General features: G+C 32.2%; 6 protein-coding genes and 1 long non-coding RNA gene across 14 annotated transcripts; 3 read left to right on the top strand and 4 right to left on the bottom strand.

Annotated features, from left to right (window-relative positions):
* The first annotated feature begins 2780 nt into the window (after nt 1-2780).
* On the top strand, nt 2781-7610 carry LOC25485355 (PXMP2/4 family protein 4). Its single transcript, XM_013614540.3, has 4 exons — nt 2781-3264; nt 6439-6667; nt 6905-7029; nt 7205-7610. The coding sequence occupies exons 1-4, from the start codon at nt 2926-2928 to the stop codon at nt 7289-7291; spliced, it is 780 nt and encodes a 259-aa protein (XP_013469994.1). The 5' UTR covers nt 2781-2925; the 3' UTR covers nt 7292-7610.
* A 1315-nt stretch (nt 7611-8925) lies between these two features.
* On the bottom strand, nt 8926-10953 carry LOC25485354 (uncharacterized). Its single transcript, XM_013614539.3, has 2 exons — nt 10723-10953; nt 8926-10378 (listed from the first exon to the last, which is right to left on the bottom strand). Exon 2 carries the CDS (start codon nt 10353-10355, stop codon nt 9279-9281), a length of 1077 nt encoding a protein of 358 aa, XP_013469993.1. The 5' UTR covers nt 10356-10378; nt 10723-10953; the 3' UTR covers nt 8926-9278.
* A 7061-nt stretch (nt 10954-18014) lies between these two features.
* Nucleotides 18015-19072, top strand: LOC25485353 (40S ribosomal protein S29). The gene is made up of 3 exons (XM_013614538.3): nt 18015-18173; nt 18644-18743; nt 18830-19072. Exons 1-3 carry the CDS (start codon nt 18112-18114, stop codon nt 18836-18838), a joined length of 171 nt encoding a protein of 56 aa, XP_013469992.1. The 5' UTR covers nt 18015-18111; the 3' UTR covers nt 18839-19072.
* A 7074-nt stretch (nt 19073-26146) lies between these two features.
* LOC25485352 (QWRF motif-containing protein 2) lies at nt 26147-33108 on the top strand. Of its 2 annotated transcripts, none has more exons than XM_013614537.3 (6): nt 26147-27759; nt 29727-29846; nt 30012-30128; nt 30207-30296; nt 32435-32542; nt 32623-33108. In XM_013614537.3, exons 1-6 carry the CDS (start codon nt 26404-26406, stop codon nt 32680-32682), a joined length of 1851 nt encoding a protein of 616 aa, XP_013469991.1. In that variant the 5' UTR covers nt 26147-26403; the 3' UTR covers nt 32683-33108. The 2 variants fall into 2 exon arrangements, with proteins under 2 accessions (XP_013469991.1, XP_013469990.1); XM_013614536.3 differs by having other exon boundaries at nt 32432-32542.
* An 857-nt stretch (nt 33109-33965) lies between these two features.
* On the bottom strand, nt 33966-34933 carry LOC120577909 (uncharacterized). Its single transcript, XR_005643844.1, has 3 exons — nt 34588-34933; nt 34316-34499; nt 33966-34164 (listed from the first exon to the last, which is right to left on the bottom strand). It is a non-coding gene; the product is annotated as an uncharacterized lncRNA (long non-coding RNA).
* A 2277-nt stretch (nt 34934-37210) lies between these two features.
* Nucleotides 37211-38142, bottom strand: LOC11415147 (LOB domain-containing protein 38). The gene is made up of 2 exons (XM_003592430.4): nt 37850-38142; nt 37211-37741 (listed from the first exon to the last, which is right to left on the bottom strand). Exons 1-2 carry the CDS (start codon nt 38031-38033, stop codon nt 37341-37343), a joined length of 585 nt encoding a protein of 194 aa, XP_003592478.1. The 5' UTR covers nt 38034-38142; the 3' UTR covers nt 37211-37340.
* Nucleotides 38143-41706: 3564 nt separating this feature from the next.
* On the bottom strand, nt 41707-47259 carry LOC11422306 (BTB/POZ domain-containing protein NPY2). Of its 7 annotated transcripts, none has more exons than XM_039829992.1 (6): nt 47061-47259; nt 46112-46193; nt 45367-45528; nt 44456-44525; nt 42696-43871; nt 41707-42536 (listed from the first exon to the last, which is right to left on the bottom strand). In XM_039829992.1, exons 3-6 carry the CDS (start codon nt 45429-45431, stop codon nt 41970-41972), a joined length of 1878 nt encoding a protein of 625 aa, XP_039685926.1. In that variant the 5' UTR covers nt 45432-45528; nt 46112-46193; nt 47061-47259; the 3' UTR covers nt 41707-41969. The 7 variants fall into 7 exon arrangements, with proteins under 7 accessions (XP_039685926.1, XP_039685927.1, XP_039685929.1 ...); XM_039829993.1 differs by having other exon boundaries at nt 46112-46134; XM_039829995.1 differs by lacking the exon at nt 47061-47259 and adding an exon at nt 46724-46896 and having other exon boundaries at nt 46112-46134.
* Between the last annotated feature and the right edge of the window lie 13311 nt (nt 47260-60570).

Below are 60570 nucleotides of genomic sequence, written 5' to 3'. Positions count from 1 at the left end.
TTTTTTTTTGGTAGATAGACAAAATGGTAAAGCCATTATAAATTCACACACACAAGTGGAGGTACCGGGGTTCGAACCCCGGTCATGACATCCGGCCTAACAATTTCGGCATTTTGCCAGTTGAGCTAGGACTTCTGGATTCTAATTCATGATCATTTCAAGTCTGTGCCAAATGTTACTAAAAAAAAGTCTGTGCCAAATGTTCTGACATTAATGTAAGCATTTGAGAATTACAGTTTTTAAATTTTTTTCCCTGCAGGACAATGCTTTAAAATATAAATTTTGGTTCGGTTCGGTTAGTAAGTTACGAAACGGTTAACCAAACTATAACTTTAGTTCGGTTATTACGAAACATTCAACACTTCGGTTCGGTTCGGTTAATATGGTTAACCGAACCATGCCCACCCTTACCTAAAACTATTTCGAAATTTTTAAATAGTTTTTAAAATATTTTTTTAAGGCTTAATTGTACTTTTTCCCATTATCTTTTGCTAATTGTGCAATTTTGCACCCCTCTTTTCTTAAGCAATTTTGCACCCAATAAATATGATAAAACAACATGCAGCACATGTTGGCTCAAAGGGACATTGATAGTAATTATATGGTACATCCAAAAATTTGAGTGTACCGGTAAACAAAATCGTTAAATTATTAATAAAATAAGTTTTTTTTTTAAGAAAAATAATTATTTTCTATCATTGACAATTATAATAATTCAATCTTATTTATCAAAAGCTTCGACGAAATAAAATTTACTTTTTTTGCATTTTTATTACTCATAACAAAGAATATTGATTATTTTTTATGAGAAATTGTTAAAAATTTAATATAATTCTTATAAACAATGAAATGATGTTTTTTTCCCTATGAAACTATGTTTTCTAAAATATAAATATTATCAAATAGTTTTTTATTTTATGAAATGGTAGTTAATTTATAAATTTATAGAATAAGAGTATCGATACACCTCAATTTGTGAGGTGTACCGTAAAAATTTCCTTTTTTTTATTAATTAAAATATCAATTCACGTTAGGCATGGCACTGGGGCGGAGCGGGGACGGTTTTTACCTACCCCATCCCCAAACCCAATTCCCTGATAAAACCCCGTTCCCCGCCCCGTACCCCGACGGGGATGAATAATTGAACCCAAACCCCATCCCAAATGGGTTCGGGTATCCCCGCCCCGCCCCCATACCCGCAGTGGATTCAGATTTTTAATAAATATAATCCCTTGACCAAAACTAGAACATATATTATGAACCCAAAATTCATCTGAACATACAATAAAATTATTTCAAATAAAGTAATGTAGCGACCATATAACTCGTAATCCAAATTATCAAAACCAATATCAAATTTATCAAAACCAAATAATATAGTACTAGTAGATAAGAGTATTCCAAACTACCATCAAAACAACCACATAACCAAACCAATATTCCAAAACTACATCATTGTTCATTGAAATTGCTAACACAAGTAGATAAAAATTATTGTTCATTGAAATCGGGGTGGGTTCGAGGACGGGTTCGGGGTGGGTACATGTTTCCCCATTACCCGCCCCACCCCCATCCTTTAAAATCGGGGAAAACCCAAATCCAAACCCAAATCCAATCAAAGCGGATTTTCCCCGTCAAAATCGGGACGGGTTCGGGTGGGTACCCATGGGTACGGGTTCTGTTGCCATGCCTAATTCACGTAACCAATGAATTATTAACGTTTTGTACGCGCACATGCTTTATTGCAGCAATTTGCAAGAAAATCTAATTTCCAGTTTGGCGACTCCATCTGGGCGCAGTCGACATTGTTTTTGCCAGCATGTTAGGTTGAACACACACGTGGCACCAAGAGAAAGACATGCATGATACGTTGCACAAAACGACTGCTAGAGCTAGACCCCTTTTTTTATTTTAAATTAAATAAAAGTGACAATTATGTCATCATTAATATATCGAGAAAAAATGCGTCATCATTAACATGTCGAAAGAAAAATGCTAATTATCGGATTCAGTAATTACTCCTTCCGTCCCATAATACTTAACACAGTTTACCTTATTATGCATGTCAATGCATAATTTTGAGCTTAAATATTTTGAATAATATATTAGAAAAAATTATGAAAATTTGATATATTAAAAATACTGATCGAGACGAATCTAACGACACCTTATATAATATTATTTATCTTTGTATATTAGTAGAAAAATACGATCAAAATAAGTTAAGCCAAAATTGCACATTTTCAAATGGTCATCTATTGCGGGACTGAGGGAGTATCATTCTAGCACTTTTTGAATCATGTTGTACAGTGGTTAGAATTCACCATTTTTTTAAGTGGAATGTTCGAGGTTCGAATCTCAATCACTGTATATATCTGTATATAATAATGCATTTCTCTGTCAACTAAACTATACTCGCGGCAACATTCTAACACTTTTGTTATTTACTAATTTATGTAGGAATAGTTAGATTGATCGAACATAGTGAAGTGAAGTTGAGTTTAGCATAACTTTTTTTTTTTTTTCGATCCACCAGCGTAACTTTTTCTTTAACATTCATTCAATTGAGTTAGTTGAATGAAAAAATTACGAACATAAGTATTTTTATGTTTGAATTTGTGGGACACAATTACTACCAACTTGTGAAATTAATAGACCTAAATGTTGGACATTCACTACATGAATTTAAAAAATTAGCAGGTGACTCACTAATGACGTGGCAGAAAAAGAAAAGCGTGAGTGAGGTTGAAGAAGCGAGTGGGAGTTTAAAGCCGCAATCACAAACTAACCCTTTCTGTTCTGTTCCACATGAATAAATGAACTTTTGCTATTTGCACCACCACCATTTCCCACGAATTCGGAACTGACACATTTCATATTTATTCTGTCTCTGGATGCAAAAACCCCCCAAAACCCTGAGCAAACATGAACAGCGCTATTCTGAGGAACCGTTCTAAGGTTTCTCATTTCATGACCATGCAAATGTTCACTAACCATTCCATTAATCAAATCAAACTTCATTCTAACAAACACTATTCAAAACCTTACTTTCGATTACCTAATAATTTCTTCACCAAAAAAACCAGACAGTGTGAAATTTCTCCATCATCGTTTTCTTCTTCTTCTTCTTCTTCATCATCAACTGCATCTATTCCTAAGGTTGGTTTTGTTGGTTGGTATTTGGGGATGATAAAATCACGCCCTATTCTCACTAAAAGTGTTACCTCTGCACTCATTTATACTGCTGCTGATTTATCCTCTCAGGTACCCTTTTTAAGGTTTCATCTATTTTTGTTTTCATGTTTTTCTTGTCTGCATTCATTGATTTGGGTTCAAAAGGAACTTTTTTAGTTGATGTTTGTTACAATTGTTCACTTGGTTGTCTTATGTTTCTTCTAAAAAGTTTAGGATTTAACATGTTTTAACGGTGCTTTGTCTAATGTTGTTGAGTAATAGGATAGTTTATTTCTAGCTTTGCCTTGTCTAGTTTTAGAGGATTACTGGTTTTTCAGATGGAATGATTCTAGGGTGTAGAATGAAGGTTGTAATCTTCTGGTGTTTACTAGCAGCATCATCAATTATGGAAAATGGAATGGAATGGGAGAAAACAAGTAATAAATTTTTAGTTAGAATTGACACATAAGCTTTGATTTTGTTGCTTCTACAAACCACAGTCAAAAGGCTAGTTGGACGTGAGCTTACGAAATCGAAAGCAGAACCAAACTGACAATTAAAATATCAAACATAACATATAGATCCGTTAGAGCTAGGTAGTTAAAATTAAAATTTTAGTTAGAATTAGAAAAGGGCGTCAGCGTCAAGATCGTAAATGTAAGATATTGTAAAACACGTAAAATAGCATAAGTAAGGAAAACCATTTAAATTGGAATAACTTAAATAAACATAAATTTGAAATCAACGAGAAAATCATACACAAGGAGAAAAACACGGCCGAGGGAAGCTTCCATAACAGACGTCCGAGAACCCAAACTCTGTCAAAAGAACAGCCACATTTTAACACAGAAAAATGTTGTTGTCAACGGTGTCGTGGCGTCCAACCCATGAACCTGGTTGATGTTCGCAAACAATCCCACCAATTTCACGAGTAAGATCTACAATCCCATGTGATCCTGCTAAATTGTGATTTTAACCGTGATCGGGATCGCCGAAGTCATTAAAGACTATAATATTGTAAGATCGCGATTTTGACAACCTTGTGTATGAGTTTACCAAATATAAAAATAATAATAAAAAACTATACACGAATTTACAAAATATAATAATATCATTAATAAAAACTATAAATGGTATCGAAATTAACACCAAATCTTCATCATTCCAACTCACTTATAAAGCAAATCATAATAATAAAGTGTCATTGCACAGGTCTTACACAAAATTACCAAAACAAAAGTTCATAATGTGGAAAAAATTAAAATGAGCTACAAATATTTGTAAAATTCAAAGGTATACTGCATAAAACATACACTGTTGCACATAGACAAATAAAAAAGATCAGAAACAGAGATGGAATGGTTCTTTTCGCACAAAGAAGACAGTCCCTTATTAACACAGTAGAGGGCAAGCATCTAACAGGGCCAGGTTTGTGCTGTCAATGAATAAAAATGTTGGGAGGGACAAGATCATCCAGTGCAGCAGTGTATGAACAAGTTTGTGCAGCAGGGCTTCGTGAGTAAACTGGATCTTTGGCCTTTCAGTGTTGACTGGAGGATTGCCGAAGGGAGTGAACAATGGTGTGGTTCTTTGTTGGTAGGATGGGAAGCTACAACAGTAAGGGCAGCTTTTGAAAGCATTGTGAGTGAATGGAAGCTGGAGGATTGCGGAAAGGAGTGAGCAATAGAGAGGTTGTTTTGTTTGTTTATACATGGTAGGATAGGAGGCTACCACAGCAAGAGCGGCTTGAAGCATTGTGGGTAAACAGGGATGTGGAAGCCCTGTGGTCAAATGCCTTCTTTTTGCTTGTTTTTGGTCTTGATTTTACATTTTCATCAGACTCGCTCTCGTGATTTTGAGGGAGTTTAAACTAGTCCATGTGAGTTTGTTAAGAAATCAGTTAAATATATTCAACTTGATTTCCTACATAGAAGAAACTTGTGAGTTTGACAACCATGCTTGTATGCTTGGTTGGGTTGGTCACTTTGTCCAAGGAGTGTTTTGCATGCATACTAATATTTAGCAATACAAATAAATGTAGTTTTATCATGTTTTTGATAAAGAAAAATTGGTTTAAAAATTTAATTCATTGTTTGAAATTTATCCTGGAATAAATGATTTCTTTGAAATTCAAGATTCAATTCATAGATGCAGTTTATAAAGTACAGTGTCTTGCTGATATTCTTTTTGAGGCATAGGTGATTATTGGTCTTCCTCCGTGCAACTTTTTTCAATATATGGACAATACTAGAATTGGATAATCCTTGGCTGCTGTTTACTTCTGATAGATAGACCCTTGATTGTTAATTTGTTGTCTCTTTAGTTTATAGTACTAAGATATCGTTCCCATTCATGCCAAAATGTTGTTGATTTTCAACGTTTGCTCTAGCTTTAGCCTTGGTCTACTATGTTGAGAGTGACATATAAGATGTGATATGACCTAAATTAGTGTTTTTAAATCGGAGGCATCCCTCGCCTTACAAGTCGATTTTGTACAAATGAGTTAGGCTCAACCCAAACTCTTAAGAGTTTATCAGTGTCTATCCAAGATCCGTTGAACCACTCGCTACTGGGCCACCCTGGTCACGTTTCAGATGTCTGCGCATGAGTGGGATGTTTAGAGTCCCACATTGGATGAGATATGGCCTGAAAAATGTTTATTATTGGGAGACTTCCCTCACCTTATAAGTCAGTTTCGTATGGTTGGGTTAGAGCCAACTTAAATTCTCTAAGATACTACAATCACAAAAACTAATCCTGAGCTTATAAGTAGGAAAATAAGCTCAAACGGAATGAGCTTTGCTTTGACATTAATATCATTTAATAATTATTTCAATCGATAAAAACAAATCCTGATGCGAATGAAATAAAAAGATGCTACATAATCAATAAGATCAATTTATTTCGCCCACCTACTTCCTAGTTCTTCTGTTGTTGTTGTTGTTGTTGCTCTTTGTTTTGGATATGCCAGTAACACAAGATCTTGAAGGTGCCTGTATTTTGAATGGGATACATTGCTACACCCTTTCAACAAAATTTTACACAGGTGGTGTTTTTTAGGAGCCTCAAAATCGAGTCCCTCTTCAATTCTTCTAATGCATATATTGTTTCAGGTTCTTGTGCAGACTCACTTGACGAATTCTTGAGTCTTTTATTTACATACCATTTGTCTCATTAAGTGGCTTTGCATGGTTTGATATTGCATATTTCATGCTCATTCTGCTGTTTCTCTCATACTCAAATGGTATTTAATATTTCCTTCAGACTATTGAGCGGCAATCTTCAAAATCTTTTGATTTTATAAGGACTTTACGCATGGCGGGATATGGGATGATCATTTTAGGACCATCATTGCATTTCTGGTTCAATTTTGTGTCAAAGCTTTTTCCAGGGAGGGATATTTTCTCTACATTGAAGAAAATGGCCATGGGCCAGGGGATTTATGGACCTGCCATGACTGTTATTTTCTTCTCCTTGAATGCAGGTTTGCAAGGTATGGTCCAATTTTCTCAGCTTAATATATTCCACAATTTACTTTTGTACATTGTTTTCCTTTGCTTACCTTTTTCTATACTTGCCCCTGGGGAGGTGTGCTTATCCTTTAAGTTGTTTGTGTTTGTCTTCCAAATTAATGCATGCTAGTATAGATTGCAATACAAAATGCCAAAGTTCTACAAAACCTTTGCGCCGCCATTTACTATTTTGCTTAACAGTTTCTCTTGGTTGCCAGGTGAAAACAGCAAAGAGATTGTTGCACGTTTAAAGCGTGATTTGCTTCCTACGATGTTAAATGGAGTCATGTACTGGCCTATGTGTGATTTTATTACTTTTAGATTCGCTCCTGTCCATTTACAGGTATGTGCTAATTTCTTCCTACATTTCTCATCTTACAGAATGCCATGTGATTGTAAATTTTGGATGATGCATGACATGTACCACTATAAATAGGAAAAGGATTTCCATTCTATTTTCGTGTTGTGAAACTCGGGTTGTTTACTGATGGTTTTCTGCATCTGTTTATTTGACACAGCCATTAGTCAGCAATTCATTTTCGTACTTGTGGACCATTTATATGACCTATATGGCAAGCCTAGAGAAAGCCGAGACAGCTAGTTGATCATCGTCGGTAGGTCACGACCCTCGGTTTATCTGGACTAACAAGTCTATAGAGTTTATCTGGAAGCTGCGCTGCAGTAAACAATCAAATCGTTTGGGTGTCTGCCGAAAATTCTGATCTCACACCATGGCTATACTAGTACTACTACTGCTAATCAAAACCCTCGGTTGAAACTTTTTTATTTTTAACGTTATATTCCTCATTTTGTATTGTTTATTTCTTATATGAATGGACCAGTTCATTGAACAGCAGAAGCTCTATTAGAGCTATTGTCATTGAAGTTTATATTTATTTATCTGAAGAAATTTTTTAGTCATAATTTCAAGAGGCATTTCCTTCGTTTTTTTATTTGATATTAGTTTTTCCTTCTTACTAAAGAGGAGAGGAAATCTGCATATGCTTATCCAAGTTGAGCGGAATCTTTGAGCCCTTTTCTCGAGTAAGCATTATATCATCCTTTCAAATCCTCATAATATCCTTTTAATAACTTAATCGAGAAAGTATCAAATGAAACAATAGCATATAGTAATTAGGATTAGAAAATTTCATTAAGCATATAAAATTGTAGCTCTCAGGTTAAAGAAAAACAATCCAAAATTGTTCAATCATTTGATTTGATGAAATTGAATCGGTACTATTAATCATAAATGAAACGTGTATTATTAGTCCCTTTGAATTTTGAAACTCATCATGAATCTCAATTCATTTAAGTCGAGTTGGGTTGATTTAACTTGATAATATTTTCTGTATATAAAATTCATACTCAAAATCGAGCCAAGAGAAATCAAGTTCTTGTTAATCTGATCAGTACAGTACAGTCAAGATTTTATACAATGAAGATGTTAGTCTATCAAAGGTTGCTACACGCTTGTTGAACACAAGTTTGCACAATTCTCTGCTATTCAGTTGTCTTGGTTGGATCTTCTCTCTTGGTTATGGTTAATACAGCTTGGTTTAGTCTCAAAAAGGATTACTGTTGTCAGTTGTGACCAGCAGCTTTTTGAAACCACCAAACATGGAATGTAGACATTATAAGAGGCTACATGAGTCAACAATGGTCCCAAAATCCCGATATGTCTTATTCATTCGCGGGGAGCACAACCATTGCTGGAGCACTAACATGTTGGACTTTGATGGTAAACAAAAAATATACAAGACTGATACGCTTAACATGCAGACTAGCCCCAGAGTGACAATTTTAAGATACATAAAATTGTATATACCATAATCAAGCAACAATATATCATATCCCAGACTTGCACATGCCCTTGCCAGGTTATCCCTCTTATGTTTGCATTCGGATTCTTTACAGTCAGACAATAGCAGATCTCAACTATTAGAAGACGACTCATATTCTAAGATGTATTTTAAAACCAATTTAGTGAAGTCGGAATACGAGTCGTGCAATATTCAATCACCGATTGAAGCCCCCTTGACCGTGTGTTTTTCCATATCACAGAAAATCCAGGTCTATTGACACGGTGATTCAATATCAAGTCTGAAATTTGTTTACATAGTTGATCGGTTACAGTTGAACTTTAATACCCAGAATGCAACACAGCTTTATTTCAATGGAAATCAGATGAATTAAAAAATTAAAAACAAGTAAATGGGGGGGGGGGGGGGGGGGGGGGTCTAACAATCAGAACTGGATATTATTGAAAAATGGTATTACATGATACAATGAACTTATTAACCTATCCAGAGGTTCCTATCTCTTGTATTGACTTGACCCACTTCCTAACAATTATCAATCTCTATCTAAAATAATGCTATAGCTTATTATATTTTGACAAGTTGTGACTTTGGGAATAGACAAAAATTCCATGTCAGTTGAAGTAAAGACAGTTCATAATTCAAAGCATTCCACAACTGCAGGCTGCCTCCCAACTCCTGCCTAATTTTTGGTTTCATCTGCTACTAAATATCTGATCTACTGATACAAAGTCTTCATTCATTAAATTTCTGATCTACTGATACAAAGTCTTCATTCATTAGAAGCACGTATACAAATCTTCTCAAGCTGTGTGGGCCAATCTGGTCCAAGAACTTGTGGATTTAATTCCATTGCAACGCGAAAATCCAAGAGAGATGCGCAAGAAGATTGTGTTGCTGTTTGCATATACCTTCTGGGTTGCAGTATATTTGAATCAGCTATTGACTGTCCATTTCCTTGTCTTCGGTGCTCATTCCCGAATCTCAACCCAGATGATAAACCCGTAGAGGATTCAACCAACCTCTTCAGATAAGAATCCATTGCATTATTCAATAGATTTACACAATCCACTGTCACGGTTAAACCCTCCTTCTTCAACTTTTGCTCCAAACGACTCCTCAAAGATGATGTGTCAGGGAGATATCCATTGCTGAAACAGGTTTCTCGAGGATGCTTTCTGCATGATGATGCAATAGAAAGAGGACTACGTCCATAACCAGAATTCATGGATACCCCAAGAGGGGCTGCAACAGGACTCTTACTTTGAATGCTTGGGCTTGGGCTTCCACCGAGCTGTTCAACCTCTTCTCCATCTTCAACAGAAATAGGAGGTCTGCTGCCAAGGGAATTCAGTTCTGTTGCACTCTGCTGCTCTGGAGTCTTATAGATCAAATCTTTAGATCCAAGGTTTCGGGGCTTCCCTAACTGTCCCAAAGCACTCTGACGACCCGTAAGCATCCCTTCACAAGTAGCCAAAGAACCACCCCTGCGCAGAGAAGGAGGAAAGGCATCCCCGTACTGCATTTGAATTGATCTGCTCTGCTGCCGATTTGAATCTTTTGCATTCAAGACCCTCTCTTTTTTTGCAGAACTTCTATGAGGTGGAACTTTAGACAAACAAACATTCTTCAAAATTGCCCTAATGAGTTGATTATGGAGAGGAACATTTTCCTTTCCAATCGTCGTGATGCAAATCTTGTCAAACTCAGCTTTGCTGATCTTTGAACTAACCAACTTCCCAAGCTGATCAAAGTACGTGCCAGCTCTCTGATTACCAACCTTCTTTACAATAACAGCTTTCAGCTCCAAAGTGTTTATTCGAGTATAGTTTTGCTTTGGTACCGTCATTTTCCCGAATCTTCTAACAATCACTGAAATAACAAGTAAATCAAAATCTTAGCTTCTCCAACAAAAAACCCCAAATGATCCAAAAACCAAAAATTTCTTAAACCCTAAATCCCAAACAATATCTCTATCTACAATTCAACAAGTTTTCAATCAGAAACCATCATCAAATTCAACAATTCATCGATCAGAAATAACAATTCACACAACAATTTGTAAGAAAGCAGAAAACGCGTCCGAGCAAAATTGAGTAAGAAACAAATTTGAGAATTGTAAGTTGAAATTATCAAAGAAGAAAGAAAACCCATTAATGATTTCGAAGAAAGTAATGAAATTCAATGAAGTCAATGAAGAAGAAGAAGATTCGTACCAAAATGGGTCACCAGCGATGAAGAATTGAAGTATGAAGTTGAAGCTGTTGGAATGTCCGATGCTATTTTGGTGCAGTGTGTGTCTGAAATGAGACCAAACCCTAACTGGAATGGATTCTTGTAAGACTAAATAAAGTACCAAAAGCTCATCCTCAACCTTGGTCTTCTTTTCTTGTGTGTAAGACCACTCTCTCTCTCTCTCTCTCTCTCTCTCTCTCCAAAAATTCAACAAAGTGGAGCTAAATAAATATAGAAACAAAATTAGCATAATTACTCTCTTTTACACATAGTTCTAAAACTCGGCTCGATCATCGACTCAGCGGGGTACTGGATCAATGGTCGAACCACTGAGTCATTAGTGGAACCGCATGACTGAATCAGAATCACTCGGATGACTCGGTTAGATAACTCGGTCCTTAGATTAAATTTATATAGTTATTTAACCGGATTAACTCGAATTGAATCGGTGACTCGGTCACTTTAGAAACTAAAATAATTAATGAGTGTTGTAATTTAAAAAAGGTTTACATTTAAGAACAAAAATAAAATCAAATGAGTGTTTAAATATATGGACGAAGAGAGTAATGCATATTCAAATAAATATAGTAAAATAAAAAAAATCTTTCAAAAAAAATATTGTAAAAAAAATGTTTATTAAAATATTTGAGATGTCGAACAATAATATTTAAATGATAAGAGTGTGTTTGGTTCCTTAAAATAAAAAAGAGTGTTTGGTTCCCTTTAAAAAAAACAGTTCAGTTATTATATATAATTGATAAGAAGCAAGATAAAAATAAAAGATCTACACAGTGCAGTGGGTAAAGGGATTGCATTGCAATCTAAGAGACGCGGATTCAACACCCTGCGCTGCCATTTTTTGGAAAATTAATATGATTTAATTTCTGCTTCGCATAGAACCGGTCCGGTTTGTCAAACCCGCCGGTTCATCGATTTTCCCCGAGTTTGGCCGAGTCTCACTGGTTCAGGCCGGTTTGATTGCATGACCGATCCGTTTATCAACTCGAACCGGTCACCACGCCAGTTCACGGTCGGACCGGTTCAAACCGTCCGGTCCGGTCCGGTTTTCAAAACTATGCTTTTACGTATTGATTTGTAAGAATAAAAAATTATTTTTATATGTTTTCTTTTAAGATTTTTTTTTTTTTTGTAGATAGACGAAATGACAAAGCCATATTATAAACTCACACACATAAGTGGAGGTACTGGGATTCGAACCCCGGTCATGGTATTCGGCTTAACAATTTCGGCATTTCCTCAGTTGAACTAGGACTTGTGGATTCTTTAAGAGTTTTTATATTTATATTTAATTTAAGGGATAGAATCAAATGACACCATGGTGTCAAATTAAATTTGACACCAAACCATAACCATTAATCCAACTTTAATCTCACGTCTCTCATCAATTCATTAAATGCTCACATGTTTGATCAAATTATCTACATTTTAATTTTAGAAACAATTTATTCTTTCTTTTTTTATTAATTATTTACCAAAAATTGCTGGGAGAAATCAAATGGTAAATAATTAATAAATAAAAAAAAGAATAAATTGATTCTAAAATTAAAATTTAGATCATTTGATCAAGCATGTGAGCATTTAACGAATTGATGAGAGACATCAGATTAAAGTTTAATTAATGATTATGATTATGTATCAATTTAATTTGACAACATGGTGTCATTTGATCATATCCCTTAATTTAATTAACGTAAAGAATTGTACAATGTATTCTTTTATATTTATATTTAATTTAATTAGTGTAAAATCTCGTACAATGCACATGTACATAGGCTGACTTATGTATCTAAATCGTAAGTGTGTTTTGGGAGAAGGTTAAATATTTTAATTACGGTGGATTAGTAAATAAAAATGAAACATTTATTATAAGACTTATCACTCCTTTTCTTTCTCCCTAACCAAAAATTCAGCAAAAACGAGCTAAATAAAAAGAAACCAACAAGCATCAATACCCTCTTCTTTTAATTTGTAAAAAAAATATTGATTTTTTTTCTTTTAGAGGTTTTAGATACTCATATTTAATTTAATTTATGTAAAAACTCGTACAATGTATTCCAGAAAAGAAAAAGACACTTGTACAATGCATCAGTAAAAAAACGTACAATGCACGGGTACACAAGTTGATTTTTAAAAATATATGAATATGATGGATCTAATTAAGGGGTTTAAGAGTATTTAACCTATGTGGTGATAGATCTAATTTGGTTTGATGTGAATATCCTTGTTGGGTGATTTAATATCTATATGAATGTATATGTTGATGAATATGATGTTATATGATGTTGTTCGTGGTTGATGAATTATTATATGAATGTATATGTTGATGAATATGATGTTATATGATGTTGTTCATGATTGATGAAATATTATATGAATGTATATGTTGATGAATATGATTTGATGTTGTTAATAATATGAAAGATTTATATATTGTGAAAGATGTTGATATGAAGTTGTAATGGTTACATGAGATTATTATTGTTGATGTTGACTTGCTGCATATTATTTAATGGTGTTGTCTTGTTGTCGTGATTAGGATGTTAATGTTGGTCTAAGTTGTTTAAGTTGTAAGATGTTGATCCAAATTATTGGAGTCATATGAGATGTCTAAGTTGTTTAAGTTGTAAGATGTTGAGTCCATGCATACTCATTTAAGTTGAGGGCTTGATGCCCTGTAATGTATATTTATACATATTATGTTGAGGGCTTGATGCCCGGTAAGTTGAGGGTTTGATGCCATGTGAGCCTATTTACGCTCAATACGTTGGGGGCTTGATGCCCTGGTTGGTACCACATGCATGATTAAGAGGTCGTGGTTGCATTTTGTCTAGACGGTTCAAGATGTGTAAGATGTCTAAGTTGCATTGTCGAGTTGAAGTCGTGTCGTTGTTGTTAAGTTGTTATTTACCCATGTGTCGTTAATGAAGTGCTTATGATGTTGTTATGTTGTTTATGATGTTGTTTATGTTGTGATTATGTTGTTATATGATGATGTTTATGATGTGAAGTATATGATGTTATAAAATGATGTTATGATGTGATGTTTATGTTGTTGTATGACGTTGGGTATAATGTAATGAATATGAAGTTAATGATGATTAGAAGTTGATTGAGTTATTAATGAAGTTTTATAAGAAGAGTAATGTTATTAATTGATGAAGTATAAGTTGTTAAATGCTTTTGATGAATTATATGCTTATTATTATTGAATGTGAAATCTCACCCCTTCTGCTTGGAAATGTTGCCCTCACAATTGGGTAACTTGCAGGTAATCAAGATTAGTTGTGAAGTGAGTCGACTCTCTCACGTGTCGTCGTCTTAGGGTCGCTCTGATACGTAACGGGATGAGAATTTTGTTGTTGTTTTATGTTCCTTACGTATTATTTTATGAAGTTTTATGAACATGTTGTTGGAATAATTTTATGAGATTTTACATTGAGGCCTTTGTGCCAAAGTTGTTTTAAACGTTTAAATAATTTCCGCTGCAATAAGATTTAATTTGATGATTGAGATAATTAGTAATTTTACTATATTCAGCTTTGAAAGAAGTGTAGCATCCTGTTTAGTTGTTTTACTCTGATTTATGCAAAAAAATTCAAGTGGGGAAAACAGGGTGTTACACTCATCATCAAAACAATTTGATTAATTTGAATTATTGATTACTATCAAACTCACACACACAAATATTGTAAAATTAGTTCGGATTACATAATTTGAACGAGAGTAAAAATAAAAATTCAGAAGGAACGCAAAAAGTTAGTTGGGTAAAAAGATGATTGAAAGGTTTAGTTCTACGAGTGTGTAGATCTGACAAGTAATGTAACGAGACTCATATGCGATACTCCAAAATTTCATTCTTTTATATTTTAACCTTCACCTCATAGGATATGTTACCTAATATCCACCTCATATGATATGTTACCTTCCCTAAAAAAGGATATGTTACCTGACAGATTTGAGTTGGTGGTCCAAAGACCCCTCGTGAACACAACCATTGTTTCTCGTTATAAACTTCACTAATTAATATTCCCTCGTCGTTTTCCTCTTCATTATGAACTATATTATCTAAAACGTCTTGAGTTGATAGTTGAACCCGAGGAACCACACTGTTTCTTTGTGATATAAGAACTCCATAGTAGCAAACGCACAACCCATAACAACATCTTCATAACAAAAAATTTAATTAATATTTGAACTATAATAGTAAACAAAAAAATCAGCAATGATAAAGATGAATACCTACTTTCCTGTTAATTAATTCTTAACGAGGTTTAAAAAATTTAAATTCCTCAAATCGTCACTTTTGACTTCACCCATCATGTCAAAGCCTTCAAATCTAAACATGTGGTTAAAAACATAAAAAAAAAATGATTTTAAACACACGTTGGGCACATGTTTAAACAGGAAATTAAAAATAAGAAATTCATGACAATTTTCAACTTTTAACCAATCCAATGAGTTTTATTTCTTAAAAAAATAATTAAAATTACTTAGCTTAAAAACAAATCAAACAAAAAAACTAGTACGAACAACCAGAAAAGTTTAGTATCTAATTATATTAATATTTCTATACACAAAATAGAGTCTATCTTAAAATCAGAAATGAAATGTTGCATAACATAGTTTAATATGTCGATAACAAATTAAATGTCAATAGTTAAAAATATCAGAGTCTTCATTTCTTCTTATAGGAGAGTCAAAAATTTATTTACAACAAATACCCTAAAAGTAAAATGTAGATAAAACATTATTGTTCACGAATTATAAAGGTTGAGAATTTATTTTCGTGCAACCCAAAATGAAATAACAATGATATAATATTCAATTTTGATTCAATAGCGTGAAATTACACTCAATATCATAAAGAAAAACAAGATATAATAAATCTAATTAGATAATAGAAATACTAAAATAGTAATTTTTTTATTTATAATTTATTCAACAATTTATTTTATGTGTAAAGAATTTAAGAAAATCGCAAACTTCTTATTTGTGAAAGGAGGCAAAATTGTTTTGAAGGCTGAAAGGAGATGAAATCAAACATGTAAAAGATATTTGTGGGATACAACATTTATTAGTCTATATTTCGTTAGATTGTGTATTTTTTAACACTAAAATTGATGTGTTTTAAAAAGCGATTTTAACTAGTTCTTAGTGTAAAGTTTCTTTAGACTATGAAAGTATTATATTTAAACCCATTAAAATATCAATATATTATGCTAGTAATATAATTAGTATTTACAAGACATATTCTTTTTGAAAAAGTGATTTTAACTATGATAAAATTACTAACTTCTAATTTTCATCTACAAAATGAGCGATTAAACAGATATATCTTTTACTTGTTAATGTTGTCCAAAGATATGAAGTTAAGCAAATTCTATTCAGAATCATACCCATGATTTCCTTAAGCTTGATTATTTCCCTGTTATATATATTTTTAATATTTGAAACTTCGGTATTCCTACAGACCATTTCAGCATAAGGATTCAAATAATTCATCCATACTCGAATTTTATCATACTCAACAAAATTATAAGGAATATCATGAGCAACAATAGCTTCCGCAAGCATGCTATGATGAGTTTTTTGGTTGATTTCGGTCATGTTAAAAGGTTGTTCAAGACTATTGAGTTTTGACAAGATAATTTTGCAACTAATAACATGACGCATGAGATGCGAAGTACCATATTTTTCCCGGACTTTGGGTTTTTTCTGACAGCACTTTTTTTTGCAAAAATTTCATGCAACCCTTTCTATGTCATCTATCTTTTTACCGATTTTCTCAAAAAAATTTCAAACTGCTTACATTGTTTTCTTATTAGTATCGTTATTCTCAGATGCCACAGTAGTTTCATCTTGACCTTCTCCAATCACATCTACATTCATATGCTTCATACTACAATAATATAGACATTTCAACAAGTTATGCATCCAAGTTATATAGACATTTCAACAAAAAAATATCGATTCAGATTAAAGAGAAAAGCTAGAGAAATGTTACAATCACAAAATACAGCTACAATAGATCATGTGTTAGACAATCAGACAATCATAAAATACAGTTACAACAGATCTCAAAGTGTCAAATCTAGGCATACCACCAGAATACCGACTGAACAAAATACACACATAAGTATTCCACCGCTTACACTAGACCCTTACGATGGTCCAGGAAGGAACTAGGAGAACTCTAATACACTAGCATCACCTCCATCATGAATTCATAGGAATAGGTACCTCAATCATGTATACTCCAAAAAACAGCCAATCAATAATAGGATACCAATCAAATTTTCCTTTCGGATACCAACCTTTGTTGCTCCTTGAAAGTAGAAACATAAACATACTTAAAAACCACCAAATAATCCAATTCTTGTATAAGTGCAAGCAATAAAAAGTAACCAGACCTCTTAATTACCACTTAAGCTAAAAAATACTCGAAGAACGGGTTTGGTTAACAAGCACAAGTCCAAACAAAGCAAGACATGCCATCTCTGAGGTTATATGATGGTGAAATGCAAGTAACAATTGAAAACAGAACTTGAATATTGTAATTATATATTCTTGTAGTAACACTAACAAACTTTCTTGTTTGACTCAAAGGTAGTAACAACTAATTGACTCAACAACAACACATCAACAATACTAATGTTTGTACATGGACAGTAGGACAAGGCATGTGTTTGAAGTATGCTTAGTAGAATTGGGTAAGAAGGGAACATGCAAAAGTAATAAAATTTACATGGACTTGAGATAACACATTATCAAATTCATTTCCTTCTACCTTTTTTCTTTTGTTGCTAATTTTGTTTATTATAATACTCGATCAAAACATATGTAAGTAAGAGCCTACAAGTTACAACACTGATTTACATATAAATCACATAGTTTATTTTATGAAAATAGATAAGGATAAATAATGAGAAGTGAAAATAAAACTAACTATTGCTAATGTGTGATTAAAATATTCAATATTTGTTTTCATTATGACTATGATTGTGTAACCAATGATATTCCTTCTTCTATGTTGAGTAAATATGTGACAACTAAGCACACATAGATCATCAATATACATAGTTGATTGAGGAGGGGTGTTAGAATTATAAATTATATTCCCTGTAAGTGCAACAAATCACCGCACAAAATTAAGTATATCGTCTTAATAGTTGATATGGGCCAAATGAAGCCCAAGTAATATCTAACCCACCACCCAAAAGAAACAGAAAACCCTAATTTTGATTCTTTGTATAAATTGGCATTTGCATCATCGAAATATCCTTCACCTACCACACAATTCTTCAGCTGTTTGCGCATTTGAGTCTCACCGGCGATCAAATCAATAAAACATGGGACACTCAAATGTTTGGAACTCTCACCCCAAGACCTATGGTCCTGGTTCCCGCACTTGGTATGTTCAATCTTCGATTCTCATAACTTTTTTTGATTCATCTAGGTTTCTAGTATTTTCCACCGTTAAAGTTTACATTTTGATCATGATTTATGAATTTTGAAACGTTTAACTATTTGTTTCCATGTTCTATTGCTTTGGGTTGTGCTGTTTGGGTTTGAGATTGATGACTCGTGCTATTCATAATATATTTTGGGGATATTAACTGAGCTTATAGCTAAGAAGCTTGTTTATTACTGATTTGGTTTAATGTTGTTTTGTTCTCATTGTCGATGATTTGAACATATGTAATTTAGTGGAAAACCTTATATTATATGAGCAACAGTGAACATTAATTTTTGAACAATAGTGTATATTATAAACATTCTCACAATTCTGTAGAACAATTGATTTTGTATTGCAGATGAGTTGTTTTTTTAATTTTGAATTGTCTTGTTGATTGTGATCTTGTTTTGTCTTACTCTCTGTAGTCGTGTGTGCGGGAATTCACATGGATTGATCAGGAAGTATGGCCTTATGTGCTGCAGGCAATGCTTCCACAGCAATGCCAAGGAAATTGGCTTCATTAAGGTAAAACATTTGATTGTGATGTCCTTAGATTCAATCATTTAAAATCTCTGTACGAGTAACACCTTTTGTTATTATTTTTGTTGCAGTACCGTTGAATGAAGAGCTATTTTCTCTGCCCAGCCAATCTTAGGTTTCGTCATTAGAATGTTGTGAGGTGGTTATGTTTGAAGAAACTATATAATTGTTTTTGCATTTACTTTATTTGTCAGACTTTATATTTTTGAATTGAGGTTGAAACTCCTTTTTTATATATACATTGCCTTCTACTATTGACTTCCCTATCTGCGTTGTTCTAACTTCTCTAAATCTACACAACCTTGATTCACAAATCTTTGTCTAATTTATTTTCACTCTGCTATTTTTTGTTATATATTATAAACGTTGGAATTAGGATTGTGTGATTATTGTTTAATTGATGTTGCCCCACGCATCAATTTTAAGGTCATACAGATTGTGTTTTTATGCAGTCAGCAATTTCTGAACGTTCGATTATGATTCTACTGTATACATCTTGTGTCAGTAATCTTTGTTTTTAAAATAATCAAAACATTATTTTCTAGGACTGATCACGATTGGTCGCTCGTTCGCATATTTTCTACATCATGTAGTTTGTGACTGCGTTTAATTTGATTTCTATTGGTGGCTTCCTTATTGTAACGACAAACAAGTAATGATTTCATTGTACTGAGAGTGCCTGTCATCAAGTTTCAATTGATTTTGTTCTTTAATTAAAACCTTAAGATATAGTAGTAATTTCTTTACCTATCTGTGATCTTTGTGGGTCAGTGTTCATAACAATGAAGTAGTCTACAATTGATTTATTATGATATGAACTGTTTAATTCAATTGACCAAAAACCGCCTTGTATTTGTAGACGTTTGCTTTGAGCATCCAGTTTACTGTCTTGTGCCAGTACAATTTTGTACAATATATAATCACGTTCCACCCTCGTTTGTAAAACATACTATTTGATAGATTTGTTACATCTATAGGTTCTCTTTTCTTTTACTAAATTTTGACTAAAACACTCTTGGTACATAGATTATAGTTATAGGTTCTCTTTTCTTTTTCTGAATTTAGGCTAAACGGGACATAGATAGGCAGAAGAATAAAAAACAAAACTTAAAAATGCAATGCGTCCGTTTAAATTCCTGTTTTCTAGTGAAACCAAAAAAATCAGATGATAGGTCAGATTCATATGGAAATCAGAAGGTTTATATCCTTTTTAAATGAGGTAGGCGAACAATAATACCACTCACGTCTATATCTACCTCTATATATCAACCAAACAATGCCTTTTTGTCATCTCATTATCCTGTTGCAAATAAAGAAAATTTGCATGTGCCAAAGATTGCTATTGAAACAACAAATGCATGTGGCAATTGGATAAGAGTAGAAAGAATTATCCTATTTGGTCTTAGAGTCGTAGTGTGTATATAGATTTGATGTCGGTGCGACCCACAGAGATCAAAAGCTTAAAAAACTGTTATGTTACCTGCTTTGTAAGTTGTACCAACCAATCCCACACTAATGCTGCTGGCCTCTAATTGAATTCCTTCCTTTACAAGGCATTTCAGCATCGTATTCATTTTAGTGTGAAGTTGATTTCAAAAATATAGAGCTAATTTTGACGTGTTTGAATGTTCTTGAATATGAATCTATATATGTTTTTGTAGATACACTTAAAAGTCCAGACTTCATTGTTTAACTTATTTTTCCATCAATGTTTCACATCGCAAATCAATTTTTATGGAAAAATAAGGTGTTTTATGGGACCATATTTTAATCTTTCTACCAACAATTTCATATGCGGGGTTGCAAATTGAGAAACACTAAACAGTTTTCTATAGGATTGAGAACCATTGGAGAGAAGGTATCCTATAGAATATATAGAGTTGAGATATCGGTACTTTTTTGGTCGGCAAGATGTTGAAAAAGGAATAAAAAGGAAGTGATTAATTTATCTTAAAATGTCAAAGCAGTGCTTACACAATTAACATATAAAAAGAAATTGTCGCTTCTAAAGATAGCTCAAGAGTATAAGAATTGAGTGATAACCACAAAGGGTAAAAGAATTAGATTCAAATGATGTATCAAGCCACGTTATTCCTTGAGTTCTTTAAAATGTGTTTCATTCATTCTACTTAGCAAATTATTAGTAAAATAGAAAGAACAGTTGAATATATGGCTTTTTTTTACTACAAGCTTATAAGCAAAGTACCAATAGCTGACCTCTTAATCGTAAAATGTAATCCAATACCTTTGAAAATAATATTTAGTTATACAAGTAACCTATCATTTTCGGGATCTATTTTTTCTAAAAAATTTGCACTGTTTTAGAGATTATGATAATTGAGCTTTTCACTGAATTAACTTTATGCTGAATTGATTATCATAAGACAATAAATTCTCTACACACGAGTCAGCTTTAAGATAGGGAGATAAATGTTCCTTGGATGCATTGCTTGAGGGAAGGTTTCTCAAAAGTAAATAATGAGTAAAAAAAGAAAGTAAATAATGAGTAAAGATAACCTGTACATAAAGATAGTAAAGGTTCCACCAAAAACAATATGGAGTAAAGAGATGCGAGTTCAATTTAATCTAAGCAATTTCACAGTTTTACTTCTTAAAATTAGACATATATATTATAAATAATGTTGATTTTATTAAAGTAAATAAGGGTGTTTGACATTCATTGGATTCAGATAAAATAAATCATTTTTTAGTTAAGTAGTCTATTTGCTAGAAATTCACTCATAAGATGAATAAATGAAAAATCTAAAGTTCGAGTCTCAACCCTTACATTATTTAATGTTTTTATCAATTGAACTATATTCATTGGACAAAAAATAAATCATCTAATCGATATTTCTATATTTAGGTAGTAGAGTAGTCCAAAATTTTAAATCCACTCTTACTTCATTCACTTTTGATTGTCATGTCAAATTATGCCATCATCATTCAAAGTAAGAATGAATATACCAAAATGTTTCCAACTGATAAGCCGTGTACTAAAATAAATAAGAAATTACTTAAAATGGGGTACTTTGAGTACTCAAAGCACTAACTCAACAAATCAAATACCAGGAATCTTGAATCTTTGGCTTCAAGGATTATTAACCTCTTCAAAGCAATATAATAATAGCACATTTTGGAGCATGCAAAATAGCCGCCAATACACAAACCAACTTCGAAGCTACATAGTTGAGTATCACATTTTTTTCTTTTCTTTTGCTATTGGTAATAAATAATCACAAACTTTCTCCTTTGTGGGGTAATTGAGCTGGAAAGGAGAAACAAAGTTAGAAAGCTATGGGACAGACAAGCAATATAATTTCCTTAAACCCATAATCACTTCCGAAGCAAAGTTAATTAATTAAATAATATCTTATAAACGGATATCTTTGAGTGGTTGTTTACTTTTAACCTATTACTATTACTATTCCATTGAGTTGTGTTGAGTGTGCCTTAAGTTACATTTGCCTTCACATTAAAATTATGCATTTACAATATCTTTTGTCTTCTAATACCAAATGGGAAATTACAATAACCATAGATTATTTATAAGTATGAACTATTAATTAGTCTTAATTATAGATGATATTATCTAGCAATTAGTAATTTGACTTGCCAAAGTAAAATACTTAACCGAGGGATTTGGTACAAATTAAAATTTGTGTCCTTTATTGTTGAAGTAGCTAGCTAGTTGTGGTGGATAATCATGTAGCTCTAACTAATTATTTAGTTGATTAACTACAACAACAAACAAAATGAATTCTATCCAACTCCAACTCCAACTCCTATTGCTTCTAGGGTCACCTGGAAATTATTTTGGATAAAGATGTGGCAAGGTCTAAGGCAGGTGCTAAATTGTAATTATAATTTATTGTGAAACAAATCATCATAATCTATAGCACTAGGCTTGGCATTTTTGCATATTGATTTTGCCTTTCTTATCATAATCAAGTGATTCATGACTAATGGCACACATGTGAGCAAAATTATACTATAAAGGAAAAGGTAGCTTCAATGTAAATCAAGATATTTAAATTTATTGTAGTTGTTTAGATTAATAAAATGTTTTTGTCAAATTTGTACAAACAAAAAAAGAGTTTTGTCAAACCATTATCTTAGCAGACACACAATATTAAATACTGTATTTTAGTTGAATTGCTGCAGAGCTCAGTCTTGTTGTTTCTTCAAATAATAATTAAAATATGGATTATGTCTTCTAGTGATTATACTAGAATTATTACAGAAATATGTATTCAACAAGTACTTTATAAATTACAGTACACCCTATTTGTTTTTTTGTTGCACAAATTATTATTATACCCTATGTAATGTAGTATTACTAGTCTGTGACAAGAAAAAAACATTTTAATGTAGCTATTTAATTAAATAATGAGGGAGCTACGCCGTCAGCCAAGGGTAGAGTCACAATTTTAAATATATTTATTAGCACAAGATGCTGTCAGATGAAATGAAACTAACTAACCATAAGCAGGTTCAGAGGGCAAGGCAAAAATAATTTAAAATTACAAATATCAATTTGGGATATTTTATACTACTTCCATTAACCTTTATATAATATGAAAGCTTAATAAATTTAATCTCTCCCCCATATTTTTTTTAAATTAATAATAATAATATCTATTTCTCTCCTTTTATTGGTCAAAATTGATGAAATTAATTAAATGTGAAGAAGGTTTGAGAAAACAGAAAATTAAAGAGGTAGATGTTGATAATAAGAAATATAAGAAGCGTTCAAAGCTTGCAATGAGTGGTGTAAATGGAAAGGGACATGAAGAAAGAGATGTAGCATCTTTAATCTAGTTATAATTAATAGTAAATTGATTATAGCTTAGCTTGCAAAAATCACAATTAGCCAACACTACTGCCTTTTTTGGTTGATAATGTCTAAACTTTTAGGGCATTTCATTTCATTTAATTGATAACATCAACCACTGTAATTGCTTTCATCAACGTTAGCTCATTCATCTCTTTCCTAATGAAGTAATCAATCTATCTCAATCTTTATACACACATTATACATTATTATATTATATTACATATAAACTTACAATTTATACCACGTGAAATACTATTAAGCGAGTGTGCTTATCATAGTGTCTTGATATTGTTACACTTCTTGTATTCCTCCAATTATGAAAAAATAAAAGTTATTTTTACACATTTATATAGTATTAGAAATTGTATAAGTGTTTTCCCTTTTTTTCCACGTACTTTTGTAGTTGAAGATATCATCCATGCATGAAAGGCTTCAAGGGACCAACAATATTGATGTTAAGTTTGGTAAGATCAAGGAATTAAGTAGAAGAAAAAGAAAAATTTAATGCACTTCAGTTTCATTCAAGTCTAATTATATAGCCGACTTGCTTTCTTTCTTTTCAAATCACTCCTAACAAATTACTACTATTGATTTCTTAGAGATGCCAAACTACTAACTAATTCCAAGATAATACGACTACTATTCACTGCATTTTATTATCAAATTAAAACACAAAGTTGCTCTAATCCTTTCCTTGCGTCAGTTTTTATTTATTTATTTTTTAATTTTTTAATTTTCCTTTTTTCGTAAAAAGAAAATTATAGTGAAAGGACGATGATCAATCCAAGATAGAGAAGATCTTTGAATTCATAGAAGAAGAATCATAGATAGATGGTGAATAAAATGGATATTTGTGTCGTTATACTATAGAATTTGACGAATCAACAAGTATAAAATTCAGTTGACACAGACACACATAATCAAATTTGCATCACTTAAAAAAAAAAAATAGTTGAGAGACCAGTTTAAACGTATTTGAAAATACATAGTCAAATTGAAAGAATTTGGTTTTAAAGGGATTAAAACTTTTTTTTTAAAGGAGGGATTAAAACTTTCAATTATGCAACTATTTACATACTAAAAAAAAATAAAAAATCAAAGGGATTAAAATATATTTCTTTGATATAAAACAATATTGGTGTGACATGTTCTCATATAATCAAAGTTGCTCCATAATTGCTTTTTATTTTATTAGAAAATACTACTGCATAAAGATCTGTTTAGATTATAAAGTCATATATAGAGAGCTTAACTCCCCCAACATAGAGTATTGATTATAAATTTAAGGGCTAAGAGAAGAGCAAAGAGAAGAAGCCATTATGGAGCTCGTAAGAGCTCGTAAGATCAAGTTGTAGCATTTTAAGGGTAAAAAAAAACTTACAATATTTTAGAAGGATATTTCACATATAAATAAGAAAGCACAACTGATATGTGAGACAAAATGTCACATGAAAAGATAAACATTTTTTTTTTTGAAAGAATGAAAAGATAAACGTTGAATATTATATAAATGGAATGATTTATATTCATTCATATACCTGATATATCTGAAGAAATTAGGTTAATGTATAATGTAAAAGTAAATTATGTAAATGCTTAAAGCTCAGTATAATAATCTCGTACTTCCGCATTATATTAATTAAAATAGAAAAAACTTGATCCGATTATATTTTGATGAATCACCAAGGTATACCTTTTTTTTTTTTTATAAGAGATGATGTTATATGTCATGCTTACATCCTAAAAAAAAATTAATTTGTAGAATGAGATTTTTATTATTTTTTATGCTGATAATCATTTGTATTATTTTTTGGAAAAAAGGTTTAAATGAGTTGAATTTTATGACTCATCAAAGTTTGAGTAAGTCTCAAGACTTAAAAAACACGTTTACAAAATTACTTTACCCATCGTTTCTTAAAGAGATACTCACAATCATATTGACAATAAATGTTGCGCTCAAAACATTATGAAGGAGTCAATTCAATCATTTGTATTCAATTCGTTATAAAATGTAAGCAAAAATAAGAGAAAATAACTTTTTTTTAAAGAAGAGAAAATAATTTTTATTGATCAATTTTTACTTATATTTTAAGACAGATAGAGTATTATTTATGAACATAAGAGAAAATCACAAAAATATTTTGTGTATGTAAATTGTGTTTTGATCTCCTCTTGAATTCGTCTTAAAATTGACTAGTGCTGTTGTGAACTAGTCATCATAATGAATCATATTTTTTTCATTTTGACTAATTTATCAAATATTTCTTCTTCTTTTTTATATCATGTTCTTTTTAAATTCCCTTGTTTTCTTGAAAACATTATCCTTCCTTCAAAGTAAAAATCATAGCAAGAAGAAATTCACACACAAACACAATACAATAAACTTATACTAAAAAATAACATTTTGACTTTGAGTGAGAGAAAGAAAAAGGATTAAGAAGCTTAAAAAACTAACAAAGTGTCGTTTAGTTCATTCAACTTAACATTAACGTTCTTCCAAAGATTCACCAAAACCAAAACAAAAACAAAAACAAAAACAAAACCCTCTCTCTCTCTCTAAAAAAATTTCATTTTCAATTTTATTTAGTTTATTCACCTACTTCACTTTCTCTCTCTAAAACCTCTCTCACAAGCAAAACAACGCTATTTCTTTGTTTCACTGTTCCTTGTTAAAAAAATTGCTGAATCTGAACCATACCCATTTTCCATCTCCTTGATCTGCATCTTTTTCATACTCATACACTTCAGATTCTTTTGTTTTGTAGCTATGAAGGTAACAATGTGAGGTAAAGTTTTCACCTTTTTGCAATGGTGGCTGCCATTTCTGAAAACCCATTAACCTCTTCAAGGTCCGACATCAACAACAACAACAATAACAATAACAATGGTGTCTTACCCAGAAGAAAAGGTAGACAAATTTCTTCTAGGTACATGTCTCCTTCACCTTCTTCTTCTTCTTCTTCTTCAACAACTACTACAACTACAACTACAACATCAACAACAACAACAGTGTCTTCTTCTTCTTCTTCTTCATCTTCTTCAAGAAGATTTGCTTCACCACTTTTGTCACGTTCAACGAATTCATCATCTTCAACACCAGTTGCTGTACCTAAACGTTCTCAATCTGTGGACCGTAGGAGACCTACTAGACCAACAACCCCAGTTCCTGAAGCAACTAAGCTTCTAGTAACTTCCACTAGGAGTTTGTCTGTTTCTTTTCAAGGTGAGGCCTTTTCACTTCCTATTAGTAAGAGTAAAGCGAAAGCCGTCACGCCGGAGCGACGGAGGGTTACTCCTTCTGTTTCTGGAAAAGGAGATCAGGGTGAGAATTCTCGACCCTCGGATCAGCATAGATGGCCAGCACGTTCGAGACAGACAAACACGAACACAAACAATCACTTGTCAAGGAGTGTGGATTATGGTGGTGTTGGTGTTGGTGAGAAGAAAGTTGTACGTGCATTGCAACAATCAATGGTTATTGAGAGTGGTAGAAGAAGAGATTCTTTTGATGGGTTAGGTGGTTTGAGTTTGGATTTAGGGAAAACTACTCAATTGAATGAACATTCTTTGAATTATGATGTTAATGCTTCTGATACTGATAGTGTTTCATCTGGCAGTAATTCAGGAGGAGGACATGATTCTTCTCTTGGTGCTCTTAAGGTTCCGAGGGAAAATCGTGGTATTGTTGTTTCTTCCAAGTTTTGGCAGGAAACTAATAGCCGGTTGCGTCGGTTACAAGATCCTGGTTCACCTTTGTCAACTAGTCCTGCTTCAAGGATCAGTGTTCCATCTAAGAATTCTCAATTGAAAAGGTATAACAGTGATGGACCTATGATGTCGCCGAGAACAATGGCTTCTCCTATAAGGGGAAATGCGCGGCCTGCTTCGCCTAGTAAACTTTGGGCATCGGCTGCGTCTTCTCCATCCAGAGGGTTTTCTAGTCCTTCTAAGGTGAGAAGTGCGGTTGCTAGCACCATCAATAGTAATTCTGGTAGTTCACCTTCGATTCTTAGCTTCTCTGCTGATGTGAGGAGAGGGAAGATAGGGGAAGATCGGATATTTGATGCGCATACCTTGAGGCTTCTTTATAATCGGTATGTGCAGTGGCGGTTCGTTAATGCTAGGGCTGATGCTGCCTTTATGGTGCAGAAATTGAATGCAGAGGTATGGTTGAATTTGTGTTCTGTCAAACCATGTTCGATATTATAGTTTTTGTTATTTGTTAGTGTCATGAATATTGCAATTGTTATTTTTTTTTTTTTGCCAGTAATTGTCCATTGCTTCATTTTTTATAGTGTGCTTTGTGGAATGATTTAGGTTAGTGGGATGTTGTTTATTGTGCTTGCAAATTGCTATTTTCTGCGTAGGGTTTTAATGTCGAACAACATTAGAAACCCTGTGCTAGAAGTTTAGGCTGTCAGCTAAGGTCTCGGGGTGAATGATGAATATTGCTATCTGATTTTCAAGGAAATATGCTAGATTTTAGAGTGCAGATTGACAGAGATGATGAAAATCATTTTGCATTTATTGGATTCATGATCTTAATCTCGAAGTATAGATAGTACTTCTCATCATCATTCCATCTCTTTTAAGTGTTTGGAGATTTCAAAGTTTTCAACCGTTGCACAGTGTCTTTCTAGTTGCAGATAATGCAGGCTCATTAGTAGATGATCTAGCCTGTAAATAATTATCAACAAGGAGTTCTCACAAATTCTCCCCTAATGATTTGGTACTAATGTTCAAAATATCTTCAGAGACCTTATATGACATCTGTTCTGGTTTGTATTGAGTTAAGAATCTGACCAATGACACCAAGAAACTATCTTGTTGGTGGTGATCTAACTAGGAAGCTCTATAGTGAAATGTTTTCACGTAGAAATTTGCAAGCAGCGTTGTGCCGTTGTCCTATATTTGGCTTAAGTGTCTTAGAAACTGTTAGGAACCCAAGAATTAAATTGAGAAGAATGAACTATTTTTTTTGAAAAGTTGAGGGAAAAAAAGAGAATAGGAGAGAAGTCTCTCCTCCAAGGGTTCCCCTTAACAATAGAGTGACCACTCTATTCGCAGGAGTTTACAATGCTCAATGATTCCCTCTATCTATGTATCCTTCTATTTATACATGTTATTACCGTAACTATCCAACTAGCTAACTAACTAACTTCTCTATCAACTCTTAACTACTCTAGTTAGTAGTTACCCTTTATTCTATATCGTAACAGAAACAAGTAGGATTTTACAATAAGCCAATTGAATGGAAATGGATATAAGCTGATAGGAACCTGGTATTTTATTGATTTAGGCGAGGTCGTTCTATTTTATTTCCATTGTGGTCTGTATTCTCTATGTCATAATTTTTTTCTCCTCTTTAGTATCTAGGATTCTAGGAAATATATGTTTCTTATGGAATTATTGGCTTAATAATCGAAAGAATAATGATGTTACCTATATGTTTTTCTCGTTCTTTCTTCCCACATATGGAGCTCAACCAATTAGCAAGTCAAAATTTAGGGAAGAAATCCTCTGATTATACAATATATTGTAGAGCTTCGAGGGTCTGTACGTTCGTATGCCAAAAGGGCAAAGACCCCAATACTATCTCAAATCACAAGAGTCAATGCAGTCTCGGAGTCTCCTTTTCATCCCTTTTTATATCAATATATTACATAGTCTACCTCTCTAACTATCTCAATCTCAACTAATTGTAACTTCCAACTAACAAACCTATCATAAACCTTCTATCTTTGCGGACAAAAATTATATGCACAGAAAATCAAAGTAGTTGCTGGAAAGGGTTTAAGTTTATCTCAAGTTGAAACCTTTATTCTACAGCTTAATTTAATAACATGTTGACAATGAGTCCAGTGTCCATCAAAGTTGTCCCTATTTAAGCTTTCTTTACAATAATTTATAGGCTGTGGAGTTCTACTGGTCTTAGTGACATTCAATAATTAAATGCTTTTATGGTTTTTCACTATGCTGACAATGTTATTAAGTGTTTACTCATGTGCCACGGAATAATGCACTCCTACAATGTTTAGGATGACAGTAGCAATACTGTTGGCCGATAACAATACATACACATGGTAATGTACTATACACTAAAGCTAAACTAAATGATTTTATTGTGCCAGACACATTTGTGGAACGCATGGGTAACAATCTCAGAGCTTCGACATTCAGTCATACTTAAAAGAATCAAGCTGGTATTGCTGAGGCAAAAGTTGAAGCTCACTTCCATTCTAAAGGGACAGGTATGACTCAATAGTATTTCGCCAATATATCAAGCATGTGTTACAAAGTACAGTGTTATTTTTATATTAGAGTCATAATTAGAAATGCATTTGGATATTTGATCACTATTAATTATTTTATTATTATTGTTTGTCATAATTGAAGTATATTCTGCTCTGTCATAGATTTCGTATTTGGAAGAATGGGCCCTTTTAGATAGAGATCACTCCAGTTCTGTACTTGGAGCAACTGAAGCTTTGAGGGCCAGTACTCTCCGTCTTCCGCTTGTTGAAAAAGCAACAGTATGTACTGCAATTTTTGGATACTCCATACTAATTTAAAATAGTTTGTCAAATATTGAACTCTTATTTTTTTATCAGGCCGATGTGCCAAATTTGAAGGATGCTTTGGGGTCCGCAGTTGATGTGATGCAAGCAATGGCATCCTCAATATATTCTCTTTCGTCAAAGGTGAGTTTTTATAAGGTGGTTCTTTTAATTTTGAAGCATCAATGAAGTGTTTAAAATTTATTGTCTGGACTTCTACTCAAAAGTTGGGCATTTAAGTTAGAAGTAATACATTCCTTGATTGGTTAAGATTTTGTCAAATCAAGTGAAGCCATTCTACCAATTATTGAGTGTTATTATAATCCTTGGAAAAAGGATACTTGGATTTTAAATTCTTCAAAATAGAGCCAAAATTAGCTTGTTAGTTTACCCATTACCTGTTTCATTACCATTTAATAGATCATATTTATTGCTTTTTGCAAATATAATGAATAACAAATTAAAGAATTCTTATTTAGATTGATATTTGCGCAGAATCTTTTGTAAATGAAGAAAATTTAAAATCTTAAAGGATCAAAAGCTCATAATGATGGACACACTATTGTCCACTGTCTTGATGCCATATAAACCAAGTGGTTGGCGTCAAGTGCTTCATGAGCTTCAGTTAAATTCAAATTGATTTGGAGTACCAAGTTTGATCCTTGATTGGAACAATCCTTGGTTAGGTCTAACATACCTCCATGTCAAACTCCAAATTACGAGGGCCCCTTCCCCCAAGAACTAGATGGTTATGTCAACAAAAAAAAAAAACTCAACAATAAGATATTAAGCTGAAAATAATCAAACAAAAAGTATGAAAGATATCTTGGCTAGTAAGCGCATGATATCATTTATCAAGTCGAACATATTCTTACCTTATATGTGCTTAACTTTGTCGGTCTATGGTCATAGCATGGGCACATTAAAATTGGCGTCTTATCCTCATCTTTCTCATAGGGTTAAAAAACACTTCGGAGTTGTGACACTATTCTAAAAAAATATCATATTGATTAACTGATACATATTTGACCTACCAAATCTTTTTTTTAGCCGTGTATATATGAAATACTTTTTTTAGCTGTGTATATACGTATAGCGCACCGCACCTTGTTCTTGTTTTTTAAGTATGGAGAATGTTAACCAGTGCCCCCGGGGCATTGGTTAAGCACCAGTTTTTACTAAAAAGTAATGTAATTATTACCTGATAAAAAGTGACAGATTATATTTTCAAGACAGAAATTCTATTTATAGATTCCTTAACCAGTGCCCCGGGGGCACCGGTTAACAAGACCCTTTAAGTATTTGATGTGTTGCTAGGTTTCTTGTCAATCTCAACCTCATTTGCTTTTGAGCTCTAAATATTTAGCGTCGATTCACACTACCCAAAGGAATGATCAAAATTCTAATGTAGCATAGTGATTGCATTGTAGAACCTGGATAGATTGTTTAATTTTTTTTTAAATGATTGATGTGTGGTTCCTTGAACTATCCCCTGGATCTGGGCTAAGATGCACAATATTCCACACATGGTTGTATGTGTGGGTTCATTTCTGCAGCCATCATAGATTTTATTATTTTTATTGTTTTGCCTTCTGTGGTCACCTTTTCAAATATATGATGAAAAGGAGCTGCATTTGTAACAACTCAGCTTATTAGGTGGGGTCAATTTTGATGGACCAATCAACACCATTTTGCTGCATTATACAAGAACCACCAAAACATTTTCTCACTATATGGACCATTTTAGTTTATCAAAAAGCAAATTCAGTAAATCCAACTTATTATTAAGACTCCCTCCCCATAGGAACCCTTGCTTAATTCTGGAAGAGTTGAAGACAACATTCCTCAAGGCCAAAAGCCAATTGCTTATTTAAGACCTGTTTGGGTTGACTAATTTGAGCTTACCTACTGGCATAAGTACCTGTGAGACTTTGAGAGAGCTTATGAAAATAGGTTATGACATGTCCATACGTTGTTTTTCATAAGCTCTTCAACATAACTTATGAAAACAGTTTAAAACTTAAAGGAAAATAGTTTGACTTTATTTTATCTTTCTTTTATAGAAATAGCTTTTACATAAGCACTTATATGATAAGCGCATTAAGCAATAAGCACTTAATTAAGCTTTTTATCCAAACACGTTCATTTAAGTTTCATACTAGGCCACTCATGGAATGGTTCATGCATAAAGAGAGAGAGGGGAAGCGGGAGTTAGGTTTGAGATGAGCAAGTATTTACACTTCTATTCTATTAGTATATTGAAAACTATTCGTTTGTAGCAGGTGGAAGAAACTAACTGCTTGGTAGCGGAGATCCTAAAGGTAACATCAAAGGAAAGGTTTTTGCTTCAACAATGCAAGGATTTTTTGTCTTCCTTAGCAGCCATGCAGGTAATTAATCATGTTTGTCCGAAGCTTTCTCGTTCTAATTTTGACTATATCGCTATTCTTATCTAAAAATATTGTGGCAGGTCAAGGATTGTAGCCTAAGAACGCATATGTTACAACTTTCTCGTGCACCAGCTTCTTAACAACAAACACGTGTGTAGAATTGATTTTATTTGACCTGACAGCTCTCACTCCTAATGCTAACACACTACTCTCCCAAGCCTTTTATTTAACACAAAAGAAGGTAATAAGAATGGAATGAAATGGAGAGTCAATAGCTGGTTTCTGTTTGCTGGTTTCTGAAACCTAGTGCGGTCTTGAATGTCTTGTGTGTAGTGTATCCCATGTGTCTGAATATTACAGTTTACAAAAGGAAAAAAACAGCTTTTCTCTCTCACTAGATAGTTAGATTAATTAAGATGTATACAATTACCTTGTCATTTGAGGAAAAGCTGAGTGTCTGTCTGTGTATATATCAATATGTAATCAACTAATTATTGTTTAGTAGGTAGTTTGTTGCCTAGATCTTCATTTGAATCAATGGAGTATTATGCTCTATTAGTTTTAAATATTCATTTCTTTTATTCAACTGAAAAGAAAGTATAGTATAGTTTTCATCATAATCTAATCTAAATGTCTACTTCTATGTTGCAAGATTTCTTGTATGTAAAGCTTTTCTTGACACAATCAAATATCGACATTTAAAATCAGTAAAAATACAATGATGGATATTTTTCCCCAACCTAAATACAGTTTAAAATAATGTGTAGATAGCTGTGTTACGTGAACCTCATTTGGTGATTAACTTAGATTACAAGCAATATGGTACAATGAATTTAAAGTGAGTGTATGTATTGTCATTGTCACTAAAATCAAACAATTCTAAGAAAGAGGATTGTAACGTGCTAGTAAAAGGATCAAAGCCACGAATGTGGTCCAATCTTAGAGGCCCATTTCATGTTACTTTTGTGGTCCCATAACAGTGCCGTCTTCTTAAGGGCTAGTCCCATTTACAGTCTAAGATTCTTCGGTGGTAACTAAAGAAAAAAAGATAAATTATATTGTACTAGCGTTAGACGGGCACGCCGTGCCCGTCTGTCCGCTTTTTTTACCGCGCAAACGCACTTTCTATATAAAAGTGATAGGTTGTAAAAGAAAATTTTACTTTAAAGTAGTAGTTGTTCCATGAATGAAATGATATGAATAGATATTAATTTATTAATACAAACTTTTTAAACATAAAATAATTGACATATCTCTCACTTAATACACTTCATACAACCCAAGACGCTCACAATAATTAGACATAAAATATTGACATGTCTTTCACTTAACCTATCAAACACGCTCACAATAAAATAGATATATAAATAAGACATAAGGATATTATAATTTCATACCTTTATCTAAAACATTTCATTGTGATTCCAAATGCACAATTAATCTCTTTAGCGCTTTTTGTTTCAGAACCCTTAAATGAAGTTTGTTACATGTATACTTCACCAAAGTTTATTTCAAAACATGTATACTTACCTCTTCAACTTTCTCCTAATCCCCTTAAAAAAAAAAACTTTCTCCTAATCCTTGTGTTTCCTTTTCTCTATTCTATGCTTGTTCTCAAGTTCCTACATCAGTGCACATAAAAAAAAAGTCAACGGTGTTGAAGATTATTTTAGATCGTAGTAGGAAATAGAAAATGCTTTTGAGTACTTTCTTCTTGATTAAGAGAAATCAGTTATGTAGAGAAATATATTTTTTGCATTATAATGGTAAAACCTTGATGCACTATGTTTTTCTTCGATCATGGTAGAACATCACTGATTTAATATTTATATCTTCTACTACTTCACAAACTTCCTCGACATGACTACAATTGATATGAAGGATGACCCAATAAAATATTTACTGCTCCATGTGATTCCAATATCTTGACCTCATCAAGAATGGTGTGTCTGCTACCCTGGACATAATAGCCAAATAAGAATAGATAAAAAAATATAACCCGAACAAAAAGACCTACATCTTATTGAGAGAAGAGCAGTATCTACCTTTTCTGAAGAGAAGAAAGAACATGAAAGTTTTCTTAGTAACCGCATCTGCCGTACCGCGCCATCAACATAGCATGACCACCGCCATCTCCTAGTTAAAAACTTAGCCCCCACGCACCGACTGCTTTGTGATTTCTTCACTGCCACCAAAATGTTCCCATTTCCCTATCGCAGAACTAGCAGTTGAAAAACATGGCATTGATACCCTACTCGTTTCCTATTTCTTTATATTTTCTTTGCCTCTTCAAGACCAAGTGTAATAACGATCACTTGCTAAGAAAGAATTGGAATGATAAAAATCCAGATTAAAGGTCCCTGTCCTCCATATAGATGTTTTAGATTATAGAAAAAGATATAGATTATAGATGACTAAATATAAAAAATTAATTCTTGTAAAACACACTTACGGTGAAGGGAACCATACATGTCCATCGAAAAATATGTTAACAATTCTCTAAAAAATTAGAGACTAATAAGAAAAAATGCAAGATAGAAAACATAAATAAATACCAAGATAACAAAAATGGGATCAAAATAAAACGAAAGAAATGGAGTACTAACCGTTCCGCGTGGAAAAGAATGATCATGATGAAGGGTTGTCATATTGTTGCGCTTTTAGGTTTCCCAATAGAAAACATAGTCTACACTTATGAAGCACATACACATACATCGATACCAGACACAGTAATGACACATAAATAAATTTATTGAACATAATCAAATGTGTAGGTGTCAGACATCAACATACATCCGATATGTTACACGCCATTCATTAAAAGTAAATTCTGTGCAATAAACATTATTCACAAACAAATTTTAAACGATATTAAACTTTTCATACATACTTGACAATGTCCTCCTTTCCTCTTCTGCAAGTGATTTTGTCTTTTTCAATCAACCTTTGTTTCCATTAGATGAATTTTGTCGCTTTGTATTGCTATTAGTAATTGGCAAATATAAACTACCATCAATCATGAAAGTCCAAGTTCTTCAATAAAAAGTAGGAAAAAAAAGGGAAGTATGTTAGTGGAGTAGTTGGTTTTAAGGAGTTATTATGAATATTAGTAACCGTGAAAGGATGTCACTTAAATTCAAACTCAAACTGTCAAGGGTATTTTAGGAAGTAAAAATAGGCTACACGAAAATTAAGTATTGCCTTTATTAATAGTTATAGTTAATAGTTGCTATAGATAAACTAAGTTATTTAAAGTGTTAAGTTCGATATTTAATGTAAAGGATTCTGACTTGAGTAAATGTGTAATATTTTTGGATGTACTGAAACAGAATCAGTAGTAAATTGCTTGCCTGCATTTTTTTTTTTAAAAGTGGGACACATGCATTTACAACTTTGGTAAAATTTGGTGAAACAGCCCATTCGTGACTACTGGAAAAAGTTAGCATTATTTGATTTGATTCAATGCCAACTTGAAGAATCAATGCCCGTGACATTATTATTGGTATATATTTCCCATTCTTTGCTATTTCACGTTTAGTCGTAGAATTATCACTATTTTTAGTGAAATTTTCACTTGTATAATCTTCATGGGTATCTACGACTTGACATATGTACATTCACATTAGTAGCTATAGCGAACAAAAGAAGAGAAATTACCAGTTGTGAAAAAACAAAATTCTAGCCAATGCAAGGGAAAAAGTTTTACCTCTTATGGGTAAATCAAGGTTTAGACTAGATCAGGGTAGACGAATATTTTCATACATAGTTGTAGTACATGAAAGAACCACTAACATGACGCAACCCAAGACCAATTTGAATATAGTATATAGTGTTGAACACTTTATATTATTAATGGGAAATATTTAAGACAATAAAAAAAAGGTAAAGATAGTTTTTTTATTTTTAATATAAGGTAAAGATAGCTGAGTTGCCCCTTTGTGACATGTAAAAAATTGAGTTTGTAGAGGCTAGTAAATTGTAATATCATTTTTCAAGCTCATCGTTGTTAGATAATACTTTGTTGTCTTAAGTTTTTTTTTTTTTTTTGAAGAGTGTGGTAGGGCATGTCACATGGCCTTTGGTATTAGAGAAATTGAATCTTGCGGTTTTAGACGGGTACAGCTGCATGTAGATTCAAAGGTCGCACATACTTTATAGTATCATCTAAAGAGGAATGTAGTTTTTAAGATGCTAGATTGATGTGACGGATAATCAAGTGGCTAGAATTGGATTGAGTAATGAAAGTGTGTCACTCTTAGTCTTATTATGAAGCAAACAAATGTGAGGATGCTCTAACTTCGTTTAGCTATGAAAAAGGTTTAAATGTGATATCATATGAACAACATCCGATTCATATTAGTTTTTTAGATTTTGCTGATTATGTGGGAGTTACAACTCCTTGTTTTCGGCTTCAAACCTCTAATTATCTTTTTTCTTTTCATGGTTTACTCTAATATTTGTGGTGTCATATATGTTTGTAATTGTATATGTATGTAACTACTCTAATTTTGTTTAACTATAAAAGAAATTTTATTCTATTTATTTGTACAAATAAATGATATGACTAAAACTAGTGATTTTAGAGGAATATCAACGACAAAATATATTATAGCTACCAAAACCAAATTCACTGGTTATTGCAGAAAAATAGTTTTTTTAGAGGATGGATTATAGAAAAATACTTGGTGGTGACAATTATTTACCATAATACTCTGAACAGAGCAATTTTCAATATATAAAGTTATGGGATATTAATTTCAAAATTAAGAATAAATAAAGAAAAAAGGCATGAGATCGATCATAAGAATAGTGTAAGGAGTTGGTTCCTTTGAGTTTGAGAATTAGCATAAACATAAGAACAATCTTCTGTTCTTGTTCTACTTCCCAACGTGGAAGACTCCGATTCCTCTGACTCATGTGTCCCCGCACGTTGCTTTTCTGCTTGGTTTTTCACCACTCTAGAGTATGACATCAACCCAGATTGCTGTTGGTGATATTGATGATGAATTGAACTACTATCATGATCCACACCTAACAACTGATCAGGGAGTGCCGTCAACGCGCCGCCGTTACCTCTCAGCACTTGTTCAACACCAAGTTGACAGAATTGCCACTTTCCAGTCCATAACAGCCCAACTGCTCCATTTACTGGATTTATAGTTCTCCCAACAGCTTCATACATAAGCGACTGGAACAAACCTGTAATATAATTGAATTAATTAATACATGTTAGAAATTTGTATATTCTTTTGAACCAGATACATCAACTTTTATTTATCCGAGTAGTATATATATATATATATATACATGATCTTTGGTTGGGATGAACAGGTGAAAGGAAAGACATGAGGGTGGCACGGCCAAAGAACTTGGTGACAAAGACAGTGGCGTTAGCCTGTGCTTGTGGATTTTGTATCCACGTTAGACAATCTCGTAACATGCAATCCTCACTGCATCCCTTTCTCAAAACTCGGCAACCGTTGCAACTCATTTTATTATATATATATATATCTTCAATTTACTACTAGATAGATAAATGTAACACTGTATGGTCTTATATCTTGCAGGTTTTAGTTAATCATGTGAAGAAAGAAAACTTAATTATTATGCATAATATAGTGGTGAAAAGTAGGAGTGCGTGTGTGTGGGGAATCATGCATGCATCATCAACTAATCAACATTTGTTCATTTTTTAATAATAGTACTAATATTATAGTGTATATATTCAAACCATGGTTAAGTTACAAATATATTGGGTAGGGTAGGGTCATGTTGTTAGGGCTGCAACTCAGGTTCTCCGCAAATGTTGGGAATTTTTCCACACTTCACTTGGAGATAATTCCCTTCACATTTCTCTCCCACCATCAAATTTTACTTTATTCACTAAATTGGACCACCGTAGATGCATACTAACTTTATTTCTCATCAATTAGTTTTGTTCATTGTAATTTTGTGTCCTAATCTTTTTAGCTTCAATAATTAATTACTCCTACATAATTAACTTGAGTGTGGATGTTTGGATTGATTGGAAATTTGATAAAATTATGGTGACATGTATATATATATATATATAATATAATAATGTGATCGCATGAAATTCAATATTTATTAACGAGATTCGTCAATGTGCGCCCAATATACTCTAATCAAATATTTGTAACTTCAAACACTCTATAAATAGTTTTTTATGATTTTTTTTCCTCCATAAAACAGAATTCATTTATATTTCAAACATTCTACTATATTGATTCTTCTGTCATAAAAAGAAGAGTAAATAAGCATTGGTTGTTGGTGTTTCTAATTTATTATATAGTACTCCACCTTATTTTTTGAATGGCATACAATATTATTAGAAAGTAAATATTCATTAATTATATACCTGTTGTTGCAATTTGTAGGAGTATTTTTTTTTCTTTTCCTAGAGGAGATTTATAAGGGTTTTTTTATTTTATATTTCAATATACAAGATTTAGATCAATCTTTATTAGTTTCCATTCCACCCTCATTCTTATTCTCGTCACTTGATAACTGAGATAAAAACCAATTTATAAAAAAATAAATTACTACAATATTTTACCTACTTCAAGATGAGTTGTAAACAATTAAAGCTCTATGATGACAACTTTACAGTGGGGATATCAATAATATATGCCAAAGTTCAAGTGGACCGTGAGCTATGATGATTTATTATTATTATTATTATTATTGTGCTAGCTGCATATATTTATAGGCATAGAAATTACAGACAGAATTTGGATACGTGGCAATTGCAATCTTTATCCATAATGGACCACACTTCATTCATATGAACAAAGGTATTTCCAACTCCAACAAAATTAATGTTTGTGGAGAATGGGATTCCATTTAGGATAAACTTGTGCATTTGAAACTTTTGACGTACGTAATATGCATTGCAACAACTTATATGTCGTTAAAGGTGACTCTACCATGGTATAGTATTATTTTTTTTGTATATTTAAATTGGAGAACTGGACCCATTATAACCCCAGTAATACTTATAATTAAGTTTGATTAGGCTCTATACAGTTCAAAATTAGTTTGTGAAATGCAAGGACAATTATTGGTGTATCTTCTTTTTTTATAATCACAGAATCTGTATTCTGTGTCCCTTCAATGCATTAGGAAGACATATTAATGAGGTTGGGGCATTTTATCAGAAACAATGTACTGTTTCAAAAAGAAAATCAGAAAGAATGTTAATATATAACATAATTTTATGAAACCAGTTTAGTAAAAAATTATACACTTTAATCAAACAAACTTTTTATGAGAAACATATATATAAAAATAAGTATCAGAAAGAAATAATATGTTACAATTTTGCTATCTTCATCACAGTTTTGTCTATAGTAATAATCACTCTCACGGCTTCGATTTAAACATTTAGACTCCTTTGTAATAAACGTAAAATCTTGATTTTAGATTTTGGTTAAGCTCCAATGAAGCTGATCAAACACCTTGTGAAAGAAACAAAGTAGTTACAACTGAAGTTAACAGGCAGATTATTAAATGTTACATACCTCAGCAAATTACTATTTGTTCCATTATTATTTATAATACTTACTACTAAGGTTTATTAAACTTTCTGCCGCGGCACAGTTACGTGGCCCTAGGACTAGGAGTAGTAACCTTAATTAGTTTAATTAATTCAATATTAATATTACTAGTACTATAGTACTACTATATTGATAAATAATCCACCCTAGAAAAGTTGGTATGTGGTTAATGGGTGCCGGATTGGCAGTAATTATCAATGTTTGTGACGTGAATTTTAAAGCATGTTTATGTGGATTTTAGTGGAACAGTTTTGTTTCTTTTTGTGTTTGCTAGAAACAGTAAACAAATGGGATAGTTAAATTACAATTCCAGAGCCCTCACCTGCATCTTGTCACTGTTCTATTGGTACAGCACAATTGAGTTGTTTTGTTTTTCCCTTCAGTTTATGCTGTTTGTTTTAATTTTAGAAGTCTCATTTTGGATTACACTTACACTGATTCCTCTCTACAATTGTGAAGAAAGGTAAACAAAAGAAAACGAATCTACAAAGAATGTCTAGTGACCTTTAAATTAAAGTATATCCAGAGGAATTCTTGCATAGTCATAACCATTTGAACACTTACATATTTAAAAAAAAAAAAAAATAGAGAGAGAAAAGAATTAAATAATATGTATTTTTGAAATAACTAAATAATATGTATTTTGATGTGTGTCTAAATTTTTAACCATGTATATTTGGACACTCATGGAGTCGCACAATTCTAGGATCCACATCATGGTTTTGTTTGGTGGGATCGTGTGCGCGTGTGGCTTGTTTTCTAGCTTTGGGGTAGGGTTTTCTTTGTTGGAGAGTTTGAGGGACGCGGAAAAGAAACAACAAGCACAATGCTCCATGATCACAAGAGAGGGAGACGCCATATCTCCACCCAAAAACTTAGGACCTTTAGCATATGAGTTACCTATCTTATAAATCCGATATTTTACACATCCATAGATGATATGAGACTTAACCACTCACACTTGGAATCCAACATGCTTAAAGTACCATTTGCGCTGAGCAACTACCTGCCCTCATCCTACCATCTATGACTCTCCCTCCTTGTGAATTCTCGTCCTACCAAGAGTTGATGCGGCTCACGATCTCTCAGTCAGTATTTATTAGTAGAACTATTTCTTGCTGAATGGGTAAAAAGAGCTTGTTATTTATTTTTGTTTTAGACTTCTATATGTTTTTGAGGGAATTGGGTTGTATGACCCTAACACTCTTCCGACCGAATTCATTCTCTTGTATTTTTAAATGTTCAAATAAAGTATAACAAAAAAGTATCATAAAATAACATGATAAAAGAAATAATTATTATAATAAAATAATGGGTGCAAAGAATGATATATAAATGTAAGATGCAACCAAAACTTGTAGTATCTCAAGTTTGACTACAAGTTTATAGGTTAAGATCATACACATACTTGTACATAACAAAACAAACAAATTATGAAGTTTTCATCCTTTTATTTTTTTTGAGGAAATAAAGTTTTCATCTTAACATTTACTCATTTATTATTAATTCAAATCTTATAACTCGTTACACCATCAGTGTACACAATTATATCACTGACCCGAGTACCAGCAGAACTAATCCCAAATATATCAGTAAAATCATCTCCTTCAGTACTTTCATTAATCTATTGATAAGTAAACAACTACTTTGATAGGAAAGATGCCAAGGTTTTACTACATGAGTTGCATTCTTCACAATTTTCCTATTTTAAACTATATATACTTTAACTTAATTTAGAAAGAGATAAACCACTAGTTTTGAGGTCCTCTGGACATAAAGAAACTAACCCAAAAAAAAGAGAGAAAATAAACATTAGAAGAAAAGACAAGAAAGTGAACCAATAGCTACTTTTAGGAAACTGAATTCCTCCTATTTCTGGATGGTGTAGATTTAACTTCTTCAGGGTTAACAGAACCAATACTCTCAGATGAATCTGAGCCACTATTTTCACCATGTCCTCCCTTGCTTGCCCATAGCTTAATGAAAGACTTCTTTGACTTCAACAACCCTTTCATTTTTCCAATAACAGCCTTATCCATGTTTGGTTTAGCATCTCCATCTTTGAAACTGTTTCCTACTCCGTTGCTTTGTCTCAACGATGCAAGTTCCTTTCTTAATGCCTTTAATTCCTCAGCTGTCCCTGCACCATCCGTGTCATATTCCGGATTAGTTGTTCCCGACCTTGAGCTACCGTTGGATCCAATGCTCAAGTCTTTGATTCCTTTAGCTATGTCTGGAGTGCTAGTACCCGATGACGCGGCGGTTCTGACCTGCTCGAAATGTAGTACCTGCACAATTACACGTGTCGGTAGCCTCTCGTTTTGCACTGCATGCAAGGATGCATCAACTGACAGCTTTCTGCAATCCATTAGCTGGCATATACTCTTCTTTTCACCTTTGCTGATACCAGGGTGCTCCTGTAGTGTTTCAAAGCATTTAAGTGTAACGGATAAAATATTATTCTATGATAAGCAGAGAATTTAAATTTTAACATACTAAGACACAACAATGGAAAAGCATTCTCTATACTGAATTTAAAATGGACTATGCAACATGAATCAAAGAATTAATTTTACCTTCAAATATGTGTCAATAGCCCTGTAAAGGCCATCATGAGACGGACGAGAGATCCTAGAAACTAACTCAGCAAGATTAACAAAATTCAACAATGGTAAATTAGGATCCTTCGCAATTTCAGCAAGGTATCCATCTATGAGTTTTGCAACCATCAGCTTAGAGGCATCTGATAAAATCCCCGGCTTTCTTATCCCTTCAAGTTCGCCACCTCCAACCAATTCAATCTCGGAATTGTGATCTTTCATAAGAAACTCCCTTACAATTTTCTGTACTATACCAACATCATACATTGTAATCTCTCCATCTGGTGCTTTAATCAAAATATCGTTTACCGAAGCCTCCTCTAGTTGCTGACCAATTCTCTTTACTAGCACATCTCTGATCCTATCTTCTGATTCTACAAAAATCACAGCTTTCAATAGCTTGACTAAGAACCTACACGAAACACTGCCTTTATCGGAAGGCAACAACTTCACAATAGTTTCAACTATTAACCGATGCTTTGACACATCCTCACATGGGATCATACCCTTGCTGAAATTTGGCAACTTTCTGTAAGCATAAGCTTTCAAGGCTTCACCAATTACATCATTAGATTGAATTTCCTTGGTTTTGATATTTGTTATAACAGATTTGTACATGTCAACTTCAAGTTCGCATAAATCTTCAACCCACCAGTCTTTTGGCACATTTCGAGTTCTAACTCCATTCTGGTTTGACTCAAAGCCATTTTCTTCCGGAAGCTTTTTTCGGTTATACGTGTAAGACCAGTCAACTTTAGACACATCGACGCATGCCTTGTTTGCTATAGATTCAATGCAACGGTTGACAACCTTTTGTTCCTCATCCAATGGCGACATAGACTTTGTAGTCTGAAGAAGGATAATGGAATCCTTCCAACTACGAAAAATGCTAGAGCTTAGGAAAACATCGATCTTGAAAAGAAGGTTTCCTTTCTCAATGTTTTCGTGCATTCCAAGATACTCTGCTGCACATCTAGTAGCAATCACATTGTAAGCATTGAGGGTAACAGTCATGCCGTAGCAAAACTTAGCACATATCTCAAAGGCACTTGCACCACCAGGAATGTCTGAAATTTGAATTTCGTTGATGTTTTCTTCATTATTGAGGGAGATCAACTTCTGTAAGTGAGAACTCTTTGATATGAGAGGAAACTACAAATAAAAAGATTTGGAGTATCAGTAACATAAAATGAAGACTTATAGTTGAATTGATTTAGCAGTTTATTTGTGAATAACATGAAGCAATCTTTCCCAACCTGACAATAATTTCAAGTAATGGTTGTCCGAACCAGATTTTCCATAAATCTAACCCAAGTAATAGTTGAATTGGTTTAGCAGTTTATTTGTGAATAACACTTATAGTTGAGATTTTGATAACTAAGTTAATAACAGTCCTTTCCATTTCTGATCCTTAATAAGGTCATGCATTATGATTCACTTATATATCACAGATGAGTAAACCATTAGTTTATTTATTAGGATTTTTTGTTTCATTGGGATTTTATCATCAAATGGCTTTTCAGCACAGGTTAAGGAACAAAAAAAATAGAAACTACTAAATAGAAAAGAAATAAAATACTTGAAATCCACAAGGCAAGAGATGATAAATGTAAATTTCATTCCTTTTAGTGTGGTGTAAGGGAAATGAACATAAAAATTGAGTTGTATTTATCAATCGTAACTTTGCACAAATTGCTATTAAATTTATCAGGCATGGTAGAAGGATTTGAGCATACCTTGTGTAAGTAAAACTTTGTATCCCCTATGCTAACAATAATATCTGATGCCAACTCACTTGCAACATACCTGCGCATGAAAGGCATCTTGTTAGAACAAACTATCTAAAAAGAGGGTGCATAAAATGAATAACAGACATAAAAAAAGAGTAGAACCCTAGAATGGTGGCTAGATCAAGAATGACTGAGAAATAAATGCATAGCTATTCTTAATTAAATTTCTTTCCCAATCTTCTATATTTGAAAAGGGATTTGAAACAGTCTAATTGAAAAGTAATAATGGACATTGTGATATATAGTCGCTAACCAATAAAGACAGCTTCAGAGAAAAAATGCAAGTGAATGTTGTTAAGTTCTTTCACATCGGTCGTACACGAGCATAGTAATATTTTCAACAAATAATGTATAAACACTAGTGTGTTGTGATAAATCAGTTAAAAAAAACAGTAATTTAAGCATTGACGGAAAATTGATGTATAAATAGAAGGACAAAATATAAACATAACTAATTTTCAATATGAATGTACAAGTCCTAGTCAGGTCAGCAACAATAACAGTCATGAAAGATTAATTTTGTTATCGCCAACCAAAAAAAAGGAAGAGGAAAAAGGAAGTGAACAGAAACCATTTTCTTCAACACCAAAAATCACCTAAAAGAATGCATTACATAAAGTAGAAAACTGGAAATCAAAACTAGTACGAATTTTTAAAATTTTCAGTTATCACCAATAGTGAATTAAAAGAAACTGTTGGGAGAATGAATATCATTCTTATGCAAATTTCTTTATATTAGGAACAAAGAAAGTTGAAACAGTAACATATCAACAAATGTAATTCTCATGACAACAAAAATTTCAGCAAACTAACAATTAAGAATAATGTCTATACTAAAAGAAAATGTATAATATTACCTAACATTGTTGTTCCCATCAGTCTGAAATGTATCTGGCTTGGAACCAAGTTTCATAAACTTCATCTGGACAATATAAGATCTACTTTCCTCTAAGAAGATGGTAACTCAAACAAAAAAAGCTTCAATACTACTCAATCTCTGATTCCTAATTCAAACATCCCTACATATAAAACATATCCCAAAAAAGGAATGAGAAGATAACACCAGCTAACACTGAAATGTATATCCAAGTTTCTTGGCCTGAAGAGAGAAAAGAAAAGTTTCTAAAGGCAACAAGGTTAAATACTGAAAAGTATAACGGAATCTTGACAGCAAACAAGGCAGAAGGTTAATATAAAAGATAGAGAAAGATAAGTGGTCTAGATTGGGATTATCCCAATTTTTTAAGCAAAGGTTCTCTTAAATGGTAAGAGACTCTAACAAGAGATTGTTTCCTTGGTCGGCAGCAAAGGCCACGGAGTCCGGGCGCACCGAGTCAGCTCAGGGAACATAGCCAACAGAGTAGTAACACTAAACAATTCTAAAACCAGAGACACAAATCTGACTCCACCTCACTTTTCTTTATTTCTTTATCCTTCACTATCTGATTACACTGTTTCTTTGTTTTTCTTTTTTAAGATTCATACCATACCACCAACACTTTTAAAAGCTTCAAGTTCCAAATCCAACATGTGTATACCTATCTATCTATATTTATATAGTATATCTCTAAATATTTTCTTTTTTTCATTTATTTTCTTTACCGTTGAAGTTTGAAAACCTGCAACTGAAAACAGCATCTTGGTATCAGTTGAAAAAACCACCAAAACTGTAGACAACAAGAATCTTTTGCCAAGTATGGAATAAATGAACAAGATCACGAATATGTTAATTAATGAACAATCATACATCAACAAGTTGCAATATAAAAACAAATTTCAAACTGAAAATCTGAAGAATCCACCAGAATGTAACAAACAAAAATCTAGTAAAATAATGTTAGGCAAGATCATAACTTTATACTATGTGGTGTTAAAATCTCAACCACACATGTAGAAAAATATGCTTTAGATCCACTAACCAAATCAAAATAACAACCACCCAAAAATCACTCTCCGTGTAAACACCAACAACACCCAAGACTCAATTTTTTTTTCCCAACTCATCACAATATAAAAAACTGCACGCATAACCCATTTGAGTCATTGTTTAAAAAAACCTAAAAAAATACAAAACCCATCAAAAGACACATACCCTTTTCAAATTTAGAGGTGAAAATACCATTACTAAGAGGAAAACACATAAAAAAAATAAAAATAAAAATAAAAATAAAAAACACATTAACAGCTCAACCATTAAGAAAGTAAAGATCTTACACAAACATGGAGTGTACTAGAAATGCTGAACAGTGGTTGCTATGACAGTGTAATAAAGTTTTAAGCTTTCAGGTAAACCAGAAGAAGGGTGAAGAGAAAACAGCAAAAATATTCCATACACAAAAAAACAAAATAGTTAAGAAATGATGTTTTATAATGCTTGTAACATTCAACATTACCACTTTTTTGATGTTGTTGCTTGCTATGATACACTTTCCTAATACATTAGTGTCTTTAATTTTAGATGAGAAAGTATGTACCACAACATTGAATTTCTGGGATGGTATGCACTGTGACACAAACACAAAACAAGACACACACAGTTAACAATACATACCACGTTGTTAAGATATGCACGCCAAAACTGACACTTGAGGTTGCTTTTTGATAGCTTTCAAATTAAATGAAGGTAATTAATTAATGTCTTGGTTGGTTCAGTTGAGATAAAATAAAAGAGAGAAGCAGCATAGCTAGACCATAGTGTATAGTGTGCTGTGTGCTGCAATGCAAAACTAGTTACTACTTCTCTTTACCATTTTTTCATTTTCATCATCACTTGTGTCTTTTTCATAAGTAGACAGTTGGCAAAAGCAATTTTTGCTTTGTATCCCCACAAAATCACAACTAACTATATTAGGATAAATTCCATTTCTTTTCAACTATGTCTATAGGTTGTTTTTTAAATTATACTTTTGTTCTTTTTTGAGTTTTTTTTAGACTTTATTTTGGTCTTTTCATTAATTTGTTTTTATTTCATTCTGGTATTTTAAGTTACACATGATAGACAATTCATCCGAGTCTATCTAATGTTTATCATGTGATCATATTTTTTTATTAACTGTTTGACTCCTTAAAGAGAATGAAAAAACAGATAGTATTTGATAAACTCAAGTGCAAAAGCCAAAGAAAACACTTAAAAATCTTAAGTTTGAAATTCAAAAATGATCAAAACGACACAAACAAATTTAAGAATTAAAGCATTAAATATACTTTTGGTACTTTATCTTTTACCAAAACTGCATTGTGATCTCAGCTCAATTCGTATTGACAATGCATAATATATACAAGGTCTGGGATTCGAATCCGACTACCCAAAAAAAAATGTTTTGGTTTTTTATCTTATTTTTAACATGTTTTTTTTTTATCTTTTTAAGAAAAATCAAGTTTGTTCTTATTTTTTATTTTTTTTTAAAAGCCAAAATGAAATTATATAACAATGCAATTCCTAGAGCACAATGTGTGCCATAGAGACTACAAACAGGAACCAAGAGTTACAACAAAACAACCAACACAACAGAGCTACATCAACCTATACCCAAACACACAAGAGGGTATGACCACCACTGCTAAGTATCAAACACAAAAGTAGTTTTTTTAGCTTTCAACCAAGCTAAGGACAACATCTTGACCTTGCCTAACAAACGGGGAATGAGAGTTATTACATTATTAAACAGACGATTATTTCGCTCATTCCACACAACCCAGACACAGAGAAGCCAAATAAGTTGCATAAAATAACATCTAGACTTAGCATCACCTGTCAAATAAGTAAACTGAAGAAAATGGTCAGATATATTATCAGCATCCACCCCCGAGCAACCAATCCAATCACGCACCAAATGCCAAAGCGAACCAAAAGTGTTACACAACAAAAAAAGATATTGGGCCGTTTCTGGATGACCGCAACTAGCGACACATAAGGACATGTCATTCGATAACACCCGTCGAGCAATCAAATTAGTCTTTGTCGGTAAACGATCCTGGAGGAGTCTCCAAGCAAAAACTAAAATCTTCAAGGGAACCTGTTTGTGCCACACCAACTCCGCATCAGTAGCCGCACCAGAGTGGTCCTGAGAGGTTAGCACATGATAAGCACCACTAACAGTGTATCCATCTGACGGAGCAGGAAGCCAAACTCATATATCTGAAACATTCGGAAACAAGAGAACATCAAGAAGTAAAGCCCTACACTCCGCTAACAACTCCTCCTCCCACTGCCACAACCTACGTCTCCACCTCCACATAACCCCCCGCCGCTCCAGATCAAAAAACATGTTAAAAACTAAACTCACATGGTTTCTAGCTTGTCACACATGTTGTAACAATTTAATCTTTTTTAAAGGCGTCACAACAAATCGTTCTTCTTTAAATGCATCGCAACAAAATTTTCTTCGAATACTTATGTTCTTATTTTCGTTTTCAGAATTCGTTCTCATTATTCCTAAAAAACGTCGTTTTTTCCTCTTCTATGCCACATGTGCTTGTGTTAAAACGGTAATTGTCATGTACTCCCTCCGTTCTTTTTTAAGTGTCACTTTTCGAGATTTTTTTTGTTCCTATTTAAGTGTCACTTTACGTAGTTCAATGCAACATTAAATGTTATTTTACTAATATTACCCTTATTTATTATTATGGAGAGAGAAATATATGTAATGAGACATTAAATAAATAAGGTTATTATAGTAAAAATAGAAATTATTGTATCAAAAGTAGCAACATTTATTGATTACTCCCTCCGTCCCTAAATAAATGACCTAGTTGACTCTGACACACATACCAATGCATATGTTTTATCTTTAATATCTTCAATTCTCTACTAAAAAAAATTATAAAAATTTAATATTTTAAAAATACTCATCAAGACGAATCCAACAACATCTTACATGATATTATTTATCTTTCTGAATTAGTAGAAAAGTATGGTCAAAGTATATCAACTCAATAATGCATATTGTCAACTAGGTCATTTATTAAGGGACGGAGGGAGTATCTTGGTTTGTATAAAACGTCAAAATGTGACAATTAAAAAGAAACGGAGGTAGTATTAAACTTTTGTTAACTTATGATTTATGACTAACACGTGAATTTTATTTTTTTTTTAAGAAAATGTGAATCTTTTTAGAAAGATAGATAAATCAAAAATATGTTAGAAATAAAACAAAGGACCAAAATACGTTTTTGGTAAAAAGATAAAGGAAAATATATATTTTTTTTAGGAAAAAGAAAAAATATGTTTAAGTCTTTAATATGTATAATTAAAATGATCAAAATAAGTAACTCAGTTGGTATGGATAATGCATAAAATATGCAAGGTCCAGAGTTCAAATCTCAACCACCATAAAAAAAAATGATCAAAATGAAGAAGAAGAAAAATACGAAATCAAAGTATTACTTATAAATAACATAATGAATGAAAAGTATAGTTTAGCCCAAAATTTGTGCCCATGGTTAACATTTTTTTTATGATAAATTAGTCTTTTACGTTAAAAATGTAAACAGTGTTCTATTAATCTTCATTTTTCTTTATATATGTATGTTAACAAGTTTTGAATTGATCATTGTAAATTTTATTTTCAATTCATCAATATAACATCTAAATTGTATTTTTTTGGCAGTGACATCTAAATTGTATTATAATTACGAGTACAATATCCAATCCATAAAAAAAAACAAAAAAAAAATCCATCAAAATTAACATAATATTTTTAGTTAAACATTCTTATAGCATATCATTCAATTATCATACACACAAATTTGTAGTAGAAGTGGGCTAAGAAAAAAAGTTTGTTAAATATTTAGTTTTATAATTTTAAATTAAGTTAAAGGACTCAAATATAGTTTTTGTTAAATATTCATCTGGGAAAATAAACATAATCACCTATTTTTAACATCTGGTTTCCATTAAAATACTTCAGATTTTATTTTTGAAAATACGCTAATTGTCACATAGATAAGATACATATCATGAAAATATGATACTTGTTAAGAGCTCAAATTAAAGTACTAATTCATTAAATGAAAGAACTCTATGACTTAAGTACCATATTGAACATTTTTATTTATTCAATTTAAAACTTGTTACATATATATGTTCTCCGCTAAATTGAAAATTCAACACCCGTAAATGATTTGTGTGATATATTCATGATATATGTATGATAATAATATTTGCGACAAATAGCATCGCCATTTACTTATTTTAAAATAAAGATTCAAAATAGTCTCTAAACTATCATTCTCTCAAACTTTATCATTAAACTATTAAAATCAACTAAAAACTTCCTAAATGATTCCTTCATCCAACTATTTAGTCTTTCAATTTACAAAATTGGATGTTCATCATAATAATTTAATGATTAAATTGATATATTTTTCTTAGTTTGGGGACTTATAATTTTCTTTTTTTAAGGATGGGGGACTTATAGTTGATTGTAATAGTTTAAAACAAAATTGGTGAGGTAGTGATAGATTAGAAAATAATTTGACTATTTATTCATTTATTTTAGGTTAAAATGTGTAAAATTAAAAACATGTATTTGTGTCGATGGCATTAAATTTCACCGACGTGTATATTGGATAAAATCCCCAACTTATAGTTGTCACATAAATTGTCAATCAAATGATTGTTCAAATAACACTCGTCAATCTTTAAACTGTGATGCACTGTCACTATGCAAAGATTATTGAGTTCCATCACACCTTTATCATGATCATGTTGCTAATGATTTGTGTCACTTGAAAGGGTGATAAGTCCCAACGTTACATGAAAATGTAATAATGCAATCTCTATGCTACCAAGGTTTTTTTTCTTTTTTTTCTTTTTCTTTTGACAGATGCTACCAAGGAAATTGATCCTGTAATTATATAAAAAAGGAAGTGAACATTTAAATTGTTGAAATTTTAAAGCCAACGGTATTGCAATAACGTTAAAATGTCATAGAATTATTCAGGTTGGATATATAAAAGTAAAAAATGTTGAAAAGTTTAGTCAACAACTTGATATTTTAAACTAAACTTTTCAGTGATAATTGATTATTCGTGTACTAATTTGTTGAGTCCAACATCTTAATTTACACTGCTTCAACCTGTTGACAAAAAATGCTAAAAAATCCCTACCCATCCAACATACACATTGAAGCAGATTGTATATCATAGATAGATAATAGAACCACCAAAGAATATATCATATTCCCATTTGAACACATCCCAATAATAGTGCTACATTTCTTTAAACAATAACTTTCATTCATGCACATGTTCAGGTCCCCATTTTTATGCATGTTTTCACTAAAGTCTTGAGAAGGTGCCTAAACTAAACTGATCTTACACATGGTGCTGACTGTATATGGAAATATTCCGCACCTTGAAATATTTTTATTCTGGTATATTCCTTCATTAGCACTTGATTCCTTTAACTTTGAGACTAATTAAGCTGGTTCAAATTCAAAGATGGTGTCTAGATAAACTTGTCCAAACACATCGTATCGTATGTATTCTTTCTAGTCATATTCCCCAAACAAGGAAGTTAGTCAACGGCTTATGCCAAAAAGTGCCCAACATTACCTAATTTTAACCATTAACATCTCAAAAAATATAACCATGTTATAATAGTACAAAGTTGTAGAAAAAAGGATGCCCCTGTACATGAATTTCAAATGATGCTTTAAAAATTGGATGAAATTGTCTTTTGAACAGAGAATCGATCAGTTTGACAATTGGTTTGGTCCCGCTTTCAAATTGTTTGGCTGAATCAAATTGAACGTGTGCAATTCAACCAATCTTTTAATATATATTTTTTACTTTTATGTCTATCTATTAATCATTCAATTCAACCGAGTTCAACCGATTGAACCATATGATTTGAAGATCTCACATGTTCATATCCTTTTATTTAAAAGCTTTGACTTTGACCTTATATTTGCCAAAAGCTATCTCTTTGAGACAGTAGTGTTTAGGTTAAATAAACTAAAGAATAATATCTTGATTTCTAGCAGTAACAACCATTTCTTAAGGAAATTTCAATCTGCTCAAGTTTTCTGCCCATAGAGAAAGGGATTTGTGGGGTGGAGGGACGGTGTAAATGTAATCATAATGGAGTGTGAGAATCCTGTAATGGTTTAATGCTACAGATTTTGTGCATAAACCAGTGATATCTTAGCTAGCAAATGGTACTATTGATTCCCTTTTAGACAATTAAAATAGTCATTGCATTTGGAATTCATCGTGTACAAAACTAGCCACATAGAGAAATTTGTACGGAAATTTAATTGATTTCTATGAGTACCAGAGTTCACATGGCTTACAATTACATGTTTGCACCAATCAGTAAAAAGGTTTTAAAAAGAACAATCATAGCACATAATTATAAAGGTTAAATAGCATAAGAAAAAATCTTAAGATTTAGACCATACATAATGGAGCTCCCCTATTTGAGTGTTTAAGGGGATTCTACATATACACATCATTCATTGTTTAAGAGTTGTGTTATTTGAATACCTATTTGATAGACAACTTTTGAGACAATCATATTTTTACAAAGGAAAAGAGGTATTGGCACAAAAACCAAAGCAATAGAGAGAGAAAGTAAAAACATAATGTGAGTATGAAAAATAAGGTTGTCACAAAAGTTGTCAAAAAGTGGTTGTACGAATATCATTTGTCAATTTTTAAATGTCAATACCTATTAAGTACCTAATTCCTCCAACACAACACCTCAACAAAATTTACTAACAAGTCCCACTAATAACTCTATATTATTATATTTCTAAAACACTCATTTATTTCATTAGAAAATATTAAATGAAATTCACACATAAATGAAAAGAGATAATGTCCTTCTATAAACACTTTTCTCTATAAACACCAATAAATATTAGTCCATGATGGAGGATGTCTATTTAGCTCGACGGTGAATATGTGAAGCACCAACCATTATAAATGTCTTAAATCTCACAATTAAAAATATACGTAAAATAGATTTGGCATTACGTTCATCCATTAATTTGGGAAGAGATTTATGGCATAATATAAATTATAAAAAATATATACTTGTAGTTGTAGAGTTAAAAGAATGCGAATAGAGTTGAATAACTTAGATTGTTTTATAATGTTTAATCATATAAGTCTATCACATAAAATGATACTCTAATCATGGCTATGATCTTTAAAGTTGATACCGTTGTGAATTCAGATAAAACTTACATCAATATTTTGATATATATATAACGTAGAATTAGCAACAATCAAAATTAAAGTGATTAAACAAGCACAAACAAAAAAAATATGATAAAGGAGAGGAAGGAAAAACACAATGATATTTGTTCACCATGTTCGATCCAAATTTGACTTAGGCCAAAAGGAGAAAAATCTCTTAAACTTACTATCAACGAGTTTCTTACAAAGAGAAACCAAAATGTTACAATAAATTGGTTTTAACACTAACAACTATAATTTCTACTATTTGCCAAGGTGTTTAAATTGTTTTCCAACCTTAGAGTATGTTCTAAAAGGTCCCCGTGAGCATAGCTCAGTTGGCAGGGATGTGCATTATTATATGTCGGGGTCGGAGTTCGAACCCCGGACACCCCACTTATTCACCTTGAAAAATGTGAATTCTAGCCATTAGGCTCCTTGACAAAAAAAAAAAGAGTATATTCTAGAAGTACTCGATTCTTAGCATTTCATCTCATAATAATTTCCCTTTTGGATAAATCCTAGTTTGCCTCACACTTCTCACTCAAAATTGTACTTCATCTGTTTCAAAATGAGTGTCACTTTAGCAAAAAAAAAAATTGTTTCAAAATGAATGTCACTTTACATTTCCAATACAACTTTAATTTTTTTCTTCCAACTTTACCCTCTCAAACTTTTCTTTCACACAATTTTCAATGCAACTTTAAGTTTATCTTTTTCTTATAAAGCAAGGGCAGTTTAATAAAAGTGTTATGTCTAACGATTATTTCATTCTATTCCTTAATCTGTGTGCAATTGGCTAAAACGACACTCATTTTGAAACGGAGGGAGTAATAAAATTGTCGTTTTGCAAATTTACGTTGGGACACAAAATTTTGCATCTGGGCGTGAACCCGTAGAATGACCAGAAAACTGATTTTCATGCACTTTTAAAAAAAAAATCACCTCGCCTTTAAATCAATAATGATGTCCCTTTAACCATCGACCACCTTATCGTTTGTCTTTTCTCTTACTATATTTTGTAGTCCCACAAGATTTAACTCTTACCTCTTCAAACCTCGAAACATCTTCCGCCTTCTTGAAAATTTTGTGCCCAACCTTAAGCCTTTTAAGTGGCTTCACCATAACCTCTTCCACCTCCAGAGTGATCATTTCCGTCCTTCTTAAGATTCACTTGCCTCTAATTACCTTTAGCTTGCTGAGGTAATTCCACAAATTATACCATATCCTCTTCAACCTCTGAAGTGCGCATCTCTGTCCTCTTGAAGAATTGCTTGCTCTCCCGAAGAGCAAGACACATAGGGTCTCATTAAGGAAAAACTCATCCTTAAGTTGAGCTTACTCTACCTCAACTTTTAAAGTGTACATCCACCTCTAAGGTTGATCATGAGTGTTTTTATCCCAGCTTTGCCAGACCGACCTTGAGTATTTTTACCACTGTCTCTCTAGATTGATGTTGAGTGTTTGACGTCTCCCTAAACTAACACCCTTTCTAGATGAAGGTCAACTTGAATGTATCGTTATTTTTAAGGTGAGATACTCCACCTTTTTTCTTCCTCTTACATGACACCAGATGAGCACTCACATCCTCGTAGTCCTCCGAGAAAATTACAAATTGTGTGGATTCATAAATATCATAAATAACCCTATTTATGATATTATAAGTAAATAAACAAACTATAACTAAATATGTTAACGATTTATATGAATAAAATATATTTACGATTTGAAAACGTACAAATTATATAAAACAAAATGTTCACTCTAAATGAATCAGTTTACGATTGTAGTGATAGTTTAAGAAATTTAATAAAATGTGGAAGTATAACCAATAAGTGTGGGTGTATTTCGATCAACAATACAGCAACAACAATAAAACGTAGAATCAATGTGGACATTACATTGAACTGGGCTTAGCTTTACCTGACCCATGGTTAACAATTGCTTTTCTCACTTACCCAAATGCTCTCCCACATTAGTGAAAAATCATTATACCCTTAGCGCGGCAGTAACTAACTGCCGCCAGCTTCCCAACGTAAGGGTTAGCGGTAATTAAGTGCAGCTGAGAAGTATAAATAATAGTCTTCTACTAGTGTGGGAGAGCAATTGGATATGTGAGAAAAACAAAATTCCCATGAGTTTTGTAAGGTGTTTTTCCCTTGGGCTTGGCCCTTTTACCAATTCTAGTAGATGAACATTGCTCTTTAGACTTCAAAGTCTGCTATCATACATCTGGAGATGACTTTCAATACCTCCAATTGCAATTAATTGCAGTTTGCTGTTTAATTTTTCTCTTTGGAGCGAATCGTAGTTAAATATCATTTAAAGTATTTTGGTCATTTTTAAGTGTGTGATAGCAAATCATTTAGTGTAGACATCAATTTTCCTAGTAGATTCATTATACCCCTTACGCCAGAAAAAAAAATCACTAAAACCCAATTACAATACAACAATGTTTCTTTTAGAACATTTATTTCTAGTTAAATAAAAACTTAGCGACGAAATAAATCTGCATGTATATTGCATTCTTTCATCATGGAATTTTCCTCCTTCTTTGTCAACAAGTTTAAGGAACTTTGAACCAACTCACGTATATTGTATTCTTTCATTATGGAATTTTTCTTTTTAATATATTTATCTTCTTTATTAATGCAACATTATTATGGAGTTTTATATTATTTTAGTAGGATGTAAAATGTGAAACAAACATGCCAAAAACGAATTTTACGTTGTTGATCCAGATTTATAATGTTGGTTGGTATCTCTAAGGATTTGAATAAACGGTCTCTTATTTAGAAAAACTGTGAAACTCAAAACGTTGTTGTTTACCTCAGCAGCCCATAAAGTCATTGTTGAAGAAAAACATCGAAATTGAAACAAATGTAGATCTTGAAGGGAGAAGCCATGTTCACTATCATTTGTTGTGTTTTCAAAAATTTAAATAATGTTGTTGTAAGTGTTGATACTGTTAGCATGACTTGGTCTGTCATGGTCCGGCTGGTTTATTGCTTGATACTAGCATGACTTGATAATGTTAGCATGACTAGATTTTAGGATGTTTATAGGTTTATTTTGTGGAAGTGTTTTTATCAAGGATAAGAAAAAAAAATATATAAAATTTTAAGTTTGGGGGCTAATTTGCATATAAATGTAAAATTTTATGGGGTATTTGCAAAACGTAATGTTCATTAACAAAAAAATTTGACGGAGGGGTCAATTGATTAACGTTGTGCAATTTCAGAGGGATAATTGACGAAACTTACAATTTCGAGGGGGGGGGGGGGGGGGGGGGGGGGGGGGGGTAATTGCCTATCTACTCAGTTTTACTCCAATGCAGAGACCAATATTTATGTTCTTAACTTACATTGTAGGGTCCTTGATGAGATAAAACCGTAAATGCACGGTTCTACTGAAGTAGTAAAAAGAGAGTATCGTTCCGACATGGAGTTATGAATTCAATTAACTTTAAATAATGATTAGATGAGAGTTTGAGATTGTAAAGTTTGAATTTTTAAGAAAATAATAATAATAAAAGAGTTTTAGGATTATGAGTAATGATATTTGAACAACTTTTTTGCTACAATTTTTGGTTGTACAAATAATAATAAAAGAAGAGAGAGAATAAGAAGATAATGTGAATATGAGAGAGAAAGTTGTACAAATGGTTGTACAAATATCATTTCTCGAAGATTATTGGTTCATCTTAACGACAAATCCTTCACAAACCAAAACCTTAAACCTATAACCTTATGTTAAACCTAATCTCTAAAGACAAGTTTCTCTTATGTTCCTCTAGCAATCAAGTCTATTTCGCTAACTTGATTACTATTAGATTTTGGTTCCTCTAGCAACCAAACCTATTTCGCTGACTTGATTACTATTAGAATCCTTGAAGTTCGAAACTTATATGTCTCAAGGATTGCAAAAGACTATTTCGCTGCCTTCGAATATCAAAACTCCACTTTCGTTTTATGAATTGATATTTGAGATGATAGATTAACAATTATCAAACCCTCCACTTTCGCTTCTACAGTTTGATAATGGTTAATTCATGTTAAAACAGTGAATTTATATTAGAAATTAATGTTACATAAAATTAGGTTTAAAGCTTGGTTTGATTAGGATTATGTCATTAGACTTATCCAATAATCCCAAGACAAGAAGAATCTACTCACTAACGTTCATTGTAGACATAGAAGAGAAGAAGAAGAACATAAAATAAAGGTTGAACTTTTATTCAAAGAAACAATTGTTACTTATTATTCCAAGAACAAAAGATGAATTGTTATAATAGCTAGCTACTCTATTTATAGTCTATAACGACTTAAAACCTAAGTAATACATCACTAGAATGTTCCATAAGAAACCAAGGGCTTTTAGGTCAGAAATAAACTAATAGGTAGCTTGTTCGGAAAGTTAAAGCAGCAAAAAGACTAAAGTGGGGCGCGCCTCTTGTGTATATTTGTACAAGTTCTTCAAATTCTTTGCACATGATATTTTTGTATGAGATATTCATATTTTTGTCCTCAATCCTTGCACCAGATATTTTTGTATAAGATCTTTTATATTTTTTGCACGAATCAACTCTAATTCTCCTTTCTTTTGCTCCAAGACTCAATCTTTAGAATATTTGTTCCTGAAATTTAATAACTTGCAATTGTAATAAAAGAGTTCTAAAAAGGAAATAAACTTAAATAAAATAAACTCAAATATAAATAAAACGGACTTAAATATTATATTAAAATAACTAATTATTGACTCATCAGTCCTACACAATTGACCCCACATATTTCTTTTTTTATTTTAATATGTTTCCATTAAAATACTTATTTATATTTTTTTCTAAAAATATTTAATAACAAAAAAAATACATTTATTATATAATTATGAAAAGAAATACATAATTTATTGAAAACAAGTTAAACCAAATAGAAATACATAAAAAAAGCGAAAAATTAATTTTCATTATTATCATTCCAAAATGTGACCAAATATGTTCCATTAAGTCTCCCTGCAATTAAAACGGTAACATTGATTTTTACTCATATTATTTAATCTAACAATAGCATACAAAAAACATAAATTACCCCTCATCTCCCAAGTCCCCTGTTACCACTACTTCATTCTCTCAAGAACAATGTGTAGAACTAGCATTGGAGTTGCTCTTAGATGACTCATTTCTTATCAGTTGATGCGTTTGGGTTTTTTTTGTCCCCCAATTGATCTCAGTGTAGTTTACATTTCTTTTTTGCCGTTCGAGTTAATCGAAATCTTCAATTGCAATGCATGCTCATACGAAAATGCTGGTTATTAATTCTTAAAAAATAGTCATGCATCAAATATATATTGATTAAAAAAAAGTATATTAAGCATTGCCAAATATTAATAGCATCTGTTAAATTCTTTGAGATGGAAGACATAGACAGAGTTATGTGATAGTTTTCTTTAAAATTTAGATTAATTTGCAAAATGCTTTATACCAGATGTATTAAATATTTTACCTTAAAATGTAACCATGAAGATATGCAAGTGTTGTAAACTATAAGATACCAAGTTTGATTCCTAATTATAAAATAATCCATTAAGTTTTTATTTATTTGACTAAACAATAAACACGCAAAATGTTGTCGGAAAAAAATAAAATAAACAAGTAAAATGTAAAATAAACCGTCCTCCTAAGCATAACTCAGTTGATAAGATGTAAAGGTCGGAGTTCAAACTTCAAACCCCACTTATTCATCTTAAGAGATGAATGTCTAGTCACTTTGCTACTTAACTAAAAAACAAAATTAGACAAACCTTGAACAAAACTAAGTTTTAGATTCTTCCTGTTATATTTTTTGCACATAAATAATAATACGTGTGAATGGTTTTTTTAGGAGAAAAATGTGAGTTGATGAACAGAACAGAAAACACTGAAAACCTCTTACCTAATACCTATAACTGATTCGGTCTTACAATCCAAACTACTGACCACTTGAGGATGCTCGAGCACCTAATTTTCATTTCAAAAATCTGAATAAATTAAATCAAATCTAGTTGAAATATAAAACTGCTACCGGTATCATCTTTAAATAAAAGTAAGGGTTGAATTTTTTTTTTAAACAAAATCAAGGTGAGCACATAGGTGATGGTAAATTGATAATGAACCGAAAATGTGTGATGTAGACTAATATTATTTGGTTATATATGCCACTTGCAAACAAGTAGGCCTAATGAACATCCACATGGATATAATCAAAATAATATATCCATTGAAACCCCCAGATAGTAAACAGTTTTTGATTGAACAGTAATGTTTGGTGTAATGGATTTATTTTGCCATAAAATGCTGATCTGTTGCTACCTATTTTTTATATAGAATTGAACTTTCACTACCTCATATACAAAGGTGGCCAAATGATATATATATATATATAGCAGGTTTATGAGAAAAACAAATTAATTAAAGGTATCATGATATCTTACAGGTTTAATGTGAATAGCTTGAAGATTAAAATTATCGATCCGCTACACCATACACAAAACGCTTAGTCCATATGTCTTAACTCTTAACTCAAGCTGTAAAAATGTCTACTAGGTCGAAGTCTTGATTGAGGCTTGCATTTTAATTCTTCCACTTTTGTATATAGATTTTCAATAATTATTATCATTTCGTTCATAAAAAAATCATATTTGTAATGTAGACAGCAAGGGAGAGTTGGCTAACTCAAATTTAAGTGTGGATGGTTTTTTTTCTTCTGTTTTTTTAGCTACCAGTTATTTTTTGTACACTTTGCCAAAATTAATCATATACTTTTAATGTGTGGTTAGGGATGGAAATATGATAGACAATTAATAAGGGCATACGGTATTTCTGTTTTTTAATCTACGTT

Source organism: Medicago truncatula, chromosome 1 (genome assembly GCF_003473485.1).
Source record: "Medicago truncatula cultivar Jemalong A17 chromosome 1, MtrunA17r5.0-ANR, whole genome shotgun sequence".
In the NCBI taxonomy this organism is placed as follows: Eukaryota; Viridiplantae; Streptophyta; class Magnoliopsida; order Fabales; family Fabaceae; genus Medicago; species Medicago truncatula.
This window is presented reverse-complemented; position numbering and strand designations above follow the sequence as displayed.

Bases quoted from the DNA above. Each gene is read 5' to 3' on its own strand.
- LOC25485355 (XM_013614540.3), top strand. From the start codon at position 2,926: ATGAACAGCGCTATTCTGAGGAACCGTTCTAAGGTTTCTCATTTCATG. The intron at 6,668-6,904 runs GTATGGTCCAAT...CTTGGTTGCCAG, and splicing joins CTTGAATGCAGGTTTGCAAG to GTGAAAACAGCAAAGAGATT. The intron at 7,030-7,204 runs GTATGTGCTAAT...TATTTGACACAG, and splicing joins TCGCTCCTGTCCATTTACAG to CCATTAGTCAGCAATTCATT.
- LOC25485354 (XM_013614539.3), bottom strand. From the start codon at position 10,355: ATGACGGTACCAAAGCAAAACTATACTCGAATAAACACTTTGGAGCTG.
- LOC25485353 (XM_013614538.3), top strand. From the start codon at position 18,112: ATGGGACACTCAAATGTTTGGAACTCTCACCCCAAGACCTATGGTCCT. The intron at 18,174-18,643 runs GTATGTTCAATC...TACTCTCTGTAG, and splicing joins GGTCCTGGTTCCCGCACTTG to TCGTGTGTGCGGGAATTCAC.
- LOC25485352 (XM_013614536.3), top strand. From the start codon at position 26,404: ATGGTGGCTGCCATTTCTGAAAACCCATTAACCTCTTCAAGGTCCGAC. The intron at 27,760-29,726 runs GTATGGTTGAAT...TTATTGTGCCAG, and splicing joins TGCAGAAATTGAATGCAGAG to ACACATTTGTGGAACGCATG. The intron at 30,129-30,206 runs GTATGTACTGCA...TTTTTTTATCAG, and splicing joins CGCTTGTTGAAAAAGCAACA to GCCGATGTGCCAAATTTGAA.
- LOC11415147 (XM_003592430.4), bottom strand. From the start codon at position 38,033: ATGAGTTGCAACGGTTGCCGAGTTTTGAGAAAGGGATGCAGTGAGGAT. The intron at 37,742-37,849 runs GTATATATATAT...ATTATATTACAG, and splicing joins TCATCCCAACCAAAGATCAT to GTTTGTTCCAGTCGCTTATG.
- LOC11422306 (XM_039829992.1), bottom strand. From the start codon at position 45,431: ATGAAGTTTATGAAACTTGGTTCCAAGCCAGATACATTTCAGACTGAT. The intron at 43,872-44,455 runs GTATGCTCAAAT...TTTTATTTGTAG, and splicing joins CAAAGTTTTACTTACACAAG to TTTCCTCTCATATCAAAGAG. The intron at 42,537-42,695 runs GTAAAATTAATT...GAAACACTACAG, and splicing joins CTATTGACACATATTTGAAG to GAGCACCCTGGTATCAGCAA.